The 70,969-nt window shown below is 36.5% G+C and overlaps 6 protein-coding genes and 1 pseudogene across 12 annotated transcripts; 2 read left to right on the top strand and 5 right to left on the bottom strand.

Moving 5' to 3' along the window:
* Positions 1-5,442: 5,442 nt before the first annotated feature.
* On the bottom strand, positions 5,443-5,927 carry LOC148295853 (uncharacterized; annotated as a pseudogene).
* Positions 5,928-12,754: 6,827 nt separating this feature from the next.
* LOC110768324 (membrane-associated kinase regulator) lies at positions 12,755-14,201 on the bottom strand. Its single transcript, XM_021972038.2, has one exon. The coding sequence runs from the start codon at positions 13,654-13,656 to the stop codon at positions 12,829-12,831; it is 828 nt and encodes a 275-aa protein (XP_021827730.2). The 5' UTR covers positions 13,657-14,201; the 3' UTR covers positions 12,755-12,828.
* Positions 14,202-26,468: 12,267 nt separating this feature from the next.
* On the bottom strand, positions 26,469-28,271 carry LOC110768328 (ARM repeat superfamily protein). Its single transcript, XM_088250794.1, has 6 exons — positions 28,114-28,271; positions 27,986-28,025; positions 27,559-27,632; positions 27,373-27,466; positions 27,156-27,238; positions 26,469-26,808 (listed from the first exon to the last, which is right to left on the bottom strand). Exons 1-6 carry the CDS (start codon positions 28,183-28,185, stop codon positions 26,632-26,634), a joined length of 540 nt encoding a protein of 179 aa, XP_088106920.1. The 5' UTR covers positions 28,186-28,271; the 3' UTR covers positions 26,469-26,631.
* Positions 28,272-28,342: 71 nt separating this feature from the next.
* Positions 28,343-35,387, top strand: LOC110768326 (Pentatricopeptide repeat (PPR) superfamily protein). 6 transcript variants are annotated; one of them, XM_088250791.1, is made up of 9 exons: positions 28,343-28,499; positions 29,126-29,244; positions 29,359-29,404; positions 29,665-29,742; positions 29,834-32,459; positions 33,205-33,895; positions 34,022-34,217; positions 34,594-34,740; positions 35,060-35,387. In XM_088250791.1, exons 2-6 carry the CDS (start codon positions 29,186-29,188, stop codon positions 33,330-33,332), a joined length of 2,937 nt encoding a protein of 978 aa, XP_088106917.1. In that variant the 5' UTR covers positions 28,343-28,499; positions 29,126-29,185; the 3' UTR covers positions 33,333-33,895; positions 34,022-34,217; positions 34,594-34,740; positions 35,060-35,387. The 6 variants fall into 6 exon arrangements, with proteins under 6 accessions (XP_088106917.1, XP_088106916.1, XP_021827737.2 ...); XM_088250790.1 differs by having other exon boundaries at positions 34,594-34,886; XM_021972045.2 differs by lacking the exon at positions 34,594-34,740.
* A 2,821-nt stretch (positions 35,388-38,208) lies between these two features.
* Positions 38,209-43,639, bottom strand: LOC148295852 (uncharacterized). Its single transcript, XM_088250614.1, has 2 exons — positions 41,350-43,639; positions 38,209-39,386 (listed from the first exon to the last, which is right to left on the bottom strand). Exons 1-2 carry the CDS (start codon positions 43,637-43,639, stop codon positions 38,209-38,211), a joined length of 3,468 nt encoding a protein of 1,155 aa, XP_088106740.1.
* A 1,052-nt stretch (positions 43,640-44,691) lies between these two features.
* Positions 44,692-49,751, top strand: LOC110768317 (peptidase M50B-like protein). The gene is made up of 10 exons (XM_021972028.2): positions 44,692-44,962; positions 45,881-45,976; positions 46,936-47,020; positions 47,588-47,709; positions 47,853-47,877; positions 47,961-48,044; positions 48,133-48,162; positions 48,247-48,352; positions 48,460-48,524; positions 49,451-49,751. The coding sequence occupies exons 1-9, from the start codon at positions 44,873-44,875 to the stop codon at positions 48,521-48,523; spliced, it is 702 nt and encodes a 233-aa protein (XP_021827720.1). The 5' UTR covers positions 44,692-44,872; the 3' UTR covers position 48,524; positions 49,451-49,751.
* A 15,584-nt stretch (positions 49,752-65,335) lies between these two features.
* On the bottom strand, positions 65,336-70,582 carry LOC110768337 (elongator complex protein). Of its 2 annotated transcripts, none has more exons than XM_021972060.2 (10): positions 70,348-70,582; positions 70,147-70,239; positions 69,660-69,826; positions 69,471-69,517; positions 67,589-67,658; positions 67,042-67,268; positions 66,848-66,946; positions 66,446-66,521; positions 66,076-66,304; positions 65,336-65,792 (listed from the first exon to the last, which is right to left on the bottom strand). In XM_021972060.2, exons 1-9 carry the CDS (start codon positions 70,512-70,514, stop codon positions 66,111-66,113), a joined length of 1,140 nt encoding a protein of 379 aa, XP_021827752.2. In that variant the 5' UTR covers positions 70,515-70,582; the 3' UTR covers positions 65,336-65,792; positions 66,076-66,110. The 2 variants fall into 2 exon arrangements, with proteins under 2 accessions (XP_021827752.2, XP_021827753.2); XM_021972061.2 differs by having other exon boundaries at positions 65,336-65,782.
* Between the last annotated feature and the right edge of the window lie 387 nt (positions 70,583-70,969).

The following is a 70,969-nucleotide window of genomic DNA, read 5'->3' as shown; positions in this document are numbered from 1 at the left end:
CGCCAGATTTTTTTTTTTTTTTTTTTTTTTCAATAGTCGCCAGATTTACTCACCCACCCAAAACACAATTCTACTGCGTTAGGTTAGGTGGGCACTTCTCATTCCTATTGAAATAAAATTCCAAACCCAAATTTAATTAACCCCAATTATTCATTAATGAATAAGAAAAAAAAAAAAAAAACCCAGATGTTATTACTTATGGTGTGTTTACTAATCAGGAATTAGAATTCTCATCAGGAATTGAATTCCACCTGTAGAAACTGTATATTCGATTATTATATTTGAGATATTACAACCTATATTTATACTCAAACTATAAGATATCTTCCTAGTGGTTACAATGAACCGAAAAACCCATTATATCCTAATAAAGGCTAATAACATGACAGCTAAAACACTAATGTATTGTCATTGAAGACCCTTAACTATGGTAACTCCCGTAACCCCATAACACCACCCATGGAGGATTCCTGTGTTTTCTTCATATCAAGAAATTGAAAAGTGAGTGGGGCCCACACAAAATTAGGAATTTTGGAGGAATTCAATTCTTGGGTGAAATGTGGTATTCTAATTCCTGGAGAACTAACCCATTAGAAATTCATCTTTTTTACCCATTATATCCTCACACAATTTTAAAAATTCCAAATTTGTCATCTACTTTAACCTAATAACGAGGACATTTTAGTAATTAGCACCACTCATACCCCAATTCCATATGATTTAGTAAACAACTTCAATAGGAATCCGGAATCTAACTTCCCTCAATCCATATAGTATAGTAAACAACTTCAATGGGAATCCGGAATCTAATTCTCCTCAATCCAACTCCTCCTCAATTCAATTCCTCATAATCCAATTACGGATTAGTAAACATACCATTAATGTTTTGACCATAATAAAAAGGAAGGAAAATGGCTTATGCCTCAAGAATGCAAATTAGAAAAAGAAGAGATCTTAAATGTTGGAGGGGGTCGCAAAGAGAGATATCGACAGTGGTGAGGTTCAGATCTTGGGTGGGGAGATCGCCAAGGCTAGTAGGGGTTTGGTTGGATTGGCGCAGGGTTACGTCGGAGAAGGGAAGGATGAGGGTTGGACGTGGCTGGGTTGGAAGAGAGAGAGAGAGAGAGAGAGAGAGAGAGAGAGAGAGAGAGAGAGAAAGATGGATGCGTTTGTGTGTTTTTTGGGAGGGTTGCCTTCTCTCTCTCCTCCACAAAGGAGGGGGGCCCATGAGAGTGAGGTTGTTGCGATGACGGAGAGGGACGACCAAAGGGAGAGAATTTGGGACTTGGTGAGTTTTGGGAGGGTTGGGATTTTGGGGATGGAGATTTGGATTGGGATTTTGAGCTTTGAAATGGGAGATAGGGAGGAGGAAGATATGGGTACTTTGGAGGAGGCCATGATCATGTTGGCCATGGCTACTCTGGTGCTTTCTTTTTGGTTTGTGTTTGTTCCCTAGACTTTGGGTTTTGATAGTTTGTGGGATTTTGGGATTTGAGTGGCTAAGAGTGTAAATCTCATTCTTCATATTTCTCTCCTCCTAATCCGATTTCATACCCACCAATCTCATACTCTTATTCCACGATTAAGCAACAATTAACAACAATTAACAACAACCTTCTTCTTTGTTCTCCTCCTCTGGTGCTTCTTGTTGTTGTTGGTACCCCTGAAACAGAGAGAGAGAGAGAGAGAGAGAGAGAGAGAGAGAGAGAGAACAAAGGTAGAGATGACAGGGGGAGACAAAGGCGGAGGCTGGTTATTTGTTATTTTTTTAATTTAAATTTTAATCTTATTAATTTTCTTTTCACATATTTTTTTCTTTCAGAAATATTAAATTTTATATTAAAGTTAATTGTTATTAATTTAATATTAAATATTTTTTAATTAATGAAACTGACGGAGTTAGACATTATTTGTTAACTAATGCAAATACAGTGACCAAATCGGGAAAATTGAAATCACGGTGACCAAATTTGATTTTGAGCCAAACCCCAGTGACTAAATGCAATTAACCCTTTTCTCTTTGAAGTGACCCTCTTTATCTATTTTTTATCTCTCTCTCTTGAAAATTGTATTAATCTATATAGGGTGGTGCTAGAGACACCAACTTTGGGCACCAACTCTCTAATAGAGGTGTCCAAACCAAAAAAAAAAAAAAAAACTCTCTAATAGAGGTGGAGCCCGCCAATACAACGGGTCCCACACTCTATTAGAGAGTTGGTGCCCAAAGTTGGTGCCTCTAGCATTTTCCATCTATATATATAAAGCAAAATGATGTAGGACGAAATATGGTCACTTATGACACTAGGAAAAGAAGGAAGGCGTATCGTTGGGATTTTCTAATTGATTGAAGAAGAATTGGAGTGAAGAAGAATTGGAGCGAAGAAGTGAAAAGGGACATAGCAGGAATTTGCAGATTTGGCATCCGAGCTCCGATTAGGACGCAAAATACCATTTCGGAAAGGGAACGACGCCACGAGTCAAACTCACAGCTTTGCTGTGAAGTATGATGGATTTTGGCATTCTGAGGTCGTTTGGCCTTCCAAAACCGCATTCAAAGTTTCGTAGTTAATTTTCGGAATAAATTCTGTTTTTCAGTTTTAATGTAATAACTCCCCTAGCAGTTACAAGGGTTGAGAGTTGTGTATTTAGGCAGGTTTGTCTAACGTTTTTGTACACTTCAGTTTTATGAATCAAATAATTCAAAGAGAATTTTCTCTCCAATTTCTTGGTGGATTCCAGATTATCGTTCTTTAGGATTTTCGCTTGAAAATCTATTTGCTTGTGCTGTGTCAAGTGGTATCAGAGCGGGTCTCTCCCGTCTCGGTATTATTGGCTTGTCTTATCAGAGTAGGTTTTGCCTGACTCGAGGTGCCTCCAATGGCTCGTCCAGACGAAGAAGATAGGACCCGTGGAGACGGGGAACCAATCACTCTTAGAGAATTTGATGTTGCAGTTGTTCCATACTTCATGGGGAGCGACTGCATCGAAGGCTTTCTTCAATGGGTTGCAGACATAGAGGAAATATTTGATTCAATAGCGTTCCCAGAGGAGAAGATGGTGGAAATTGTTGCATCCAGTTTAGAAGACGATGTTGCTTTTTGGTGGGATCAGTTGCGAAAATCTAGGAAGCAACAAGGTAAAAATCCTATTAGTTCTTGGCATTGGATGAAGAGACTTCTTGTGAAAAAATTCTTTCCTTTTGAATATAATATATATTTATTAAGGAATGGTTACAAGATTGTTCAACCCAATATCATGGTGGGTCTAGAAAAGATGGAGGAAGTTCTCGAAAAGGAAGAAACTGTGATGGATGCTATATTAATTGAAGATCCAATCATCCATAAGATGAAGGAAGAGATTCAAGAAAAACAAGATATTGAGCTTATTGAAACTCCTGTTGTTGAAACATATATTTCAAAAGATGAAGAACAACAATTGGATTCCTCTGAAATTAAAGGCATGGATGAATCTGTATTTGGAGAAGAAAATAATTCATACAAGGAGTTTGATTCTCAACTAGCCTATTCTAATCTTGTTTATGGAATTAATTATATGATTATTCCATCCAAATATGAGCAAGTCCTAATTCTACAAATTGAAGAGTTTATCTACACATCAAGTTCTATGCCTACTCAAGTTCATTTTAACGAGAACTCGAGGTCGAGTTCTTTACAAGTGAAGGAGTCTGATGTAGGACGAAATATGGTCACTTATGACACTAGGAAAAGAAGGAAGGCGTATCGTTGGGATTTTCTAATTGATTGAAGAAGAATTGGAGTGAAGAAGAATTGGAGCGAAGAAGTGAAAAGAGACATAGCAGGAATTTGCAGATTTGGTGTCCGAGCTCCGATTAGGACGCAAAATACCATTTCGGAAAGGGAACGATGCCACGAGTCAAACTCACAGCTTTGCTGTGATGTATGATGGATTTTGGCATTCTGAGGTCGTTTGGCCTTCCAAAACCGCATTCAAAGTTTCGTAGTTAATTTTCGGAATAAATTCTGTTTTTCAGTTTTAATGTAATAACTCCCCTAGCAGTTACAAGGGTTGAGAGTTGTGTATTTAGGCAGGTTTGTCTAACGTTTTTGTACACTTCAGATTTTAATACAATTAATCAAAGAGAGTTTCTCTTAATTTTCTGGTGGAATCCAGTTCCCTTGTTACTCAAGGTTTTCGTTTGAAACCTTTATTGCTTGTGCTGCGTCACAAAAGGCAGAGAATGGTGAAACATTCAAAATACCAAAAAATGCCCTTGGTTAATTCAAGCATTAAGAATTGAAATTATTAATTAATGAGAATAATATGGTAAATTCACATTTTTTTCATATTAAAATAAAATAAAATAAAAACAAAATCAGATAATAGGTCTTGCTTTTATAGAACATAACTACCCATGTTATCTTTTCTTAATTCTAAAAATAAAATAAAAAATAAAAAATAAAACCAATTGGCACATGCGTGAGCATGTGCCAAGGGGCTAGTTATATAATAAAGAAAAGGAATTCAAACATCGAACAAAGTTTATAATGATGAAAGATTTGAAGATTTCCACCTATGTTGCACGTGTACGGATACGGGTGTGCTGATACGGCAAATTTTTTAAAATTAGGATATGAGTACGGCACCAATATGACAATTAAAATAATATAAATAGAAAAATTGATATTTCATCTATCATGTTATAAATATCCATCATAAGTTCAAGGCATAAAACAAAATACAAGTCTCCATAGGATTGTTCAATTCATAAAACAAGCAACATAAAATAAATTAAAACATTGAGAAACCACTTTCCAAATCTTTAACATAATTCATCATTGTTATCACCGGTAAATAAGATACCCTCTAATTCCGGTTCATCAAGAGAGATGTTTGCAATCTCAAGCACTCCGGCATTGTCCATATCCATGGAATCAAATGCATCCCCTCCAACATCCCTCATATGAGTTTCACCTTCCTTATATTCGGGTTTTCACCTTACGAAGAATGTTGTGCACAAAGACTATTCAATTCTTTGTGGTGTTATCTTGTTCCTCCTAATAGAGTGAATGAAGTTATATGTGCTCACAACATGAGAAGGAACAAAGATGTCCAAGTAGCTTCAAGGCTATGGTTTGGACGTTTGGTGTGGAAAAGAGGCTACTCCTCATTGATATCATTCTTCTCTCCACTTCATTAGAAAGAATCTCTCAATACATTCTCTCTCTCTCTCTCTCTCTCTCTCTCTCTCTCTCTCTCTCTCTCTCTCTCTCTCTCTCTCTCTCTCTCTCTCTCTCTCTCTCTCTCTCTCTCTCTCTCTCTCTTGTAATCTCAATGTCATTGTGTGAAGGAACACGATAGGACCAATATCAAGCCATTCCTTGCAATAATACTTAAATGTAGATAGTAAAAATACAAAATTATAATGATAAAGACAAACGTCAATTTACTAATGAAATAGACTTACTTAGGATTTAAAGAGTGTGCCAAGAAATGGAGTGGTGTGGTACTCTTGGTACATCGCTCCACCAAAATTTCAAGCACCACATCAAAGAACTTTGACTCTTGAATAGGTTGGTTGAGCTCTTTATGATAAATAGTTGTCTTCACTTTCTCTATCATTCTATTCCACCACTCATAAACCAAGCGAAGACAAGGCATATTCGTGTCACTCAATCTAAGCATCTCATATATCAGAGAAGTGAAGCTAAGAATGTAATCAATGTCGGCCCAAAAGTAATCATCCAATATTTTCTCCTTCACCGTTCTTGCTTTTGCTACATCATCTTCTTTATACATGTCTCATTATTCACTAATGCTCCAGGCCTTGTTTCACTTGCTTAAATCATTTAAGACACAATTGTAGAAGCAAAGTGTGTCTCGGCAATAGAGAGAAACTTCAACTTACAATGCTCATTATACATGGACAACTTCTTATTATGGTCCATAATAAAGTAACCAAGCATCACTAGAAATTGTTGAAATCCAACCACATTGCTCATAAACTCCTTCATTTATTGGAGATGGTGAGCATATGTTCTTTAAAGCAATATTGAGGGTTTGGACTACACATGGTGTCCAAAAAATGTGTCTACTTTGTCATGCCCTCTTCATTGGTTTTAAACACTCCTCAATATTACTCTTCTCTTTTTGGAGAAGTGTAGTTCTATACATGTTGTAACCGGAAGGAAGGTAACTTGGAAGTGTTTTATGACAAGCAATCCTAAAGGCATTCGGGTAATGGGGGCTTCTTGGAAATTGAAATGACAACTCAGTTGTATAAAATATTCTTACAATCTCACCATCTAACTATTCTCTAAAATTATTGTTCAAAGCTTTCTCAACATGATTTGTCTTCCTCTTCTTTGAGTCACTAGTACTTGTGTCAAGCAATTCCATACCCTTTAATTTTCAACAAATGAGCCTCAACGCTAGATTATGATCCTTTGATAACAATTGCATAGAAATGAAGCATTGCCACCGGCTTTTCCATCTCTCACAAGCTTTGTGACATATTTCCATAATGGAAAATGATCATTCTCCAAATTAGCATAATTGTTATTAGTAGTATTCCCACCACCATAATTATTGCCCTCATCCCCCACACATATCAAGAGATGTGATAGCTCCCTTACTCTCTTCTTTAATTAATACCAATATACACAGTTTATGAGGACTTGATTGCCCTCCTTTTTAGGATACTCTATTACCCAGATATCGTAAGCTATTTGGGATTTCTGCGAAATTAGTACGCCTTGATGAAAATTATGAGCACCTCGCCACATAACGTGCGTCATAGCACACTTCAAAATGCGATTTAAAATAATGGTCACAACAAATCAGATTTTCCAAATAACACGTCTGTTCCTATTGGTGGTTTGAATGAAAATGTCTTTAAATTATTTCAACTTAAAGAAGTGACCAACCTTTGTTCTTACTATACAAATAAGTTATTTGTGAGCTTGAAGAAAAAGACAAAATGTGGACAGCTAGCTTTCTTGGATTCAACACTTTGCGCTTTGGCTTGAAGTTGACTGAGTAAACTTGAGGACGAGTGTTCGCGTAGCGGAAGCGTATGACACAGGATTTTGGTCCAAGAAATTAAAAGAGTTCATAAATCATTCATCACATGATTTATTAAACTTCATTAAAATCAGCCCTATTCAAAGTTTCTATTAGATTGATATTAATCATTCATTACATCTAGTTTTACATTAAACCAAGCATGTATCTAGGTTAAGTTTTTTAATACTTACATTATGTATTCAATTGGGATTTTAAAGGACTATTTTGGGATAAACAAGTCATGTGGTATTCAATTAAGACTTTTAAATAATCTAAACAAGTCTTGTGGTAGTCCGTTAAGACTATTAGGATTTTTAAAAGAGAGTCGCCAAATCTAGTGGTATTCAATCAAGACTTTAAACGAGTAACAAAAAGTCTTATGGTATTCAAAAACTTGCTAATTTCGATTGATTTTTTAAAAATGTGGAATTGTGTGGGATTTTTTTAGTGAGAAGTATAAATACCAAACCCTATCTCAAATCCCACCCTAACCCATCAGATTTTTCATGTGGGATTTTTTTATTTATTCTTTCATTACCTTGACCTCCACCCAAGAAGTTGTACATTGGCCCAGGACCACCAATAATACTCAGAGCTACATGTTGTTGGTGTTAGATATATGCCATAGAAGCCAATATAAAAATGGAATATTCTAAGGATATAATATAATTAATACAATCAAAGGGGCGTGAATGTTGCTTTAAGATACACAATGTACACAAAGTAACAAGTCCATGGATAAAGATATAAATGGAAACTGGTCTAAAGAAGTTAGATTCACAAGACCTTTCCATCATAAGAATATCGTATCCTAAAAAGGTTCCTGGTCATAGGATCACTAATTGGACAATGGTGAACCGTAAAGACTGGTACACACTATGTTTGCTTTGGGAGGATGACTAGTCTCAAGTAATTCTTAGTTGAGATACTGAGACATGTGTGTAGGTGCTTTATAGAGATGGAGTTTACTGAACGCGATCAACTCAAGAATTCTTGTATGGAAGTCTTACTCACAAGTGTCAAACAAAGAATTCTAAGTTATGATAATGCAAATTAGTCCTCGGACCTGAGACATCACAGTTGTCTTGTGTACGAGTTGTTTGTCTTTGAGAGCACCATACAGTTGTATAAAAAGAATGTGACTCAAAAGGTGTTTCTCAGGATACTCAGCATGTGCACAGAGACATGTGAATGTACAATAAGGAATCTCTACTCTTACTAAGAAGAGAGAATACTCTGAAGATATGATTTGTCAAATCTTTAGCCAAAGTAAAAGATGAGAATTGAAACAAGAATGTTTGCAATACATCCAACTGAATCATATAACCCAGAAATCTCATGTTAGGGATTTGGCACGAGTTAACCATATCCCAACAACACGACATAGAGTATTGTGTTAGAGAATGACCAAATTGCATTGTAATCACAAACTGACTAGGTTCTCTAAAATGAATTCTATTTAGCTTGGGTAGCCATGACATACTGCTAGGTGTTGTTACTCATGTTTGTGGAAGCCCTGTAAGGACTAATTATAATTAGCCCTCACCAATAGGGAGAATTGTATAGAGGGATACAATTCACATTCGATTTAGAAGAACTCATTCGATTTAGAAGAACTCATTCTTACCCACGGCCTTGCTAATTAGAACATATAAGATCGCACACTGAAAAGGTATGGATTGAGAATTAAAAGAGAATAAATGATTTTGTGGCTTGGTCAAATGTCAAAGTCAAGGTCAAATTTAAAAGTCAAAGTCAAAAGGTCAAACCATTGATCCGAGAATTGAAATGGTCAACATAAGGTTGACTAGGACCAATGCTTGTTAGACAAGTAAATGATTTAATTTGTTAAGTCATTAAACCAATTAAACTAATTAGATTAGTTTAATGATTTAATTAAAGTTATGAAATTTTAGTTTTGGTCCTACATGACTTAAATATTTTGGACCTTACAACTTTAGGCAAGGTGTGACACATTATGGGATTAATGTGGTAGACCAAAGTAGCCCAAAAAGGCCAAGGATAGGGCGGGTGTGGCACATGGGTTCCTTAGGGGCACATGTGTGACAATATGTGTCTATATATTCATAGCCATAACACCACACTTAGCGTTTTTCAAGTTAGACATTGAGGTTGAGAGGAAACATCAAATCTCCCTCCCTTGCTCTCTCTTGGCCGGCCAACTAGAGGAAGAAGAGGCTAGCACCCATCTTCTCATCTTGGTTCCTTATTCTCCTATTCTCATCCATCCTTGGTGAAGACTTTTTGGGGAAGCATAACCTCATTATGCCTATTTGGAGAACAAAGTGGAGAATCAACAACTAAGGGACCATTCCTTCTACTTGAACACCATCCTTGGTTTCAAGATTCACTCCAAGGGTATGTTCACTTTCTACCTGCTCTTTAATATGTGATATTAGTGTCAATGGTGCAAACTTTCATAGACCTATAAAGATTGGGACCTAAGTTGAGACTTGCATGAATCTCTAGGTATTTTCTTGCTTCCGCTTTATTTGATTTCATATTTGATATACATAGGCTAAATGATTTGTTCTCTCATAGCTTCATGGGATTTTAGAAATCCCTACCCCAAATTTTCCCTTCCGTTGGGGTATAAGCCACGACCTTCCTTCCATCCCCATCTCCCTCTGTGTTGCATAAATCTTGTGAATTCTCCATAACCTTCAAACCCCCAATTTAAAAGATGAACAATCAACCCTCCCCAACTCCCAAATAACCCAAAAGCAAAAACCCAACACGAGCAACACACTGATAGCGAGAGCTTGTTTGTAGACCCTTGTAACTTTGTACACACACACACAAATCAAACAAATCTTTATGTGACTCTCGTACGCTTACCACAATACACTGGTGAGAGAGTGTGTGTGGTGGATGTGGGAGGGTGGGCTGCCAAGAGTGAAGGTTGGCTTTGTGGGTGTCGGGCTGAGGGAAGAGAGAGAGAAATGAGTGAGAGAGTGGTGGGGCGGTGGGTTGCCGAGATAGAAGACATGGAGGGGCATAGAGAGAGTTTTTTTGCGTTGTTCCAAATCTTGGTACATGTATAGTTATTTGTGAGAATTAACCTATTAATGGAGGGTTGTTGCATGAACACACTATTTAAACCCCTCATTCCTAATGGAATGAGACATCCAGATTTAATTGAATTTTCTAGCCTTTATCTTTTAAAATAGAAGGATTTTTTTTCTTATTTCCTAGCTCATATCTCTTTGGTAGGTTCCTTAGACTGACGAGTTATTTATTCTTGAGTGTTCACTTGTGTTTTCTCACTTAATCTCCATTTATCCAATGTCAAAATTTCAACAAAATGTACAAGTTATAGCTTGGTTGTATGTCAAGCCATAACAAGTAATTTACGTGTAAGAGTTGTGAATCCAAGACAACTATGAATGGATGAAGAATGAAAATTTACAACGAAGTTGAATTTGTCCCACATTGAAAAGTTAAAACACCTAAAGCATAATCTCATAACGGGTTGGACTACTCCCCCCTATTATCAATTGATTTTTGGGTGAAACCTCTACTTCCTTCACTACATACAAGCCCAAAATAAAATCTTATTCCACTGACACATTGTTGTGTTCATCTCAATTGAATTTGGAAGAAATAATTTTGATTCATTAAACCATGAAACTTTCTTGCAATAAGCTCCAATGCGTACATTACGATGTACAATCTAATCGAGATAGGAACCAAATTACAAATATTTGAAAAAAGAACACCATAAGCCAAGATTTTTTGCTCAGAGCAACATCTTTGAGAATAAATTCTAGAATTTCTTTCAAGTCGAGGCTTTCCTAACAATTTTTTGACATTCTACGAGTAAGGCTTTGACATCTTGAGACCTTTGAGCTACTATCTATCATATGTAAATATAATTAAGGCCATGGGGAAAAAAAATATATCAAATTTGGTTCTAACAAAGTCAGGCATATCTCTTAAGCTTGAGACTACATTATGAAGGCCAATTTCCGGCAATAGTAGGATTTTTTTTGGGTTTGTTTATAGAAATTAAATGGTATAGTGTTTATCTATAAAACTAGTGGAAAGAATGGGTATATAACTAAATATCTCTTATAAATATGCTACGTATATTAAGATGAAAATGCCTTTAATTTGTCATGGTCGTCACTGAAATTTATTCATCTTCACTACCAACTATGAAGTGATTAAGTCTACCCCATTCACTGATATTTAATTTTCATCCACTCTCTTCCTGCAAATGTCACCTCTTAACTAATCATAAAAGATTTTTATTCACAGGGCTTGCCATGGGACATGATGGTGAATGGCTTGAATTCATAGTATCTCCATATATGCATTGACAATTCATCGAATTTCTTTTTCTTGGCTAGGAAATTATTGGAATTACTTGTTTTCCCAGGCTTTAAAAGAAACTTGAACTGCTGCCCAGGATAGCTTATCTTCGAGCAACAATTTAAGGTTAAAAAAATTTCAACACAATAGCAAACACAAGAAGTTAATATCTTGATTGAGAGTATTTTCCAAGCAACCCATTTACAAAGGTTCTCGACGCATTTTTCCATAAAACCAGGGTTAATTGTAAAATATCGCAAAAAATAAATAAATTGTGAATTATACAAAGGCTATGGATAATAACGTAGTTGTATAATAGCTCATGTACAGTTGAACCTACAATTTTTTCTTTAAAATCAATTTAGTGGCGCAAGACTGTGTCATTATTTTACATGCTCACTCTGTCCCACATGATTTTTTCTGGGAAAGTTTTAACGAGGTCACATTTTTACATGCTAACTCTGTCATTACTTTGATGAGTATTAATAAGTTCATCTTTTCTCAAAAAATAAAAAAATAAAAAATTTAGGGGGGCAAGATGCTCCAGATAGATCTTAGATATGAGATAATTTTTTATTTTATTTTAATACAAGCGATAGTTTAAACTACAAGAGAGAGGGAGATGATTTCTCTCACACACACTACTAAGATATTATGGGGGTTTGAACTTGAGACCACTAGTCTGAAAGTCAAGACCCTTTCTACTGAGTTAGAGCCTATTGACATATATGAAAGATTTTTATGTGTCACAGTTGTATATACTTGATCAGAAACATAGATAAATAAATGTGGCAGATGTTCCTATCGTAGCTCCGTCTTTGCCTTATTGTAACAGTTTTGTTAGTTATGTTCATCATTACAAGGATAAATTAGGTTGAATGTGGGTATTGACTTGTTACGACAAAGGGGACTAAAATAATGCACAAATGTACACACACAAAATATTGTAAAATCCATGGGAGTCAAAATTAACAACCAGCTAAAACAAATAATAAAATTCCGAACCAAGTTCAAAGAACATGCCAAACGCTCTTCAAAGTCAAAAGATCATATCTCTCTCTAAATAATTCTACTTTTCTGCTATAACAGAGCAAGCAGGAAAATAGAAAAGAAAATACAAAAACCAAACCACAGCATATAACCAAATGTGTGAACAAAGACCAAATAATGCAGAAAAAGGTAAAACACCATGTGGGACGACCGAGAAAAACTATGGTTACCTTGTCTTTTAGCCCTTCCAAAGCATGTGGCTAGAATCATACATATGCCTTTGTCCCTCCCTTGAATTGGTGCATCTTTTTATCTCTTTGTCTTCTTTCTTCAAAGCCCTTTACTCTTAATTTACAATCACATAAAATTCAACAAGTTAAATGTAGAAAATAAAATAAATAAAAAACTTTATTTTCCCATATAAGATGAACTGATCCTTGAATGCCAATACACATATCATCACTTCTTCTTGTTGGTCTTATCTTTTCCATTTGAAAAGATTAATCCAAAACCAAATAGGTTAGCTGTAGGAACATTTAACACAGGATTAAATGGAGCAGCATTGCCATATGATCCATATTGGCCCTTCTTCAATGGAGGCTTTTGATAATTCATTGAAGTTGAAGAAGATTGTGATGATGAGTGGAGCTTCTTGGATGCATATTTCTGCTGTGAAGCCTGCTTCTGATTTTGACCCTCTTTGGAAAATACTGATCTCTTTACACTTGATGATGATGAAGAACCAGTTGAATTGCTTCTTGATAAAAGTGGTAAAGGACATAAGCTTCTGCCATATCCACTACCACAACTGCTGCTCCTCTTGAACCCCCAAAAAGACTTGGAACTCTGCTTCTCATCAGCTTCATTGCAGCTCATGTTCCTGCTTTCTTTACCGCTCTCTTTCGCCCTACTTGTGTTTTCGTCACGTGGATCAGCTGCTGCCGCTGTTGGCAGTGGAGGATGTTGATGAGGCACAATATTTTGATCCAGCTGTTTTGGGTGAGCAGACTTTTTCTTGATCTCACTTGGAATCATTTTCCCATCAGAGAAAAGCTCATCTGCGGAGGAAGACTCCTGCTCGAAGCTCTCGTGGACGACGCAGAAATCAAACTCCATGCTTGAATTCATGCGTCTTGATGAGGATGATGATGAATTGGATCTGAGAGGAGGATGGTGGTGCTGTTGTTGTTCCACAGCTGCAACATCAGATTGGCAAAGATCATAAGAGAATGAAATCCTTGGGCTCACACCCATGCTAGAGTTATCTGAACAAAGCTCAACTCCCATTCTCCTTGTTAAGACTTTAATCTCAAGAAAGCCAGAAAATCACACTCAGACCACATATATCAGATTCAGCAGAAACCAACAAAACATGTCACTTCTGATGTAAAAACATGGACAAGTCTAGATTCTAAAGAACTTCAAACGTAACAAAGACTCTAGGCATTTAAAAAAATCTCCACATCCCACATAGGAAATGACAAGAAACAGGGTTAGAATTGTAGAATAAATAGGAAATTCAAATCAACCACACACAAAAATAATAGATATATGTGGTCCTAAAAGGTTAGGTAGAGGAAGATCCAATTCTGGGTTTAATGGGAAGTTGCAGATGCAAACGTTGATGATTATGGAAAATGTAAGTGATGATTTGATTTGGACAAGAGGAGGGCAAGAGTGAATTGAAAGACCAAGTCTCTTTGGTTGAGAGATGTTTGGTGTGTTTGAGTTTTAGAGGGAGATAAAAGCTAAGGCCGGCCTCGGTGGAAGGAAGTAGTTGAGGGAGTAAAATTATTCGGCTGCTGTCTTCAAACAGGTAGGCCATGTTTCTGGCGACGTTGGAAATGGGTCCATTACCAAATTGTGTGTTTACCATTTTTTTTTTCATTTTTTCATTTTTCATTTTTCAACATCAACTTCCTTTGATGTGATGAGCCTACGAGAAAAAGGGTTTTCTATCGTACACAGAAAATTCTTTCAATAGGGATATGCTCAAAAATTCTTGACCTATGAGTATATGCATCCCAAGGCATTATAAAGGTTTGAAATTACTGACTTATTGTACTTTGGCTCACTAATGTTTCAAGTTCGAATATCTCATCTTTTGTTGAAAAAAAAAAAAACAAGTTAGAATTACCATTAACTTGAGTGAATTTTTTAGCAATGCACTCGAACTTTATAGACGAGCTGGTGCCAAAAAAAAAAAATCAAACTTAATCAGTTCTCAATCACCTTCCCTTTATATCGTTAATAAGGAAATCAAACTATTATTTGGCAAAAAAAGAGAGAACAAAAAGCAATAATCAAACTATTAGGACAGTACTCACTCAACAAATATACCTAATGTATCGTCAGATCAATTAATTTCCTGTGGTTAAATAATTTAAATAATTGTTATTTTCGTTCCATCTATTAATTTTCGTTTTAAGTTGAAACCCTACATGAGTTCATCCGTGGAATGGATCTGATGTATTCATGGACTTGATCATCAACCTTTTGCATAAATGTGATACTAGTTCTAGTTGGCAGTTGATTAAACACCTTTTATGTACCAAGGTTCACCTACAATTTGTAATGTATAAATACATCTCAAATGCATCTCTTAAAAGTTTCACAATTAATATATACATGGGCTTAGCCAAGTTGGCTGAAGCGGATGTGTTTCCCATTTGCACTCAAGTTCGAATCTCTATTCTCATAATTTAGATTAATTTAAAGTAGATTATCGCTTGTATAAAAATAAAAAAAGTTTCACAATTAATTCCCCAACAAATATTGCTTATACATAAATTGAATTTGGGCACTCACTCATTATATGTTTATGTGGTGGTTATGTGCAATGACACACGGGTTAAGTTTGGGTTTAGAGTTTCTTATGCGAATTTATATTAGAATGAGATGTCAGTCTTCACAACTGAATAGCAACAGCTGAGATGTCAGTCTTCACAATTGAATTGAATCTTTTTAATAAACTACCAATATGCCGAGATGGTAGCATATATATTGATCTCCCTTCGTTCGTTTTTACATTATTAAATTGAATCCTTTTAATCAATTACCAATTTCAAGCTCGCCATGGTCCCGGTTAGGAAATCGAGGTTTTATTTCAAAGATGATGTGTATAACTTGAATCCCTTGGATTAAATTTTAATGCGATGTCACATGGAGGAAAGAAATCAAGCAAATCATAACAGAGGATCCGAATTCCTTCAAACTTAGTAAATCTTCCAACATTGGAAGCACAGTATCATTAAACTTAATAGCTAATCAAAGGCAAGATATTTTTTAAGCATGCCCTTGTATTCAACTTATGAGCATTAAAATATTCTTTAAGTTAGCTTTTTTCCCTCGGATGGATGAACCTTTTACTATGAAACAAAATAAAATTAAAAAAAACCCCTCTAAAGATCAAAACAAATTTTTACGGCTACATCCATCAAGAAGTTTTTTTAGTAGTAGTCATAACTAGCCAAATAGGTTAAAAAGATTTGATAAAAATAATTGAAATGGCTAATGAGTTTAACATTTCCTTCGTTGTATTTCAACACAAATCATACAAGGTTTAGACAACCCCAGCAGGTCATCCACCAACACAGAGCCAAGCCAATCAAGAGCCTCATCAAGTAGACACAAACCCAGATCTAGGTGATTTCTTTCCTTATTTTGTGTAGGTGACTTATTATGATGTAATTAGGATAAATTGCTTTACTTCTTGTATACACAATGTGACCTTGCTTCCTCAAACTGAAGAAGAAGGCAAAAGTATAGCAATGGTCCCTCAAATAAGACATCACTTTACTTTTCGTTCCTTGATCCCAAAAATTGTTATGGTCGTCTTTTAATTAGATATCGCTTTGCACCACTAGTTCTTTCCGTCAATTCTGTTAGTTTTCTGTTAAAACTAAGGGAAAATTGGGAAATTCATATCAAATATTTATTAGATAAATAAACTATTTAAATAAAAAGCACACTGCCACTACCATAACCCCCCAGCCAACGTCTTCCCCATTGAATCTGTCCAAATCGAGTTTAATTGGTTTCATTTGCGGTTGGGGAAAAAAATTGTGAGGTGGTGGTGGGATTGGGCCTGTGTAATGGGGCGGGAGATGTGTAAATATGGCCAGGGGCTGTGGGGATGTTAGCTGTTGATTGTGTTGGAGTCAAGCTGTAGGTGGGTTGGTAATGGGGGATGGGGTTGGATGTCTGTTGCAAAAAGAGTGGTTGATATGGTGATATTGTAGGCATGAGTGTGACAAAGTTTTTGGATAAAGGTGGAAAATTTGGGGGTACAGTAGGTTGTAGTGTAGGGTGGGGAGTGGGATCAGGTGGAGAGGCAGAGGATAGTGGTGGGGTTGAGTGATAGATAGAAGAATAGGAAGGTTTGTGACGATTTCTCTTTTGCATTCTTGAATTGTTGTTGTTTGGCTGCATTGGTGAGGTAAGGGGAGGGGTGGTGGGGAGGGGGTAGCGTGCGACTGGGCTGAGAAATGGTGAAGGTAGTAAATGTCAAATGTCACATGCATCACGTGTGATCAATTTTAATAGAAAAAACTAACAGAATTGACGGAAAGGACGAGTAGTGCAACACAATATCTAATTGAAGGACGACCAAAACAATTTGTGGGGTTGAGGGACGAAAAGTAAAGTGAGGTCTTATTTGAGGGACCATTGCTATATTTTTGCCGATGAAGAAATATAGCATTTGTTATACCATATCCATGTTTTTAATAGCCAATAAGGATTAGCCCAATGGAAAAGGGCCTTAACTTGAACACCAGTGGTCTCAGGTTCGAACTCTTATGACACCTAAGTGATGTGTATAAGAAACCCCAATTCCCTTATAATTTAGACTATGGCTTATATTTAAAAAATATATATTTATAATAAAATTTAAATAAGAAACATCTTCACAATTTCTCTCCACTCTCCTTCTCCAATAACTATCATCTTCATCACTCTCTTTATCTCTCTTTGTATGTTTGACATTTTTTAATAAAATTTAAATAAGAATTCTCTCCACAATTTTCTCTCTACTCGCCCTTCCTCTCTAATAACTATATATCATCACTCTCTTTTTCTCTCTTTGTATATTTGACATTACTTTTAGAATGACTAGAAGCACTTTCAACTTATGACATAGTTTGAGATTGTTTCTCTAGAAAGTACTTATGCTCATAAGCGCTTTTATTATAAAAACATTCAAAAAATTTATAAGAAATTCAAGTGCTTTTTTTTTTGAAGAAACACATAGCAGGTGTTTCTTTAGAAGCACTTCTTAACTTTTCTGTCAAACACTGTAAGAAGCGGTTTTGGTTGTCAAAAAACATATTTTTAGTCCTTTCAAAATCACTCCCATACATGAGTGTTTCTGGACTATAAGAGCACTTTTCAGTGCTAGCTTGAGAAGAACTTAGCATGTGTTTTTTCCAGTTAGCACTTGATTCCTTTTTATAAAAACTTTAACATACTTTTAACAAAAGAGGCTATGAGCAAACATGCTTCTTACAGAAGTACAAACAAGCTCCTCCTACAAGAACTACGCCCTATGCCGGTGAGAGGTTTTTTAACGCGGTGTGCCAATATGGAGGCAATCAAATGATTAGCCTAAGAGAACCAATAGCCTGAAATCTACCAGATATGAGAAAACCTCAAGTTTATTGAACTTTGGAATGATAACATGATGCCCTAGCCCCTTTTCTATTATCACCCCATTTACGTAAACCCTTTTTTTGTTGAAAAAATAAAATAAAATATGTTGTGGCCTCCAATGCAGGGGTAATTTGTAACTACTTTAGCTACAATCCCCTTGCGATATTGACCATTTTTGAGAAATGCCTATGGAAGGAAAGAAGGAGCAGATTTGGTAGAATATGGTAAGTTTCTGCATGCCACACAAGTAATGTTTTGTACTTGTACTAGTATCTCACCGTAAGTTAGCAAAGCCCCTATTCACATCATGACAAAGTAAAAAGTGTAACATCATAACACATAAACTCCGTATTCTTTTTTCCTCCAATACACTCGGATGGGAACAAATTCCTGACCTATTATAATTCAAACACTTTCCTTATCCGACCCCGCGGACAAGGACGTATGTTTTGATGTCGCTAGAGTTAGTAATATAGCTTATACAAAATGACATTATTGCTGTCTATTTGTCTTAGACAAATATACACAAATGCTTAAAATCATGAAATTCTAGAAATAACAATTATAAGTAGAATAAAATCATGAAAACATGCATAAACGATACTATTTATGTTAATTAAGTTTTGGTGCTTGTATTGTGTTTATGTCCAAAATAAAGTGTTTTTTGTTTGTTTAATACAAGCGATAGTGTAAACTACAAAGGGAGATAAGGGTTTCACACATACACACACCAGTGGCGGACTCATTAAATGGTGAAAGTGTGGGCATAAATGTTATATATAATATTATAATATTTATTTATGTAGTAATATTATATATTTATATAACTATATTATTATTTTATGAAAGGTCACACAAAATACACGTGGTATGGGAGACAAACTAAATCATTTCTTAAACTGGCCTGATATTTTGGATTTTGATAGTGAGCCAACTGGGGGCTATACAAGCAAAATATTGGGTTGAACATGCAAAATATTGCCAAAATGTTCTAGTTATTGTAGCCTACACAATTGAAGAAAACATTTAAATATGGGCACCCACACCTGTCTTTACGTAGGTCTGCCAGTGACACACACTACTTAGGTGTCATGGGGGTTCGAATCTGAGACCACTCGTCTACAATTTAAGACCATTTTCCACTGATAATAAGAAATCGAAGTGCTTCCTAAAAAAGTACTTGGGAGTGCTTCCTGAATAAACACATATTAGGTGCTTCTCTAGAAAGTGCTTTTATGACCTAGAAACACTTCTAAATTTTTCTGTCAAACGTTGTCCGAAGTGTTTTTTATTGTCAGAAAACACTTGCAGCCTTTAGAAAAACACTCCTAAAAAGGCTAGTTTAAGAATTAAGTGCTTCGAATTTAGCATTTAGTATTTAGAATTTATCTTATAAAATGTGATTAAATGAAAACTCTATAACTTTTTTGTTTTGTTTTTGGACAGAATAAAACTCTAGTACGTTGTAGACATATAAGCACATACAACAGAAACACCAAAACACCGGCTCTCAAAAAGAGTGCTTTATGTTTGTGGACTGTGCATGCCCAAACTAGTTGGCCAGCAACAGCAAGGATGGTGACAAGATCCCTAAGGTGGGGTAGAAATTGTGAATTATTGGTCCATTTGGGTGTAGAGTGTAATATCCCATGCCTTTTTTTTTTGGACGAAATATCCCATGCCTAGATGTCTTTTCTTTTGTTGTTTCTTTAAGCATTGGCGCACATGGCAAGTGGCTAAAACTAAAAAAAAGAAATAAAGTAAAGTAAGATAAACAAATTATTAAAGGCATTTTCTCTTCCTTTTTCTTGATGTTTCTTTGAATAACGAAGCAATTGAAAAGTATGAAGTGGTTGTTGAGCTAATTGACATGATTGACCCTACCTTGCTGGACCATGAACCAACAAAGAAGTCGGTTTTTAAGTTCTTTGGACGGTGGAAATTTTTGTCATAGGCAAGGACCACCCATGTTAAAAGTTAGGCACATAACTTTTTCTGCATTTAGGACAACAATTTTTTTGAGGACCTTTCTTATTGAGAGGGACGACAGCATACTAAACTCACACATACTACATGGATGCTAGGGCTCGAATCCAGGACCTTGTCTGATGGAGTAAATACTCCAAATCACTACACTAGTGGGTCCTTTACAGGACAACAATTACATGCATAAGAATTAACAATATTTAGGTAAATAACATTAATGTATTTTAATGACACATTTTTTATTTCGAGTTTTTTACACTAACACCCTTTGAGGTTTTCAGTATTTTCACAAAACCTCCTGAGATTTTAAAAATTATACGAACACCACTTGAGGTTTCAAATTGTTTTCATAAAACCCTTTTTGTTGATTGTTAGTCCAAAAATTGATAATTTCATACAAAATAACTTATGCAAATGACAAAATGAACTTCTATGAATGTATGTGCAATCTAATCTCAAAGGCTAACTTTGCCAAGATATATATATATATATATATATATATAATCATCAATTTTTAGACGAATAATCAACTAAAACGGGATCTGTAAAAAAAAAAAAATTAAAATCTCAGGTGGTTTGCATGTAATTTCTTAGGACATGTTAGCTTAAATAACTCTTTCATTTTATTTATGGAATACCTTATTAAATAGTACCTTTTATTAAAAATTGAATGGACTTAAATAATCTAATCTAAGTTCGAACTTGAGTGCAAGGAGGCAGGCTCACTGCCGTGCCCAATTGGTCATCAAACCACTTAATATAATTTTTATTTTTGTTTCAAGAACAGTGGTTGTCATCAAACCACTTACGTTCGGTCCCGGTTGGCCAAATGTGATTCGTGTTCCCATATGGGTTTCTGCCTCAGATCGCTTCTTAAATTGTGAGTGGTTTCAACTTGCATGAAAATATGATGAATTTAGCACTGTAGTGTCCCACTAGGCGCGCCAAAAATGGTAACCTAAAAATAATTTACAACTAATTTTGCAACGTACTTAGTTGAAATAGATGTGGTCGTGCTAGTACGCCGCAGAAGGCCAAACGTACAACTTGTGTTGGCAGTGATGCGATGGATTATGGAAGTTGTCAAATGATTGTGGCCAAGAAAGGAACACCTCTATGTCTTAGGCTTTCCTACCTTGAAAACAAGGCACAGTGTGCTCTCCAGAGGTTAAATATATTGGATCCAGATAGTAAAACTTAACCCAAACTCGAAAGTGCAAGTGTGTTGAACCGTTTTATGAATCGCACGTGAAGGTGATGGTGAAATCAATAATTTCGCAAAGATGTTGAGAACCACTAGTGTGTTTGATGACTTTATATGTGTCTTCTGGTGCTCTAATCCCATGTATTTATAGGGATGTGGTACTAGATTAATTATAGAAATATCTGACGTGGCACATTAACTATCTATCAGAGTTGGCCAATACATCTCTCATGGGAGTAATTTTTTAGTGTTCCCGGTACACCACGTGGTTGGTGTACCATCCAATAGACGGAAGACATATGGAATATGTCCAATGCAGTCCGCCACATGTCATAAGAAGAAATGCAGTAGGTTGGATAATAATTCCACATGTTCTATGTTTATTGGATGGTACACCAGACACGTGGTGTACCTGGAACATTTAAAAATTTATCCTCGTATGGATATATATATTTTTTTCTTTTAAAAAAATTATTATAAAATAACCCCTCCATATCTACTCTGTATTAATCTTGTGTATCCACCGCATCTTCCTTGTATATCATGTTAGTCAAACTTTGCAACAAGTCAGTTAGATACAGATCTGGAATGTCTGATATGTATCGAGGTGTTTTGGGGCCGTATTAGTATTGGATACTCCATAGCCAATCAACTCAATTCTCCAATCAAAATTAACTATCTTATCATGCAAATTTAGTTGTTTATGTTGTCCTTTTTTCCCATCATTACGTTCTATTGGAAAATGGGAACTACAGTATTATAGTCAATCTTTGTTAACTTGCCTGCGTTGTGGCTAACTTGCACATATTACTGTTGTTCTTTTTTATTAACTTCAGATTTGTCTTTTGTTTGACAAAAAGGTGCTCCGGTTATACATTTCTTGACTCATTTATCTTCGTTTGTTCCTCCTCAGGCTCAAAGAAAGACAGATAGGTCAGTTGGGATCTTTCATCATGGTGATAGTCTGAGCCCTGGATTTGTACTTGAAGCTTCATTTTCTTCTAGTAGTCTGGATGATAGCTCAGGTAGAGTACTTGAATAATAGTTGTCTGCCGCGCAAATCTCACGGCCTGGTGTTTCGGGCCGAGGGGATATGCGTTAACACGCGGTTTCCTGCTTTTGGATGTGGTGCGGTTGTGCGCGGGCGTGCCAGCACGGTCTACCGTGAGTCGATGTGTTGATGAATGTTGGATGGATAAGTGGTGCGCCTGTTTGAACTCGTCTTCCTAATCAAACGATTGTAGCCGAGAGAGGAACTGGTCTCGGCTGTTAGGTTCACGGCCTGAACTACAAGGCCGTTGAATGATGGTGTTGGTGGTGGGTTTTGGGCGGTGCTCTGGCGCGCTGCTCAGGGAGCGACGGTCGTGTGATATATGGGGTGAGTGAACGAACAACAAGGATGGTGCTCCGGCGCCTTGAAAATCAAGGGTCGTATGATATATTGATGAATGAATTTTCCTTACAATCTAACACTATTCCTAGGAAAGCAAGTAAAGATATTGAAAGTGCATTACAAGAAAAAATAAGTTGCTCCGTGTGAGGCTTTGTTTTGGTGTTGAACCCTTTGAATGTAGCTCGAGTCTTGTATTTATAGGAAGAGTCTCTGGAGGAGTAATCGAGGCTAAAAATCTGCATGGTGGAGCCTGATTGGAGCAAGTGGGCAATCCAATCGACATTTGGGATCGTGAAGTATGGTGGTGTGACCCCAGAAATCCCGGTGAATCTCGGTCGCCGCTCTTGATCGTGGGTTTTGAGCTTCTGGCCGTGGAGACGCATTTATGGCCTGGATAGCTGGTGAACCAATATCTCAGGCTGTCAGAATTCTTGTGAAAATGTCCACGTTTAATCACTCTGATCCTCATCACCAAATCCTGACTTCAATCACTTCCCACCTTCCCTCATGCATTAAATGCTTCTTTGTGGCCAGTGGGTTTGCTGCATTAAACAGGCACTACTTCATTAAATGAAGCCTGGGACCCTGCTGTCATGTGATGATTTGCCTTTAATGCCTTGGTCGTGATTTTGTTCGGCCTCGGCCTCGGCCTGCGCTTGAGGCCGAGATGATCATGCCTTAGCATTTCTTCTTTTGTCTTTAGGAAGGCGAAGTACCTTGGCGAAACGCTGCGTTTCAGTTTTTATGAACAAGTGCCAGGGCCGAGAGAAGGGGCTCCTTCGGCCAGCTTATGGCCGTGATTTATCAGGCACAAACAATAGTAGAAATTGCAAGGCAAAAGCAGATACATAAAATACTTTGCTAAAATCTGCTACATAATTTCTACTGTCTAGATGTCCTTTAACCCCTAAATGTGATTTATTTTTACAATATGATAAGATCCTCCAAATGTGATTTACATCTTTTTCATGCTACTGGTTCCAGGGCATAGGTCCTTCTACCCTCACTTTATGGATTACTCTAATGATCAGTTGCAACTAGGACATGATGGTGATCTGATAGACTCTGCCACTTCAATGGACAGAAAGAAGACTGGTAGTGAGATGATGGCTGCTCTTGTCAATAATGTATCTATTATATTACATAGCATCAATGCTGGTGGGGAAAGATTGAGAGGAGACAAGCTCACCCATGCAAATGAAGTTATCTTGAAAGCTAAACTATTGTTTGGAGATGTGACTCTGCATAAAATGGATGTAATGAAAGGTTTTTTCATCAGTCCCTTGCTTCTTGACTTGGAAACTATAGCCAGCAGCATGATGAAAAATTTCGATGTGTTAAGTAGTTTGGGGGACACCAACGAGGGAACCAAACTCAGCGAGTTCCTTTTTGACTGTGTCATAGAGCATTTAGACTCAAAATATGGTCGATACTGTAACTTCGGATTCAGATTTTGGGAAAAACTGCCTTTATGCATGAACCGTAAGTTGATGATTCAAGAGGTTGAAGACGAGATGAAAAAGTGGACAGATTTGGCTAGAATGAATCCTGATGAGATGATAAAATGGGATATGAATCATGCCTACCTCAAACCTATCTTTTGCTACTCCTCGAGCAAAATTAGAAACGAAAACAAAAATAAAACGAAAAGCTAACTAAACCACTTTCGCAGGTAATCTCAATGGCACTTAGGATGTGCCACAAGCCGTTAAACCTCTAGATGTCCCTAATAGGAGGAGTTGTGTCTCCTAAGGGTTTACTAGTTACGATACCCACAAACGTTTTACTACAAAACAAAGTTGTTAAAGACACCACTTGAAACAAGCTAATAAAAACCAATGCATGTCAATCCCATTTGCATCACTAAAGCTATGCCACTTTGAATACATTGCATCTTGGTGTAATGTGTAATATCAAAAGTCATAAAATCAACTTCGAAGAACTTCGAAGCGTAGGGTTAGAGCTCGAAGAACAGTAGCGAATGAGGAGCCCTTAGACCATGGTATGTTAGGGCTTTAGATATATTGGTGTGCTCTTGAATCTTCCAGTAGGAGAGGAGCCAGGAATTGTGACAAAGGGAGATGGAGAAAGAAGTAAGAGAGAGAGAGGGAGATAGAGAGAGAAGCTAGAATATTCTGGTATGAAGGAAAAAGAAATACAAGGGAAATTAAAAAGAAAAAATAATCTTTTTTAACGGGTTGCAAATAGAACTAGGGCGTACGAAGCACATCATTGAAGATTAAAAAAATATATTTTTAAGGCGTGCATTATTGTGTACCGTAAATATGAAGCATTAACGATACGCACAAAAAGAGTGCTGTAAATTTTAAGCCATAAAAGCTCTACTTTGGTGTAGTGATTTATGTGCAATTGCATATCTTGGTTCACAAAGTGACTTCAGCATATTAAACGTACTAGAAACAATATAGTTCTTATTGAAAAGATTTACATTCAAATTTGTATATAGTTCTTATTGAAAAGTTTTACATTCAAATTTGTATCAACAATAGTTAGTAACATAATATTATTGATATTTTTTATATTTGTAATTATTACTATTTCATTATTTTTTTTTCATTCTTTTATTATTATTTATTGGTCAATGAAAGTATTCGTGTTTACATATACCACATGTCGTCCAGATGTGTACCATTCAAACAAGATGTGCATGATTTAAAGTGTTATTTGTTGATGAGGGATAACCCAGAAAGAGCGATCTAACCTATATATCAACACATTATGTAATTAAATTGCATTATTAGGTAGCCAAGGTATAGGAGATTCGTTTACTTAGTAAATTAGAATGTTGGGTCAGCATAATTAGGGGTAGGTATTGGAACCGAAGAACCGGTAAACCGAGTTGAACAGGGCTAGAAAAAACCTAAAAAACCTTGTTAACTAAAAAGTCAACTTTAGGTCAAAAAATTGAACCAGACTTGTTTGGTTCAGTTACGATTCCGATTTTCGTAGTGAGAAAGCCGGTTCGAACCAAACCAAACGGGCTGTGTGATTTTTAGTTTATTTTTCCAAATATTTAAGCCCAATGTCAAATTCCCAAGCCCAACCTAATGCTCTCCCAAGCCAAACTCCAAATCACATGTCATTTACAAGCCCAACCCTTGTATTTTAATGTATTTTAACTCTATTACTTAATAACCTAGCCCCACCTTTATCTTTCTTTAGAGCATCTCTAAGAGTATAGGCAAATGAAGTAGGCAAAAGTGTACTATATAGACTGATGTGGCATGTTGCCTATTCAGTTGGCTCTTGGAAAAAACTGCTCACTCCAATGGACAAGACAAATGAACTAGGCAATGTTGCCTATTACACAAATTATCACTCTTATGAAATTAGAAAATAGTTGTTTACTAATTATAAATTTTCTTATTAAAGTAAAAAAATAAAAGTTCAACCACACTATATTATTATAGTTTATTATTATTTAAACTAAACTTACAAATATTGTTTTACTTAAAGTATTGGAGATTTTCCTATTAATATTAGATTTGCTTTGGATAGTATTAATGTCACTTTCACTATGTCTAGTTTCGAATTTACTTTTGTTTTCATCAGTTGTTCAACGTTAAAGCAATAACACCAGAAAATAGAAGAAAGAACAAAAAGGCCCCGGAATAAATAGTCTAAAAATCAAAAAAATCCCCATGGAAGAGATGGTAATGACCCCCTTGGAGATGTTAGTTCTGGGTTGCAAGATTTGACCTTTTCCAATGTTCTTTCACATGTGGGAAGCAAAGTAACCCAATATAACCAACCAGTTTTCCAGTTGTTTTAGGAGATATTAGTTTTGTCTTCACAACTTATTTTGGACCATTAGATCAAATCATTTAAATCCAGCCGTCGAAAATGTGGATGCACCAATACAATGGCCGTACAGCAGAATTTTTGGTATAAAGGTGTTGGCAAAACAACTATGCCGAAAAATATGTTGAACAAAATTTTCTGAAGGAAACAGAAATGCTTACAAAGACCAAAAATCCAGATGCATCATAAAACAAGAGCTACTTTCTCTCTAAGCAGTTTCAGAAACATGTTTGTCCAAAAATGCCTTGGCTAGATTACTGAAACTGACACTCACTTCTTCAGCTGCAGCATATCTCTTCATGACATCAACCACCTCTGGCTTCATAATCTCCCCCTTGTTAGATGCGTTGCATAGATAATAAAGTGATCCAATTGCATAATTCACCTAACAATCAATTAATTTGTCAAATATTCTATATCGTCGTAAAAACATAAGTCAGTTTTCATTACCAACCATCAAGAATCTTGTTGATCAATCAAAATGTTAGTGGTGTATAAATAGTTTCAAATGCACACATTATTTTAAACTAGGTATATTGGCTCAGTTCAGAGTGCCCTCTATTATAAGAGTTTATCAGGTCCAACTTTTGAATACCATCCCCAGGAAACAATTAGTAAAACCAATGAGAATTATGAGGTTATAAAACACACATGAACTACTCCTGCAACTGAAAAAGAAACAGAACAAGCACGGCATGTGCACACCGACACAAAGTACAAGTTCCTACTTACAGTGTTTCTAACTGGGCTTGATAAACATTGAATAACAAGAGGGATCCCACCACACCGAGTGATAATTACAGCATTTGCCGGATCTGCAACTTAAAACATTAAAGTTAAAACTTAAAATAAATACACAACTCACATACTAGTGCTAGCTACTTACTAGATGGTGTCTTAAGAACTAGGAGTAGCAGAGTCAGTATAAGGATTAAATAGGTAAACTTACCGGCGCAGCAATTGCAGATTCCTCCTAAACCAAATTCCACCAGCTTCTCATTCGGTTCTGTTATGCAGTCCACAAAAAGTTCCAACACATTGAGCTGTTTGTAATCTTAAAATGCTTGTCAGGCTAAAATGGTCATGGAACTTTTATACCAAAATAGAAAACTGAATATCAAAATACGTTTTATACCTGCCGCAAGAAGGTATAGTTGTAAGGATCATAAGCAAAGTTGGCCAAATTAGCAACAATTTTCTCTTTTGTCTCTGTACAGAAAGAAAGGAACAAATAACTAATCAAATGACCTTGAGATGAATCAGTTGTCATTGACTCACCAGAAGAATTCTAACACCAGATACCCTGTCTCCTGCCTGATATCACAAAATTACTGACACTCGGTGGAAATGAAGTTCAAAATCACAACAAATTTTTCATTGCCAAGGTTGAAACTAGTGCTGCAAGTGCTAGGTTATCACTTGTAATCATGAAAATGCACAAATATAAGAAAGGGTCTAGGCACCAACATAAGCAACGAAATCCAAACTGCAGAGAGATAGAGAGCTATAAAATGCAAGGAATAAGGTTAAGAGTATAGGCAAGGGCAAGGGCAAGGACATACCTTCATCATCTGTTGTATTCTGAAATTGAGAAACCAATTCCTGGAACAAAAAAGGAAGACCTAAGCTGGATAATAATAAAATTTTCAATTAACAAGAAGATAGATTTTTACGGTGTAGGGCCAGTTACCTGAAGGTATTGCAGCCTTGGAGTTCCAGATCTTCCAGTTCGCTCTTCTTGCCTCCGTTCATTCGTAAACATTATATGCCTCCGAGTGCGAGGAAGAAGAAGAAGAAGAAGAGAGGACGCCTGTTTTTCTTTTCATTTTTAACTAGCTTACTGAAATAGTAAAGATCAGAAAAACGTTAAACAAATACGACGTCGTTTTGGAAAAAAACAAATTAAAGACGCGCGCTGCCTTTGCTGCGTTTCAGTGAGGAATTTTGTCGAGCAGGTGGTACCACTCTTGCCTCCTATGGTGTTTTCCGGCCTTCCGGGGGTCAAGTGACCACCGTTTCCCCAACGCGCCTGCTCCAGCGGTTCCTTCCACTCGCACGGCGTCGTATTGAGCTCAGGTCTGCAATTTTTTCCTATTTGGTTGTATTTGGATTTTCAGCTCTCTGTCTGTTTATCTATGTAGCTCTACCTCTGGCTTTTCAGCTCACTTCATCTAATAGTTCCATTAGTTCGAGCATGCCTTATTATAGTTCTTAGTTGGCTCTCAAGGAACTTGGTAGAGTTACTTAGGATGGTCATTGATTCTTTGTAATCTTTGTATGACCACAGCAAGACATGATTTGCAAACATTAGTAGAATTTGGATAATTCATTGCCATTTGGGATTAATTCTTTTGAAGTTATGATGCTGATTCTGCTGAAGCAGTAAAATAAAAGGATTAAATATAGTCCACAAGAACCATAACCTTGCAAAGCCCCGACAGCCAGCACTGGCATGGCTTCATGGGTTGGGAAATTGAGAAGAAATAACAAAGAATGATAATTAAATTGTTAGGCTACTGCATAAGAATATTTGTGTAGAACTGGTACCAACATTGTCATTTGTTACTGTGCATTGTCTATATCTTTCACCCAATGAGTCAGTGCCTTTTGCCGTTGAGTGAATGTTTGTATTGCTATGGTTGGTTTGGCATTAATCTAACATGTGATGTTTTTCTTCATTTTGTTATGTGGGAAACTTGCAGGATGGGCAATATCCCCGACCTTCTGACCCTGCTTATGAGCAAGCACTGGATTCCTCAGCTATGGTAGCTCGACATAAATGCATACCTCTTTTAGAAGCACTTCTAAGATGGAGAGAAAGGTCGGTTTCTCCCTTTTCCAAAGATATGCGGGAGGCATTGTTGTTGATCTGAGTTATTCATTGTTTTCAGTCTAACCATATCATTTTGTAACTGGGAAAATCTTTTTCTTGCAGTGAATCCCCAAAAGGTGAAAATGAGGCATCTACATTCCAAAGAAAGGTTTGTATGGAGATTAGTTTGTCAAAAGCTTGTTTCTTTGACCAGATGCGTTTGTTCTTTATTGTATATGGTGGAGGTCAAGAAAGTTCGGCCTCTAACATCAATGCAGTTCATAGCTCTTTATTGCATAAAATAGCATCTAAAAATATCAGAGTTTATGAGTTTTTTTCATTATTTTCAATGTATGTCAATATATATATTTATTTGTTATTGGGGAGTCTGCTTCATTAGTTATAACTTTCATACTACGTTTACTGAAGCCCAGCATGCAGTGGAGTGCAATTTTTGTTCAGCATGTATTCGCTTTTTCAAGTGCTGTCCACAAGAAGGACTTACGGGTTAGTTCATTGCATTGCTATTTTATTTTACCTTGAGGCTTGTGAGGTTGTGCTATTCAGCGAAATAAAACAAGCTTTGTTCTTACTGCAGAGAAACTTTGGTCTGGGCTTGAAATCTCTTTACCAACAAACACAACCACCCATTTACTCATTCTCTACTCTCGCACAGAACCAAACAACACCCACCAAGAATTTCAAAACATTCTCCCACATTTTCCAGCAATGCTCCCATGGCAGAGCTCCGAATCCAGGAAAACAAGCCCACGCTCGCATGATAGTTTCTGGGTTTGAGCCCACTGTCTTTGTTACAAATTGTTTGATCCAAATGTACGTAAAGTGTGGCGTTTTGGAATATGCAAGTATGGTGTTTGATGGAATGCCGCAGCGGGACACAGTCTCATGGAACACCATGATTTTTGGGTACGCTGAGAGTGGAAACATGGGGTTTGCGCAGTCTTGTTTTGATGTTATGCCCGAGAGAGATGTGGTCTCTTGGAATTCTTTGATTTCAGGGTACTTGCAGAATGGTGACTATCATAAGTCTATTGAAGTTTATGTGAATATGGGGAATGTGGGTGTGGAATTCGACTGTACTACGACTGCTATGGTTCTGAAAGCATGTTCTGTTATGGAAGAGATTGGTTTGGGGATTCAAATTCATTGTGTTTCAGTCAAGATGGGTTTTGATATTGATGTGGTCACGGGAAGTGCTTTAGTAGATATGTATGGGAAGTGTAAGGAACTGGATTGTTCACTTCGGGTTTTCCGTGAATTGCCTGAAAAGAATTGGGTTTGTTGGAGCGCTGTGATTGCAGGTTCTGTTCAGAATGACCAGTTTGTCAAGGGTATAGATCTGTTTAAGGAGATGCACAAAGCAGGAGTCGGGGTAAGCCAATCTATCTATGCTAGTGTCTTCAGGTCCTGTGCAGGATTATCTGCATGTAGGTTAGGCACTCAGTTTCATGTACATGCTATAAAGACAGACTTCCTATATGATGTGATAGTTGGAACTGCCACATTGGACATGTATGCAAAATGTGGCAGTATGTCTGATGCTAGAAAGATATTCAACTTGATGCCAAATCGTAGTTTGCAGTCATATAATGCAACTATTGTTGGCTATGCTCGAAATGAGCAAGGTTTTGAAGCTCTTGAGTTATTTCTGCTTTTGCTGAAGTCTGGTCTTGGTTTTGATGAGATAACATTATCTGGTGCACTCAGTGCTTGTGCAGTGATCAAGGGGCACTTGGAGGGGCTTCAACTGCAAGTATTAGTGGTTAAGAGTAGCTTGAGATCAAATATATGTGTAGCAAATGCCATTTTGGACATGTATGGTAAATGTGGAGATCTGTTTGGGGCCTCTCGCGTGTTTGATGAGATGGTAAGTAGAGATGCTGTGTCTTGGAATGCAATTATTGCAGCTCATGGACAGAATGAAAATGAAAAGGAGACACTTTCATTCTTCGTTTCCATGCTCCGCTCAAGGATGGAGCCAGATGAGTTCACCTTTGGCAGTGTTCTAAAAGTGTGTGCGGCTCAACATTCTTTAAATTATGGGATGGAAATCCATAGCAGAGTTATTAAATCTGGAATGGGCATGAACTTGTTTATTGGAGGTGCCCTTGTCGATATGTACTGCAAGTGCGGAATGATGGAAGAGGCAGAAAAGATACATGACAGAACAGAAGAACAAACCATGGTTTCATGGAATGCAATCATATCTGGTTTCTCACTACATAAGCAAAATGAGGATGCACAGAGATATTTCTCTCAGATGTTGGAAATGGGTGCAGAACCTGATAAATTCACATACGCAACGGTTCTTGATACATGTGCTAATTTGGCTACTGTTGGACTTGGGAGGCAGATCCATGCTCAGATTATCAAGCATGAATTGCAATTAGATGTATACATAACCAGCACTCTTGTTGATATGTACTCAAAGTGTGGCAACATGCAAGATTCTTATCTAATGTTCAAAAAGGCACCTAAGCGAGATGCTGTTACATGGAATGCCATGATTTCTGGGTATGCAAACTTCGGCCTTGGAGAAGATGCCCTTAGAATTTTTGAGAACATGCAGCTTGAGAATGTTAAGCCAAACCACTCCACTTTTGTTTCAATACTCCGAGCCTGTGGACATATAGGACAAGTTGAAAAGGGGTTACATTATTTCCGCACAATGCTTAATGACTATGGTTTACACCCTCAGTTGGAGCATTACTCGTGTATGGTGGATATCATAGGGAGGTCAGGTCAAGTTCATGAGGCCCTGAGGCTTATTCAAGATATGCCTTTCAAAGCTGATGACATTATATGGAGGACGCTGCTTAGCATTTGCAAGCTCCATGGAAATGTAGAAGCGGCTGAAAAAGCAGCCAGCTCTATTTTGCAACTGGATCCTCAAGATTCTTCTACCTATGTTCTACTATCAAATATATATGCTGAAGCTGGAATGTGGGGTGAGGTCTCGAAGATGAGGAAAACAATGAAGCGTAGCAAATTGAAGAAAGAGCCTGGTTGCAGCTGGATTGAGGTGAAAGATGAGTTACATGCATTCCTGGTTGGGGACAAGGCTCATCCAAGATGTAACGAGGTGTATGAGAAGCTCGATTTGCTAGTTGCTGAGATGATGAGAGTTGGATATAGGCCGGAAATTGATGTCCTGCTTGATGAGGAGATGGAAGAACAGGAGCTTGAAGATAAGCTCAAAATTAGTATGCATAATGATTAGTTTAAACTCCATTTTTCTTGTTACAATTCAGAATACGGAATGAGCTGGGAAATGAATATGAATGAGTTGGAAAACAAGTCAAACAACATGTTCACAAGAATGACCAATTTTTGCAAGTCCAATCCGCAAAATAATTCTTAATTTAGCCTCCTTCGTATGAGCATAGTTACCTTATCTCGCATTAGGTGACTGAATATCAAGTTATGATAGTTGGAATTGATGGAATTTGCTAACATTATCCTCCACTCCTAATAATTTGATACCTTTTACAGCGATAAATAGTTTTTTTACCTGTACAAATCATCATGGTGGTCCTGGAATTGTCTTGTTTATTTTGTGAATATTCTCATTTTCAAATCTCTTGTACTTGCCACTAATGGGGCCGTTGGTGCATGATAAATTCATGTGCCACAGTTACAGAGACATCTTTTGGTATTTGGATTTTCACTCTGATTATATGCTAGAATTACAGGTTTTTCTCCCAAAAGGGTTCTTCTCATATTCTGTGGTTGTAATGTTTCTCTTGAAGTTGGCTTTTAAATGTTTTATTTTGGATGGTAGGGTTGGTGTTTGGTGTTTTATTTCCTTTTATCAGTTCAACTGTTTTTCCTCCCCTTTGTAATTATTGTTAAATATGATTTTTCTATCAAGCTAGTGCTGTCTATTACATCCTCCCCTAGCATGTTTATATTTTTCATTTAATTTCATGCAGACAATTTTTGTGTCAGGTTGGTTACCCTTGGTAACTCTTCTTCTATGTCTTGGTGATGGTGCAATTTTCATCAACAACTTAAGCTCTCACTTGGATCAACTCTACAAGCTTCTTAGAGTGAATCCAAGAACAAATTTGCGTTAGAGGACAATAAAGCGTGCATTTGTTTAATTGGTTGTTGTGTCCCTGGTCCAATCATGTTGTCTTATAATGTTAATTTGTTGTGGGGTAGGAGCCTATCCTTATGGTCTTTCATTCAGGTGTAAGTTGTATGACATTATGTGGTTTATTCATTTAGGACAAGACCCATCGTTTCATGGCCATGGACTGTCTTCACTGAGTTTTGAGCTTTTACTTGAGGGTCCACACAGAGGATCAGCCACCTAATTGTACATGAGACTACTTAGACAGTGCAACCTCACAACTCGTGACAGTTCTGAAGAAAGGAATGCTTACTCAGGACATCCAACATGATAAACTTGTGGAGTTCTGTGTGACCTTGATTTTGCCATGAACCATATGATACTCAAATTGCTGAAGCAAGATAGTACTAGTGAAGCAAAGGTCATTGGTCTCCATTCTTTGCTTGCCATTGTCATGTCAACTTCAAGTAGCTGAAGTTTTCAACTGATCTTCATTTGAGTCTTCATATGCCAAAAATATGAACCTGAACTAATATTATAATCGATGACTTGAAAGAGCATGAGGTGTGCTATCTTCCTATCTTTAACCATTCTCTATTCATTCCCCCTATCCTGCTTTTCATTTGAGTTGCAATGTTGCAAATGTGTCTCTTGTTGTGTTCATTCATGGATCTTTTTCTAATGTTTCAGGGATGACATCATGCAGAGCTGCTATTGGGATTCTGGCATCCATTTGATTATGGACGAGAATCTGGTGCAACCCCTCCTGAGTGACACTTCAATCTGTAATATTTGAGAGCCTTGATAAGAACAGGTGGGCTTGTTGTCTTAGTGAGCTTGTCAAATACGCAGCTGAACTTTGCCCAAGATCTGGCCATGAGGCAAAGTAAGTTTATTGTTGTTTACGTATAGTTATTTTAACACATGTTTCTTTTGATTTCAAAAAAAGATGTATGTTCCTTTCCAGTATTGGTGTGCTCTTCTGAGTTTGAACTTATTGTATTTAAGAGTGGCTCAACTAAAGAAGGGATTACTAAAATGTAGAGTTTGCGAAGAAAAAAAAAATCTTAGGTTGCACATACATGTTAAATGTTTTTGTTAGGCACAATTTCGGTGCATTTGTTGCTGGGAACACGATTTTGCTTGTATGGCTATATTACTCTTATCTTTTACATGCTTTATTAGGATCAGTATTTCCAGGTCAACCCAAATTTCAAGACTGAAATTCCACGATCTTATCGCAACACAATCTTTATTTGTAGGGCAGAGGTTATGCAACGTCTGCCTCATATCACATCTGTTGAGTTGGGTGGGAAGGCTAATCAGTCACAAGATGCAGACAACAAATGGGATCAGTGGCTTATGTGTGCAATGGTTGTATATTCGTCCGCCAAATAATAGAGAAGCTGGTAGTATAGTTGCAACCCAAGATCTTTACCATCTAATTTTGTCCGTCTCTAAAATCTTGATCTGGATTTCAGTATAACCTTTCTCTATTCTCTTTTTCTTGTTCCTGTGAGTACAATAAATTTGTCGGGGGGTGTCAGAATCTGGGGTCAGTTCTAAATCCATACTGTAGGATGCTATTATGTTACTACTAGTTTGAGGTCTGTTGCGTCTGTAAGGGTTTGCTCTAATTAGAGTACTTATAATCTTTTTCTTTGATAACTATTCCATGCTTCTTGATTCTTTTCAACTGGTTAGACTAAATTTCATCTCTAAATTTAGCATGCAGCCACAGTGACTCTTGGCCGCTCGCATCTGGAAGCATTTGAAATCATTTTTACTGACCTTGCTGCATCTTTCATTGATGAGGTTTCTTCTTCGGAGACACAGGGAAAACCAAAGTGGAAGGTGCTGTATGGTTAAACTCCTCAAATTTCTTTTATTTGATGCTCTGACATTTGAAGAAGACACTGAGCATTATGGCATTATCAATGTTCTGAATATGTACTGGAGAGTGCGTCGATTTGCAGTACTTTATAGTTCTGTTACTTGATATTGAACTCTAGAGGACTTCTGGTATGCTTATAGAATTTAATAGTACTTGTAGAATTTTTTATATTTTTATAATCATGTTATTACAATTTACATATCATAAATAAATGGGTAAATCTCGTATCTAATATAACAACTTCCATAATAAGCACGGCCACCTCTCATTCCGTGACTTTGATTTAGAAGTTAACTTATAATGACATCAAGGCACTCCTTGCAATGCAAGTCATAAAGATCCCAAGTACATTGAGCAGCACCGTAAACTAAATCTGTGCTCGATACCCCAAACATGAGGTTCCCATAAGCATACAACAATCGACTAACATAAGCTTGAAAACATAATTTGTATAACAGCTGATGAACTTTTTTTTATCAAACAAGGGAGCATCAATGAATTTTGTATTTCTCATAATAATTCCATTAGTTGTGTCAATTTCATGTAAGAAATAGGCATCTGAGTATTTTAAGAGACAATCATTGTACCAAATTATACCTCCTTTCTTTTGGGAGCAACTTTCGCGAATCTCTTGACTTGCTATATTAGCACCAACTATTGCAAACTGAGGCTTGCACTAGCCCATATACATTATAAGCAAGATCAAATTTTCCAACCAATGCGGTTCGATATAGTTTAGATAATTGTGTCAATAAACGATCCAAGTTAGCTTCATAAATCCCCTATGCCGGAAACATTTATCGCCTACGCATAAAGATTAATCAAAAGTTGGATGTAGTGACTCAATTTCCCATCTATATTAATTGTTAAGAATAAATTCATAATTAGAAAAATCTTGAAAATAAAAGGGGATTTGGTGAGTGCCTTCCCGTAAATAACATTTCAAGTAACACAGAATGAGAGAAATCGCCCATGATACTAGGGCTGGGCACTGAAGGCTAATCAGTCACAAGATGCAGACAACAAATTGTAGACGACGACGAAGACTATGCGAGCAGAGGGGAAAAAAGAGGAGAATGAGAAGACAGAGAAGAAGAGGAAAAGGAGAGAGAAGCGTAGAGAAAATTTTCAACAAAAAAAAAAAGCAAAGAGAAAAATGGACGGAAAGGGATAGAGGATAAAATAAAATACGATGAAGAGAGGTGGAGAAGAAGAAGAAAAAAGAGAGAGAGAAACTGTTGGGAAGAAAAAAGAAAAGAGAGAGGTGTCCAGGGTGTTGGGGTCACCCTAACATCACCTCGCCGGAAAAACCATTGTAGGTATTTGAAATTGTCCATTTGCTCAACTGGTGTAGAGATTACCTTATTTTCATTTTCAACATTTAAGTAAACATTTACTTAAGTTTACAATATAAATAATGAAGTATCCCCCATTTGGATTCAAATAAAAATACTAGAAAATCAAATTCCTACCAAATCAAAATATGAAAATCGATTAACCAAAGTGGTTGGTGTGAGTGGTTCGGCATTCTCATTCCTTAAGAGAGGTCAGGGGTTCGATTCCTGCTCTCGTACGGAGTCACCACTTTGGCCAACACTTTACTCCTTACGGGCCGATCCGGTGTGAGTGGGGATTAGTCTGGGTTGTGGTTAAGACTTAAAGGTGCCACCCCATAGTTGGGGTCCATCCAGGACCATCTCATGGTTCAGACCAAAAATATATATATATATATATATATATATATATATATATATGAAAATCGGTTTTAGTGCAAAATACGATTTAGGCTAAAAATGATGGCTCATTAAGTCAATATAGTCTTCATACTAAAATCCCATAAAATCAAGTTTATTTTATTTTATGTGTAAGGAACAAAAGCCGCCAAAAATTATCTTGATAAAATGATTATTCCAAAAAACTATTTTTCATACTTAGTCAATATTGCACATCAGCTAAAAAAAAATTGGGTCCGCCAGTGCCTAACATGCTTATAATATATTTTTTTTAAGTACAAATTATAGTATAAACTAGAGAGGATGAGGATTTCTCAAACAGACATACAACTATAATGTTGTGGAGCCCTTTTCCATTCGGCTAGACCTGTTGATGCTTATAATATTTTTTTAATTCAAATGGAGAGTGAATAAATAACGTGCTTACACATATATTACACAAGAAGACTAACTACTCTCGTGCTATCTGACCTTCTTTGCAACCTTGAGGTTTGGTGTTCAAGTCTCCCTGGGTGTGTTCGATCTAAATCAGCGGTTTGTAATTGTGGAACCGTGAATCGGACTAGTTTGGTCCAATCTTTTTAAAAAATTTCAGAAGTGCCCAACCCTAGTTTTCTCTATGAAGTGACGCTGTATAATTTGTTGGGCTTTCTTTGTCATTTAAGCTGGAACACATGTTGTGAGGAGCAAACCCCTTCTTCGATTTTGTTGTGCGGTACAGCGGTAGTTTGTCTTAAGCAACAAACTGTGCTGTGCGTTTTTTTTTCTATTTCAAAACATGCAAACCTAACCCTATTCTTCTACCCGATAATCCCATATTGATATTAGAATCTCCCCACCCGTAGCCTGCAAGTCAACCCTGTTTTTCCAACAATGAGCATGGAAGTCCTATCAATCATTCTCTAATTATTTGCAGTTGTAAGATGAAAAGAGAAGGTGTTGTTTTATAACTTCATGACATGTTTACTAATCTGTAATTGAATTAGGAGGAATTGAATTGAGGAGGAGTTGGATTGAGGAGGAGTTGGATTGAGGAGAATTATATTCCAGATTCCTATTGAAGTTGTTTACTAAACCATACGGAATTGGGATAGGAGTGGTACTAAATACTAATTATTAAAATGTTATCGTTGTTGGGTTAAAGTACATGGCAAATTTGGAATTTTAAAAATTGTGTGAGGATATAATGGATAAAAAAGATGAATTACTAATGTTAGTTCTTTTTTTTTTTTTGAGTAAAAGGGGATTCATTAATCAGTCAAAACGGAGACCGGCATGGATAACAGTGGCCTCATTAAAACCTCCCTACAGAAAACCCAATGGGAAAAACCGTAGGGGAGGAAAAAGAGTACCACACACGCCAAATTACAACTGAAAATGTAGACTAGAAACATTGGACGCAGGCCAATCATCATAAACTGCATCCATAAGCCACAAAGGACCCACATCCATCCAACAAGAAAGGTTTTGATCACGGAGACTGAACCGAGCAATACGATGGGCAGCCCATTCGCACTACGAGGAATATGCCGAACAGAATAAATTTCATGAGTAGCAAGAATACGTCGCACCCCGTCCACCAAAGCCCCTTTAGCAGCAAGACACTCCTCATCATCATTAATCATATTGACCGCCAACAGAGAATTAGACTCAATCACAAGAGGCACAAAGGACGCATCCAAAGCAAAAGATATACCAGTCTTAAGAGCATACAGCTCCGCAGCAAGGATGGATAACATACTGGGAGCGCGCATAGCCATAGCCCCAACCAAATTTCCTTGAGAGTCACGAACAATTGCACTAGCTCCCCTGGCTCCCGTCTCCAAATCAGCAGCCCCATCCACATTTAGCTTAAAACAACCCGCAACAGGAGGGTACCACTTAACATCACGACCTGGCGAGGATAAACTCCTATGATTGACAACAAGAGATCTTTTAACTTCATCATCATAGTCCTTCGCACGTTGAACCAAAACTCTGGGAGGTGTTGGCTGGGAGCCATACAACACCCCATTCCTTTCATTCCACAGCAACCACACTGTGATCGCAAAAAGGGACTGCTTATCAGGAGGAATAAGAGCCCATGCAGCAGTTAACCAATTTCTAGCATCAGTCAGATTGAGTTGCAAAAATGCACAAGGAAAATCTAAAGCCTCCCACACTGGTATACAAATAGTGCAACCCACCACAGCATGCAACGCAGATTCATACACAGCATTACAACGAAAACATACCGCCTCCTGTGTAATATGGCGCCGAAACAACACTTCCTTTGAAGGGAGGATATTTTGTGCCAGTCGCCATAAAAAGTGAAGGATTTTTTTCGGCACTTTCAGCTTCCACAGATGTTTCCAGAGCTTCAAAGAGGAAGAAGAAGGGCCAGCGATACTACCAGCCGACAGCTCCTCCAACCTCTTAAACTCCAGCGCTGCCCAATAACCACTTTTAACAGAATATCTCCCATTCGCAGCAAAATGCCAAATTCTCCGATCCAGTGTATCACTGATCGGTGCATATTTACATATCATTTTGTACCCTTCTAGCTTATGATTTGGTTATGTTTTTTGAGTTAAACTTGTGCTTTTAATCCTTTTTGTGTTTATCTTTCAGTTCATTGAGCTTTAGGTAATAATGAGGGCTTTGGATAGTAAATGATGCAATCCATGCATGTTAGGGCCTAATTTGGATGAATGGATGAAGAGCTTAAAGACAAACTCAATTTTGGCTACAGTCCCCTGCCAGCCCAGTTTCGTAGGTCATATTGCAAGCTTTGTTTCAGCAACCTACATAGCTCGGATGAGGCCACATTCTTCATGAAAGTTGTTCCAATGGGTGTGTAATATAACATATCCGAAATTCAGCCCCATTGGATAAATATGGAGTCTGTTACCTAGCAAACACAGAGCCATGCTCAGGATGGATTTTATCAGCGCGCAAAATGAGTTAGCAATTTGTTTTGGCCTTAACTTCCTCCTCCGACCTTGGATTGGCCCAAATGATATATGGCTGGAAAGAAGACATTCTGAACTTCAAGTTTGAGTGCTTAAAGTCTTAATTTGCTTAAGGGAAGCCCAATTCGTAAGCCCTTGAAGTTGCTGGTCATGCTGACCTCAGGATGAGCTATTATTTCTGGTTGGAAGCTTGGTCATGGTGACATGAAGATGAGCTAGGGCTGCTGGTGGGATGCATTAGTGAAGTGCATCAACCATTTCAGATTTTATAAAACAAAGTGTTGTATGCATTAGCCATACTTAATTCAGATTTTCAGCTTCCTTAGGCCTATATATAGTGAGGTTTCCCAAGCTTGTAAACACACCCCAAGGGGGGGAGCTCTCAAACACTTCTCTAGAGCTCCCTTCCCTTCTCTCCCTCAAATTCTCTTAGTTTCTCTTTCTAGTTTTCAATTGTTGTAATGAAATCTTTTGTGTTGAAATTTTCCTTAAGTTTTTCTTAGTTCCACTTTACTTTTCATTATGTAAATTCTTTTCTTTAGTTTCAAGTTTGATTAGTTTCCAAGTTTCAATTATGGTTTTTGTTCTTATTCATTATGCTTATAAGTTAATATGCTAGTTTGAATGATTGATCACCATTTAGGCTTGCATGTTAGCTATCTTGGTTTGAATTAAGAGTAGACACCATGCTTTAATTCGAATTGAACTATGAATAGGAAGAGTATGTATGGACATTCGACAACAGGGATTAGATACATGCTTGGTTGTTTAAATTGTTCTTCTATGCTTAATGGGTTCCTAATGCTTAATTTTAGGTTAGACAACAAATGATCAAATTAGGGAATTAGGAACACAAGGTTATGACCACACACCATGGCTTAATCATACTTTAGCTAGAATCAATCCATTAATCTAATTGAACTTGGGAACTTATCTGCTTGAGTTAGTTATTTCTTTCTTCCTTGTTTTATTTATTTCCTTTCTTTTTCATTTCTGTTTTGTGTAGGGAAAATGAATTGGATCATTCAATCACCAATCCTCGTGGGATCGACCTCGCACTTACATATGCTATACTACCAAACGGCTCGTGCACTTGCGAGTATCACAAGTTGAGGATGCAGCTGAATCCATTTTGGTGCAGCTGTATCTACGCAACAATCACCCATTAAAGGGACAGAGAGAATAGTTTCAACTTCTGGAAATGAGAAGGTATCATAGATCTTCGCCACATCCCACCGACCGCTTGCGGTGATAAGAGCACTAACTCGGGAATCAGGAGGAAGTGATTGGACAGATTGAACAGTGAAAAATCTTTCATGAGGCACCCAAGGATCACCATAGATATTAACCAAGCGGCCATCGCCAATTCGCCACCTAAGCCCAACCGAAGCAAATCACGGCCCCAAAGTAAGGATTGCCAAGTAAACGATGGTAACGAACCATCCAATGCATCGAGAAAATCAGAGTTTGGAAAATAGCGAGCCTTGAGCATACGCGCAATCAAAGAGTTTGGAAACTCCAGCAAACGCCAACCTTGTTTGCAAAGTAGTGCTTGATTAAAGCTGATCAATTCTCTGAAGCCAAGCCCCCCGTCAGATTTGTGTTGACACATGAACTTCCAATTCTTCCAGTGAATACCTTTACCGTCACTTTTAGACCACCAATATTGAGCAATAATGCCTTCAATTTCACGACAAAGGCCGACAGGCAACCGGAACACACTCATAGAGTACGATGGAATTGCCTGACACACTGCTTTAATAAGTAGTTCTTTTCCAGCCTTGGACAAAAGCTTGCCTTGCCAACCATTCACCTTATTCCACACACGATCCTTAACAGTACGAAATAACTTCTTCTTATCTCTTCCGACGATGGTAGGAAGGCCCAAGTAACGTTCATGACACGGAACAATAGGCACAGATAGCAAATCACGAATAACTTCCTGTGACACCAGTGGGGTGGACGGACTAAAACATAGGGCAGACTTCTCGAGATTGATCTTCTGTCCAGAAGCCACCTCATACACACCAAAAATACGCTTCAACTCTAGAGCCTCATCTGTCACAGCATTACAAAATAATAGACTGTCATCGGCGAAAAATAGATGATTAATGGAAGGAGCAGTAGGGGCAATAGAGACACCATGTAGCATAGAATCACGCTCCGCCTGTTGAAGTAAAGCAGAAAAACCTTCAGCCACAATGAGAAAAAGATACGGTGAAATTGGATCACCTTGCCGTAACCCACGAGATGGAATAATACGCCCAAAAGGGCGCCCCTGGATTAATAACGAATAAGAGACAGTAGTCACACAGCCCATAATTAAATTGATAAACCGATGTGGGAAACCCATAGTTTGCATAATCTTTTCCAAAAAAAGCCATTCAACGCGGTCATATGCCTTGGCCATATCTAGCTTCAGAATCAATTTCTTTTTACCTGTTTTTCCCCGTCTCTTCAGACAGTGGATAGTTTCAAAAGCAACTAGGACATTATCAAGGATCATTCGTCTTGGAATAAACGCACTTTGGAACTCAGAGATAACATCAGGTAAAACCCTTTTAAGTCTATTGGCAAGGGTTTTAGAGATAAGCTTATAGATGACATTGCATAAACTGATAGGACGGTACTCTGAGACTCGAGTAGGAGAACAAACCTTTGGGATTAGAGCCACCAAAGTATGGTTAAAATCATTGACACCATCACTACCATTTAACACCTTCAAACACAATGCACTAACATCCTGACCCACAATGTCCCAATATCGTTGATAAAAAAGAGCAGGCATCCCGTCCGGACCCGGAGCTTTCGACGGACCAATAGATTTAAGAGCTACTTCGATTTCAGATATTGAATAAGGGAGAAGCAGACTTTGATAGGAGCGGGAGGACACACGCGTCTCAACAGCAGAGAAAATTTCCCCATCAGGGACGACACCATTTGTCTTAAAAAGGTTGGTATAAAACTCAACAAAGACTCCACCCATTTGATCATACTCCTTCTGCCACCGATTTTGGTTATCCAATATCCCAACAAGTGCATTTGTCTTCTTACGGCTTGTAGCATGCTTATGAAAAAAAGACGTGTTACGGTCCCCATGACGAAGCCAATTCACCCGCGATCGTTGTTGCCAGTAAATTTCTTCCTGTTCGAGACACTTATCAAGCCCCGTCTCAACCAGTATCTGTGATTGTAGAGTCTGTGTCGACGGTGGTTCAGATTGGAGATTTCCCAGCCTAACCCGCAACTCCTTAATTTTCTGTGGTACTTGACGAAACTTTCGGGCACTCCATCGCGTCAAGCTGTTTGCACAGTTAGCAATGTTGTGAATGGGTGAAACCGCATTTTTCCAAGAGTGACGAACAACCTCAATACATTCATCTTCCGTAGTCCATGCCTCCTTAAACTGAAAACGACGACGCCCTCTAGGAAGTCTGAGAGTGCCAACCTGTGGATTTTCAGATGCAACAAGGATTGGTTGGTGATCAGAAGAGTAGGCAACTAAATGGTGAGAGGTGAAATTTCCCCATTGTTGCAGTAGTGATAAATTTCCAAAGCCTCTATCCAAACGTGCTTGCACATTAGCTGCATCCTTCCGTTTATTACTCCACGTAAATTTATAACCTGTGAAATCAAACTGAAATAAACCACAATCTGAAATAGCCTGTTTAAAATCCTCCATAAGCGTATCACGTCTGAGACGATCCCCACTCTTCTCATGGTGTTCCATTATCTCATTAAAATCTCCACAACAGAGCCAGGGCACCCACCCTACTCAAACGCCGCAGCAATTCCCATGAGTGATGGCGCTGGGTATGATCAGGATGACCAAAATCCAGTTACCCTAATAGACCCAGAGTCGGACAAAGTAATTCGAACATCGATGTGTCCTGGAGATGAGGATAACAGATCAACTTGTAAATCGGACCGCCATAGTAAACATAACCCCCCTGAAAACCCAAGGCGGGGAACACACACCACCCCACCCACATCTAACCTTGTATGTAACTTTCCCATCTGCACCGCAGTCATACGCGTTTCAGTTAAGAAAATCACATCTGGCCTCTTATCCTGAAGAAAACTCTTCAGGTCACGGAACGTTCGTTGGTTGCCAAGCCCCCGAACGTTCCAACTGAACACTAACATTGAGACCGGGGAGATCCCTCATGGCTGGTCTCCTCCGCCTGTTCAGTAGATGTAGTAAAGCACAATCGTCGTTTTCCGGGGACGTCAGACCTTCCATGCTCACAGGATCTCTCCTCAAGAGGAGCCTCAACCAGACGCTTTCTTTTAGAAGAAGGCGCCGCAACCCCCTGCACACCCAGGCTAGTCGTGACAGCCCCCACACGCCTTGGCCTACCCCGTCCACGACCCTTCACCTTTCCTGCCGTCCGTTCAATGATAGGCATAAAGTTAAAAGGGTCCCCATTAAGGGCAATATATGCATTTGTTTCATCACTAGTGGGGGCACAAGGTAGAACACTCCTAACCGGATCAACGTCCACCTCCACATGACAAGTCTGGTTAAGGTCCAAAGTCAGGGACGTACTAATTCCCTCTGGCAATTGAGGAGCCATCAAGGCCGTAGGCATGTCATCTGGGGGACCCACCTCCATACCAAACACGACAAGTAAAGATAGAGCAAAGTCAGCCAATCATGACTCAGTCTTCCTCCAAAGAACAACCAGAAAAACAAGAACAAAGAAAATATTAAATAATAAAATGTTAAAACTGATGTAGTCTGTCGCTATACGTTAAACTGGTGAGAAAATTACGAATTGTTAATATCAAAATAATTGACCAAAAGAAAAAAGAAAAAGGAGAGACAGAAGAACAACCTCTTTGTGTCTCTCCTGCACTTTCTCCTACACCCAACTCCTCCGAGCCAACGCTTATCTGAGATTTCTGGGTACCTCAGAAGTCTTGGATTTAAGCTTGTTCTGTAGCAAAAAGAGTATAAACAATGCCCAATTGGGAGCTGAAGAGTTGTTGCAAGCATGACCAGGTCGTATTCTTAGCGACTATTGGAGTCTTCACCGTTGTGATCCTCGCGGTATGTCAACTTTGGCCTCTTTGCTTTCATTAGAAACTATTTGACTCTGTTTGTTTCCCCAGAAAAAAAAAGAGAATAAATTTAAGAGTGGTCTCTCTGATGTATTTGTTCTGCTTTCTTGAAGCTTAAGCGGGTTGAGTCGAGTTGTTGACCAGATAGTTCAAATGGGTTTAAATAAGGGAAAATCTGAGGCCCAAGATATTATAATTCTTGTACTTCTTCTTCAAGGTTTTAAATAGAAGTTCTTGTTGATTTTAATGGTGTTTTCTTGGTAGTTGATTGTTTTGGGGAAGTTATGCTAATTAGCTAAATACACAATGAGGCTATGTGGTAGATAAGAATTTAGGAAGGGGGTTAATAGCTACCGAAATAAAACTTTATTAGTTTTAAGGTAATGTATTTAACATTTTATACATTTTCGTGTGTGAGGCTATCCCAAGTTTTTATTTTCTCCACAAACCAAATGTCTCTTTGGAAATTATCATTTTGAGAAACTTTTCTCATATTTTTCCTTTTAATGTCAAACAAGAATGCAAAAGTTTCAACTTCATCTTAGAACCAACATGTAAAAAGGAGGGATTAGCAATGAGGGAAGATGAAAACATAAGACTATTGACATTACACTTGAAAAGTTCGTGGTGCTGTTTGAGGTTGTGAGAAGAGATTTAATGAATATGGGTCAAGGATATGAATCTAGAAGAGTAGTAAAGAACACTTTATTTGGTTAATGTTACATGATTTGGGGAGGGCCTTGTTATGTTGCCTAGCTTTAGTTTGCCTATCCATGTATCTTGCAGGTCAAATTGCAGCTTTTTAAAATCCTTTTTTTATAAAGTTTTTAATCAATCTCATTAATGGTTTAGCATTTACTTGATCAAGTTGACCTTTTGATCTAGAAGTTTGTTTTGGTTGTTAAAGCTGTGGAGGACAATAATACTCACACCTTTTAAGCTCATCACGGTGTTCTTGCATGAAGCAAGCCATGCAATTGCTTGCATACTCACATGTGGCAAGGTAAGAAGAAGTTATTTTTTGTTTTCTGTTATCTTTGGTGCTTAAATGATGTGATCAGATGGCATAGAGGAAACAATGGTTACTTTCTTAAATAGATATCTATATTTCAGTTGATCAAAACTTGGTCTTTTATTTTCAAAGTTGTTTGCTTGTTGTGTGAGAATTCACCTCTCTTTTTACACGAGTTTGAGTTTACACATATGATCACTAATACACCGAGTTCTGATTGATTGAGGCATTGAAAGAAACCTTAGCCGGCAATGTTGTTCCTTACTTGCCTAACAATATTCAGTTTAGAAGTTAGATCAACACTCACATTTTACTTTTCTACACAAGCTTATAGGCCACTTAACATGCAAGCTTACGGTAAAGAAGGACTAGAACTTGCTTTGCTTTGGTCCATTCTGTTTTGGTCAGGGGCTTAGCAATTTTTATTTATTTATAGTATATGACCTTAGTTTAAATGTCAGATAATGGGCTAGCTTAAATAGTCAAACGGAAAATTAGCTGCTCTAAATTATAGATGAGGATGATACATTTTATGCTACTCTACACTTGGGAAAGTCCAACTGTAACTTTTCACTTTCAAAGCTTGTTGGTAGTTCAACAGTTGCATATCTTCGATAAGATGTTATAATTATTTCTAATACTATTATCATTTTTATTGTTATTATTGTTATCATCATAATTATTAACTTTCTCATTATTATCATTGTTCTTATTTTATTCTTTTTTGTAAATGTTATGTAATCTTGGGATCTCATAATTTTCCTAAATGTTCCAAATTTAGAATGATTGAAGCTTATCAATGGTGAATGTAAGCACATTGTACCAAGTGTTTCGGTTTTGAAGGCTGACTTACATTAGGCCGGCTAACACATGCCAGTTTGTTAAACTTCTTTAGTTTCTAGGAAAGTAGCATCCTCAATCATGGATTTCTAATTTTAATTCATTTTCAGGTGGAAGGTATCCAGGTTCACGCAAATGAGGGTGGGGTCACACAAACACGTGGTGGTATATATTGTTTGATCTTACCTGCAGGATGTAATACACTTTTGTCCCTAATCTTTATTTTTCGTTTCAATGTATCCTTATTTTTGCCCTTTGTTATGAGACATTATTTATTGGCATTTGGCATTGACTTCGAAAAGCAATTTTGGAAGTTTTGAGCATGATATGATTGTCTTACTGGATATGTGCATACATAGTTAACCTTATTAAGTTTCTCAATTTATCACACTTGCATTTGATGTGCACAAGCTAAGTTTTGTCCTCAATTTGTTATACTTCATCTTCAGTGCATGTCTAAGATGTGTCTGAGTATATGATAGGGGCCAAATAGTCTGTGTTGGCACAAACGTGGCTTCTGATGCTAAAATAGGACTCTTTAGAAGTTCTCATGGTTTTTTTTTATTTCATGCTTGCTGGTGTTATATGAAAATCATGCAGGCTTTGAATTCACTTTTTTTTTTTTTGGTCCTAATTACAGTTGTCTTTTCTGTTAAACTAAATAGTTTTGCATTCTTTAAACTCTTTCTACTCTGTCATATTCAATTTAATGTAATCTGATTTTCAATGGTATACCTGGTCTAAATTGCTTTCTGCATCCAGATCTAGGCTCATCATTTTGGGGAATGGCTTTGATACTTGCGTCCACAAATCTCATAACTGCTCGAATTGCTGCTGGTTGTTTGGGTGTTGCTCTGCTTGTTGTGCTTTTTGTGGCAAAAAATGTAAGAGAGTTATGAATACATATTCCTAGTCGCATTTAATAAACTTATGCAAACAATTATGTTTTTGCTTCATTTTCATAGTTAGAGCTTTCAGGATATTAATTTCCTCATTCTTGCGTTCTAAATTCTGTTGTTTTATACAGTGGACACTTCGAGGACTTTGTATTGGTGAGTACTTTCACATTTTTTTAATACGTATTGGTTTTTATACTATCCACATTCTTCAATACATGATTGATCATTGTTTTCAGGATTCATTGTATTCCTTGCTATAATTTGGGTTCTGCAAGAAACAACAAAAGTCCGTATTCTTCGCTACGTTATTCTCTTTATTGGTACATTCTTATCTTTTCAAGCCTTTACTTTCTGAGATGAACTTGTTTTGGAAATGAAAAGTTACTTTTTTTTCATTTGAAATTGCAGGTGTGATGAACAGTTTGTTTTCAGTTTATGGTATCCTCAATGGTCCTTAACTGATAAATTACCTATTCTGAACTTCCAAATTACAGATGTTTTAACTTGTGATTATTTCCACAGATATTTATGATGATTTAATATCTAGAAGAGTCAACTCCAGTGATGCTGAAAAGTTTGCAGAAGTTTGCCCCTGCCCCTGTAATGGGGTTGGATGGGGAGTGATATGGTGAGCTTTGTTCAGAGATATGGTTAGCTGTAATGTTCAGAGAGTCGTACTAATGAATAAATCTTGAAGTGTCCTTTCTTGCATAACCTAATAATCTCTCTATGCAGGGGACTGATATCATTTATCTTTCTTTCTGCGTCGGTGTACCTAGGGCTCGTCATTTTATCCTGAGGTACTATCTGCTGCTTCACTCTGTTTTAGAAGAATATCTGGAATTTGTTATCCAATTTTATCTGAAAAAGATTACTCTGCTTAACTAATGATCATGGTTAGTTTCCGAATCATTGCATTTGGAAGAGTTGATTTTGCTTGAATGTTTTGAGAGCATTTCCATGAACCAATTGTGGAACCATTATAATTGTCAATTGTGAAAGTAAAGCTAGAAAAATCGTTTCCATGAACCAATTGTGGTCACCTTAATACTATGTACGATATATTCCTCCCTGTAGATGATGTGCCTAGAGCCTCTTCCTATTGAGAAATATAGTGAAATTTATAGACATGAGATTTGTCATCCAAGGATTTAATTTTATATTTTCTTGACTCATTCAAGGATTTGCTCCTCTCTAAGATTTGGAAATGATTATTCTTTTATTTGTTAGTAACATAGATACCTTCGGGCCTCAAATTGTGCAGTAGTATTCCAACCCTGCGCAACTTTCAAAGGAACATTCGTAAGAGGAAGAATATATGTTTGTTTCTGTAGATAATCTACCTAGAACCTCCTCCCTTCTGGAAACATAGTGAAATATATCGACATGGGAATTATCTTTCAAGGATTTACTATGTTCTCTGATCTGGAAATGGTCCTGCTTTTATTTATTAGTGAAGCAGATGCCCTCAAACTGTTAGTAAGGTGTGCTAAAAAGCACAGTAGTAATTGTCCCTCTTTTTTGTGTAATACTTTGCGTAAATTGCTTTGATATTCCCTTTATTAGAAAATATTTGGTTTTAAAAAATTTGGGGTTTGCTTTAGGAATGCTTTCGAGTTTTATTAGCTTTATTCTTGGTTATAGGCTTATAGAAATCATGAAATGAAACTTATAAATATTAGATCCCTAATAATATTATCTCTAATAAGTGTTCTGTTATTTTCAGGTTCAAAGGATTTTTTAGCCTAGTCATCTCGTTGCGACAGGAAGCTTCAGCTATTGCTTATTCTTTTCAGTCTCTCCATTGATGAGTAGTTAGTTTCACAGAATACTGCATTCTTTCAACCCTTTTGATTCTGGGTTACACCTTGTGATAGTTCTTGTATAGGAAAGTTTGTACTGGTGTGTATCATAACAAAGGCTTAAAGGTGATTTAAAGATCTTGATGTGAATTTCCACAAGTGTAAACCCGAACCTCAAACTGATTTATGGGGACTGCAGAGCAATCCTAGCTTTCTTTTTGTCCAGGTTGATTTATTTCTTGTGCAAGATTTTCCTTTTTTAAGATTTGAAATGCACCTGAATGTGCAAAGTTTTGATGACAAATTTGAAATTAAGCTGACTCAGTTGGCTTTTATTTTTTCGTTCACTTCAAGATTCGAGAGTATAAATTCCCGGCACCCGTTTTTTTATTTTTATTTTATTTATGAAGAACGTCCTCACTCTTGTTCATTGATGTGTTTTTGTAGTTGTGGGTTTGAAATTGTATAGAACCCCATAAAAAGGATTAATTCCCTTAAACTGAGCCATTTAAGTCAATGACTATGTCAAAAGCTAAAACTTGAAATCTCATGCAAAGCTCTGAGATGCTCCAGCGTGGTTGCTGCCCCTGCAAGTGGAGCATAAGTAAATTCTTTCAATGAAATTGACCCCCATGAGACTATGCTACTAGAAGCAAGTTGACTTTGTAGGCACCATGAATATGGCAAAGTTTTAACTAGGCCCACAAATTTCTCTTTCACTAACATAATATACCCTAAGTGAAAGTGTAAAGAGGATGCATTACTATTCATAATAGGTTTAAGTGTATTATATACTTGTATTTTCTACTTCGACCCCCCTAACTTTACAATTCTAGCTCCGCCCCTGGGTATAAGTAATCACATCCCATGAAATACTCTGGGTAGCTAGTGGAAAAATATAGTACAACAATGTAGAAAAAAAAAAATGCTTAGACCATTTGCATGGACCACATTGTAAACTAATAAACTATACAATGTCATAAAAGTGGTGTACAATAGTCCATGTAGCATTGCCCAACTGAATATCAAGTCAGGTCTTCAGAAGTTTACGTGTAGTTCCATTGATAAACCTGAAAACTAATTCTTGGTCACCTTCATGCATTCCTCTGAGAGAGAGAGAGAGAGGGTTTAGGGTTTAGGGTTTAGGGTTGCTCTCTAAGTGATCGCACTGGTGTGGTTGCTTTTGTATATGTTGATCACCTCAATCAAAGAATGAATTCTAAGTACTTTAGATGCATTTTGACATTACAATGTATGATTAAGAGACAATAAGAAAGTGACAAGATATTCAAACAAGCCCCACGCACTATACATATTCTTGTTAGAAGATGTATGGTGAATAGAATCGGTTATCCCTTTGCAGCTTGTTGGCTTTGTTTTGTGTAGAGAATTAGATATAAACCCAAAAGTATTAGGATTTATTATGAATAACTCACGTAATTTTGGCTTCTCGATGAGAGTCCATTCACTATTTTCTAGGTCAGCAAACGTACCATAGCAAGTTGATGAGTAAGCTAATATTTATATCCACAATGATAAGGTGTATATGTAGATGTATGTCAAATATATACATTTGGTTGCCGGAATGTTCTGCAATGGGGAGGTGTATATGGCTGTAAATATACATCACAACCGTGAGATGGGAAAAAAGATGTAAATGTACATCTAATTTTACACCCAGCCAAGTAGGTCCCGTAACAAAAAAGCCAAGAGATAAGAGAGAGAGGAAAGCTACCTAAAAGATGGGGAAGTTATTAAAATGGTGGGCCCAGGGTGTGGCTGAGATCTATTAAAATGATGCAAATGCACAAAGTTCTTCTCCAACAACTCTCTAATGTATGGCCATATTTCATTCAAATTGAAATATGAAACTCACAATTACACTGATCAATAGTGAAGAATAAATTCATATCAAAGTCGACGATTTAGATTAATTTTATTTACATCATATTGAAAGAAATTATATCTTATAGTTAAAATTTTTACTTCGATTTGTTTAGAAAAAATAATTAAACCTAACACAAACAAAATTAACACAAAAATATTAACATAAAATTTTTTTAACACAAAAAACGAATTAATACTAGAAAATCGGATTTCCAAACTTTGAATTTGCATCCAACTCATTGGAGCAAAAATGACATTTGCATCTCCCGGAGGTGTAAAGAAGATGTAAAAGTGGCTTTACACCTCCAAATTTACACCTCCCCACTGTGGAAGCTCTTATGGTTCCCAATTTTCAATATTTTTAATGCTTTTTTGGCCCTCAGTAACTTTTTATAATGCCAACCCTTTAATTATTATTTGATTTTATGTTTATTTTAGGTCAATAGTTATTACATTTTACCTTTAAAAACAATTTTAAAAAAAAATAGATCTAATGTTAACCATTTATAATTGTCACTTCATCTTATTATCTGTGTTTTTCATTTTCTCTTCTCTATTTTTGTTTGTCTTCTTCTTCTTTTCTTTTTCTCTTCATCATTTTGGGTTCGACTAGCATCAGATTCGAGATAGATTACTGAAATAGATTGATAATTATACAATCAAATCTTTCATTTTCCAAACTGGATAATCAAAATCCTATACTTTGTAATCTCTATCTCTACATGGATCCCTTCTTTATGGATTAGAATTAAGCACATGGTCTCCAACTAGCCTGCATTACGAATATTTTGGTTCATTTTATCATATCTTCTTCACTAGTCGAATGGATACCATTTGGATTTAAAGGGAGAAGTGGGACAGCATACTACCTTGTGGATAAAGGTTAATCTGCCTTGGGACATCCCTTCTTTTTTCATCATCGTCCTCTCAGCTTAATGCAATATTTAGGGTGCTTTTTATGCAGGTGCATACTTGCAACCAGGCCTTCTCACTGCACTACTTTCTGCATTGCTACTACAACTGGACCTTGACCTTCCATGAATAATGTTAATGCATGCATGCATGCATGCCCTTGAGATCTTCACTTTTTTTGTGTTTCTAAATCTTTATTCAGCAGTATTGAATTTATTGATTATTCCCTCTCAAATGAGATTTGAGTGACATATCAAACAAGCATAAAACAAAAAGTAAAAGGGAAACAAAATAACAATTATGGAAACTTACAGCAACTTATGAAAACAGATTGACAAGTTTGATACAAATATATATGTACGACAAATATTCTAGGTTCAGTTGGAAGTGGGCTACATTTCAAATAAGTAAAAGTATTAATTATGTAGGTATTTGGGTGACTCCCCTACATGTGGCGCACATTAATTTTTTAAGGGCAAATTAATTTCCATTAAACTCAAAACCAATATACAAAGGAAAACCGGCATGTTTAAGGTGGCTTCAATAAAACTTTCCCCAAAAAAACCACATGGAACAAAACTCTGATGAAGGAAAGAATACCACACATACAAATGACTAACAAAACAATCAAGAAACCAAATGCAAATCAGAACAGTCATCTTGAATACAATCCTTGAGCTAGGGGGAGGCCCATCAGCAATCCAAAACTTGAGGCCCCGATCACGAAGACTATCCCATGAGCAACTCCACTAGCCTAGCCATGCGAGGAATAAACTGTCCATGGACAACACAATGAGGTATCAATGCAAGTAGAAGGCGAATCTAATCCACCTACAAAGGAATTTGAAGCAAAGTGTTCATAATTGTATATCTAAAAAGTCAATGTCCATGATTTGTCGCAAAGTCAAAGGTGAAAAAGTTTTTGCATGTTTTATATTTTAGTTAATTAAGCTTCAACTATTTGTGATTGAGACAATACCCTAAAACAAACCTATATATCCATATATTCGTGAAAGATAGGATTCGATCAGCTTTTATATTTTCAAAAGCAACTTCAAACTTCTCTATATAAACCCTAGTGAAGCTTGGTGTAAACTAGGTGGAGATGATTGGGGAAGTTTTTCATGAGATTTGTAAGGAGAAGGCTCCAACTTCCCTCGAGGGCTCCCAATATTCCATGTTAATACTCCGATATCAACATCAAGTATGGGAATGTTGGGGGCTCTTTTGGGACGTTGAAGCCCTTTCTCCTTGGTTATGGCTTCGTTTACATTCCTTTGTGCTTTTCTTTTTCAAATAAACTCTCTTCATCTCTTGTGGTGATGAACCCTTAAGCATGGGACATCGTTTGTTCATTATTGTAGGTGATTCACACAACTCCTTTTGTTTTGTAATAATCTCTCTCTCTCTCTCTCTCTCTCTCTCTCTCTCTCTCTCTCTCTCTCTCTCTCTCTCTTTTGTATTTTGGGTTTATTTTGTTCATTTGATTTTATGTTTATTTTAGGTCAATAGTTATTACATTTGACCTTTAAAAAAAATTGATCTAATAATGTCAACCATCTATAATTGTCACTTCATCTTATTATCCGTGTTTTTCATTTTCTCTTCTCCATTTTCGTTTGTCTTCTTATTTTTTTCTTTTTCTCTTCATCATTTTGGGTTCGACTAGCATCAGATTAGAGATAGATTACTGAAATAGATTGATAATCAAACAATCAAATCTTTCATTTTCCAAATTGGATAATCAAAATCCTATACTTTGTGATCTCTATCTCTACATGGATCCCTTCTTTAAAGATTAGAATTAAGCATATGGTCTCCAACTAAACTGCATTACGAATATTTTGGTGCATTTTATCATATCTTCTTCACTAGTCGAATGAATACCATTTGGATTTAAAGGGAGAAGTGGGACAGCATACTGCCTTGTGGATAAAGGAAGTAAGCAAATACTGTACTTCATCCCTGCAAATTGCAATCTAACGATCTTCTTATTTCTTTCTTTCTTTTTTCCTCATCGTCCTCTCAGCTTAATGCAATATTTAGGGTGCTTTTTATGCAGGTGCATGCTTGCAACCAGGCCTACTCACTTCACTACTTTCTGCATTAATTGCTACTACAACTGGACCTTGACATGAACAATGTTAATGCATGCATACATGCATGCCCTTGAGATCTTCACTTTTTTTGTGTTTCTGAATCTTTATTCAGCAGTATTGAATTTATTGATTATTCCCTCTCAAATCGGGAAACTAAACAACAATTATGGCAACTTACAGGTTAACTTACAGCAACTTAATCTGCTTCTTGTTGAGAAATTGGCTGCCATCTTTGCAACTTAATCAGCCACCGAAAATGAAAATCTAATTCAAATCGTCTATACCAAACCAGACCATTACTTCTTTCTGAACAAACTTCACCATAGATAAATACATATTAAAACATATTGACAAGTTTGATACAAATATATATGTGGGATACTAGCTAGGCTCAGTTGGAAGTGGGCTACATTTCAAATAAGTAATGGCCCGTTTGGTACGTCGGACTGTACTTACTAATTTATGTCGGATAGTATTAATCTATTCCGGAGAGTAGTGATTGTTTATCCATAATATTATAAGGTGTTTGTTGCTGTTTCAGATAAATAGTCTGACTAAGTTATACTATGTTTGGTGCTCCGTCTGATAACATCGGATCATACTATTTTTTTTTAAATTCTTTGATAATTGAAGTGGAAATTTAAATTCACATGAACCAAATTATGCACCAAGCCATAATATGCAAGAACCACAATCTAATTATAAAGTATGCCATAATCTTTCTTTCATCCATATCTAGGCATAATATAAAGGAAAAAAAAATTAGTAAAAGCAATTTAGAGAGAGAGAGAGAGAGAGAGAGAGAGAGAGAGAGAGAGAGAGAGAGAGAGAGATAGAACGCAGTTTATGTCGTTCAATGTCGCTGGAGAATATTTGATTCACGATTTCTTACTGAAGCATGTGTTTTTCAAGCCTAAGTGGTTGCTAGTTAAAGAAAAAAGCACTGCGAAAGGGTTATTATTCAAGCTTCAAAAAAAGCACTGGAACATCTAATATCAAGCTTCCATTTGAACTGAATAATTTACAGCTAAGAATTTGCAATCAATTAATGGAAAAGTGGACATCAGCTTACACAGAAGGATTTGCAATCAATTAATTGAATACATATAGTTTAGTTACAAAAAATTATGCAAATACACGAGACAATGTATTTGAAGTGGGAGATAGTATGAGAGAGAGATAGAGAGTGAGAGAGATTGATACCCGGATAAGAGTGAAAAGAATAACTTATGGAGAAGATAGCAGAGAAGAACTCTAGGAAGAATAAGATGAAAAGAGCGTATGGTTTTTCACGTAGAAAGCGTGTTCTATTTTTTTCCTAGCCTTTATAATTAAGTGTGTATTATCTAAACCAGGGTGTGTGAGTTGTATTAGTTAGTCTGGTATGGAGAGTATTAAAAGCCCAACATGTTTAACTTAGTCAGGTAATTAAATAATACAAGTTGACACCAAACAACTGACATGGGCTATTTACTCCTATCTAGAGTCTAAAATAGTGTACCAAACATACCCTAAAAGTATTATGTAGGTATTTGGGTGACTCTCCTACATGTGGTGCACATTAATTTTCTAAGGGAAAAATAATTTTCATTAAACTCAAAACCAAAACACAAACACTACCCAAAAAAGAAGTATTAGGGGCAGAAAATATAATACACCCCTATTAACTGTTAATTAGGGGCGGAAAACTGATAGGCCCTATTAGTGATATTTGGGGTGGATAAATATGCCCCTATTAAAATAGGCGGGTTAAGGAGGGAAGATTTGTGCCAAACTTTTTGGTAGGCGTAACTTAAAATAAAGAGAGGCGCAAAACAAGAGACCCCTAAAATTAATCTCATATTTATTAATTTTTTTTTACAGCCCTAATATTAATGATGTTTTATTTTCTTATTTTACATTAGCTTTTAATGCCTCAAAATCTAAGAATTATCTCTCTTCCTCTCTTATAGCAGCAGGCTAGCGGCTGCCGTCTTACTTTTACTTTTCTCTTATGGTCTTTTTTAATTAAAATATCTTATTAGTTCACTCCGCACCTACTTCCCGAAAACACCATGTAGGACAAAATTTTGAAACAGAAAAGAGTACTACACATACAAATGACTATAAAAAAAATCAAGAAACCAAATGCAAATCAGAAGAGTCATCTTGAATACAATCCTTGAGCTAGGGGGAGGCCCATCATCAATCCAAAACTTGAGGCCCCGATCACGAAGACCATCCGATGAGCAACTCCACTAGCCTAGCCATGCGAGGAATAAACTGTCCATGGACAACACAATGAGGTATCAATGCAAGTAGAAGGCGAATCTAATCCACCTTAATTATATGGAGCAAAGGAATTTGAAGCAAAGTGTTCATAATTATATCTTCGCCTAACAAAGAATTTTGAATATCTAAAAAGTCAATGTCCTAGTGAAGCTTGGTGTCGCAAAGTCAAAGGTGAAATAGTTTTTGCATGTTTCATATTTTAGTTAATTAAGCTACAACTATTTGTGATTGAGACAATACCCTAAAACAAACCTATATATCTATATATATTCGTGAAAGATAGGATTCGATCAGCTTTTATATTTTCAAAGGCAACTTCAGACTTCTCTATATAAACCCTAGTGAAGCTTGGTGTAAACTAGGTGGAGATGATTGGTGAAGTTTTTCAAGAGATTGGTAAGGAGAAGGTTTCAACTTCCCTCAAGGGCTCCCAATATTCCATGTTAATACTCTGATCTCAACATCAAGTATGGGAATGTTGGGGGCTCTTTTGGGACGTTGAAGCCCTTTCTCCTGGGTTATGGCTTCGTTTACATTCCTTTGTGCTTTTCTTTTTCAAATAAACTCTCTTCATCTCTTGTGGTGATGAACCCTTTAAGCATGGGACATCGTTTTTTCATCGTACGTGATTCATACAACTCCTTTTGTTTGTAATAATCTCTCTCTCTCTCTCTCTCTCTCTCTCTCTCTCTCTCTCTCTAACCGTGGTGGGAATATTTGAGAGCTCTGGTGGGTGGAGTCTAAATTGGGTGAAAGAATGGAGGTGAAGAAGAAGACACATATGGAGAGCTCAAAATGGCATTTTCAACGAAAAATCTCACCCCGTATATTTTTTTATAGGTTTCCTGACCAAAATAAAATTCTTATAGGTTTTAACACATTGATTTTTTGCTTGATGAATGAGAGGATCAAATTTAAAATTTGTGTCACTCAAACTAATACAAGGTTTTCAATGTTGTAATATTAGCAACTTCTCTTTAATTTCATTTATTGATACTTGTTCACAGTACTTACATTTATCTTCATGTTGTTTTTGCCAAAATTAGGGGAGGGGAACTCACACACATGGCTATCACGGGGGTTTGAACTAAGGACCATTTGGGAGCAAATCAAAATTTTAGGCCAATCCAACTAAGGTCATTTCCAGCAATGCAAGGCTAAACATAGACCACCCAAAAATTTAGTCCACCATTTATAGCTTTTTAAGGAATAGTTATGGGCTATATTTTTACCGTCTCCAATAGTGTAGGGCTAAATCATAGCCCCTCAATATATTTATTAGTTTTTAGTATTTTCCTTAAATATATTGGTTAATTTAATTAAAGTACTACTTTGACCCTATTTAAAATACATTTTAGATGAGGGGGGGACAATTTTTGTATGAAAAAGATGAATGATAATATGTAAAAGATGGAAAAATTGTTGGAAATTACGTAGGAGGAAAAGAGTAAGAATAGTATGTAAAAGGAAGAATGAAAAGAATGTCAGAAATTAGATAGAATGATGAAAAGAATGTGGAAAATTATGTAGAAATGAAGTTCGTATTTATATAAAATAAAAAAAATTAGCAAATTTTTAAAACTTTTTTTTAAAAACACAAATTTTAAGATTTTTTTTCTAAAAACAATAAACTATAAGAATGGCTAGCTGACGTCAACATGCCTGAAATAGCCCATCCATGTAACAGGCCAATACTTGGCCTTCTTGGTCTGCTGACTGGGTTTGGCCCAATGACATAGCAAGTTTAGACATCCATTGCTGAAGATGACTTTTGGGTGTGAAAGGGCTAAATTTATGGGTTTAGCCCACTACTGGAGATGGCCTAACACCCCCCATTGTACATTTACATTTATCAACGTGAAGGTTATACACAAAAACTTCTACTAAAATCATTATAAAACCTTTAGAGGTTTGAGTCATATGTGGATTAAGCATGCATAAGGTAAGATGAAACTTCTTCCAACCTCAATAAATATTCCCTTAAAGCATGTATTAACTAGGAATGCATTAGAAGACAATAAATACTGTAGGGTTTAGGGTTTTTAGAGCCCAAAGACCCAAAGAAGAGATGAGCATGACCAAAGGACAAAATTAACTACCTAATGAAGCTTAAGGAATATAAACAAGAAGACATTAGGGGTTCTAGGAAATTCTGAATTTTCCTTTATATATTTTTAAAATTAATTTAGATAATTATATCATTTAACATTCAAAATTAATTTTAATTAGACATGATTGTTCATGTTTGTCAGTTATACATTTGAAGATAAGGTTTGAGTGAATAAACCTTGGGGTTTCTAAATCTTTATAGATCATCAGCAGTGTTGAATTTATTGATTATTCCCTCTCAAATGAGGTTTGAGTGACATATAAAAAAAAAAAAACATAAAACAAAAAGTAAAAGGGCAAGAAAATAACAATTATGGAAACTTACAGCAACTTAATCTGCTTCTTTGCAACTTAATTAGCCACTGAAAATGAAAATCTAATTCAAATCATCGTCTATACCAAGCCAGACCATTACTTCTTTCTGAACAAACTTCACCATAGATAAATACATATTAAAACACATTGAGAATGTTGATACAAATATATATGTACGACAAATATTCTAGGTTCAGTTGGAAGTGGGCTACATTTCAAATAAGTAAAAGTACTAATTATGTAGGTATTTGGGTGACTCCCCTACATGTGTGAGGCGCACATTAATTTTTAAAGGGCAAAATAATTTCCATTAAACTCAAAACCAATATACAAAGGAAAACCGGAATGCTTAAGGTGGCCTTGTTAAAACCTTCCCGAAGAAAATCATATAGGAGATAGGACAAAACTCTAATGACAAGACAATCAAGAAACCAAATGCAAATCAGAAGAGTCATCTTGAATACAATCCTTGAGCTTGGGGGAGGCCCATCATCCATCCAAAACTTGAGGCCCCCATCACGAAGACTAAACCGTGTGATCCGACGCGAGGAATAAACTGGACAACACAATGAGGTATCAATGAAAGTAGACGGCGAATCTAATCCACCTTAATTATATGGAGCACAGGAATTTGAAGCAAAGTGTTCATATTTATATCTTCTCGCCTAGCATATAAAGCAAAGTGTTAAATATGCTCAACCAGAGATCATGCCCTTGCCTATTTAAATGCGCACAAACGTTTCTTTCTGAATAGCAATTAACCCTAAAATGGTAACTCACAATTCCATTTTTATTCAACCAAACGACACCAATAAGCTTGCTTAAGTTGAAGGGAATATTTATGTTATTATAAGATTAACAAATGTCTTTTGTCAACTTTTCTTAATGTTTCTACCTAGGTTAAAGATTTTATTCTTCAATATTGAAGGTTAGGTATAAACAGTAGACATTCCCTGTAATTAGTCGACGGATGTGTGTGCGTTGTAAAAAAAAATTCCTTGACCCTTGGGAAAGGGAATTAGTCGATCCATGATATTAATCAGTCCTTTTATTCTCAAGATTTTTTACTACAGTAATCTAAAAAGTCAATGTCCGTGAGCTAAAAATTCTTATAGGTTCATTAACACATTGACTTTTTGCTTGATGAATGAGGATCGAATTTAAAATTTGTGTCACTCAAACTAATACAAGGTTAAACGCAGTTGATTTCTTGTTTTCCTGATTTTAGATTCATTACGTTTTTTATTTTTTTGGTCCAATTCCACCTAGCTTCATCAAGTTTAATCAGGCCCATCGATCCATCCAGATGTGCAATTTTATCTCAATAGGCCTCAATATAGAATTTTCCGAAATATGAGATAATTGTATCTGATCAACAATTCCTAACAAGTGGTTTGCTTTGTAAGTAGAGATCTTATCAACGTGAAGGTTTATATACACAAACACTTCTACCAAAATCATTATAAACCTTTAATGTAGACGTTTGAGTCACATGTGGATTAAACATGCATAAGGTAAGATGAAACTTCTTTCAACATCAATAAATATGTCCTTAAAGCATGCATTACAAGACATTAACTAGTTATAATAGTTTAGGGTTTAGGGTTTTTAGATCCCAAAGACCAAAAGAAGAGATGAGCAAGACCAAAAGGACAAAATTCACAACCTAATGAAGCTGAATATAAACAAGAAGATATTAGGGTTCTAGGAAATTCTGAATTTGCCTTCATATATTTTTTAAACAAATTTAGATCATTATATCATTTAACATTCAAAATTAATTTTAATAAGACATGATTGTTCATGTCTGTTAGTTATACCTTATCTGTCTAAATTTGAAGATGCATCAAACTTCTAAGAGCACTCTCAATCAGAGGCTCTATTTGTGGCTCTAAAATTGGTGTTTGGATGATGATATGAATATGTAAATACACGAACCCTAGCGTGCTCAAGGACTTGATCTTTCTCTTTCAATTTTGAGAGTAGAAAGCTTTCCTGAAAGCGGTGGGCACATAGACAAAATGAATACAAAACTTTAGAATATCACAAGAAACGTAAACCCTAAAGTAAAATGAAGGATATGAATACATTACAACTAAACCAATAAAAAAGAATAATATATTAAGCATAAATTCTAGCATAGTCAGGCATACTCGGTCTCCCTCAGCAGATACGGTCAGTGCTAAAACGGACAATATATCTGTTAGGTATTTATGCATGTAAGAGAAGATAGATTAAATAAACTATAATGAACAAATTAAAAGGGGTATTTCTTTGGTTAAAGATTTTATTCTTCACAAATTAAAGGTTAGTTATAAACTCTGTAAAAGAAAAATTATTTCATGGATTCGATGGATGTATTGGCAGATAAGAAAGCCGTGATGCGCTCCTTTGTTATGTTTTTTTAATCATTTGATTAGGATTGAATTCACATGGGCAAATTAAACAGTAGACATTCCCTGTAATTGTCGATGGATGTCTGTGCGTTGTAAAAGAAAATTCCTTGACCCTTGGGAGAGAGAATTAGTCGACCCATGATATTATTCAGTGATCTAAAAAGTCAATGTCCATGATTTGTCTCAAAGTCAGAGGTGAAAAAGTTTTTGCATGTTTCCTAGTTTAGTTAGCTTCAACTATTTGTGATTCAGACAATACCCTAAAACAAACCTATACAGCTATATATTCGTGAAAGATAGGATTCGATCAGCTTTTATATTTTCAAAAGCAACTTCAAACTTCTCTATATAAACCCTAGTGAAGCTTGGTGTAAACTAGCTGGAGATGATTGGTGAAGTTTTTCATGAGATTTGTAAGGAGAAGGTTCCAACTTCCCTCGAGGGCTCCCAATATTCCATGTTAATGCTCCGATATCAACATCAAGTATGGGAATGTTGGGGGCTCTTCTGGGACGTTGAAGCCCTTGCTCCTTGGTTATGGCTTCGTTTACAATCCTTTGTGCTTTTCTTTTTCAAATAAACTATGTTCATCTCTTGTGGTGATGAACCCTTTAAGCATGGGAGATCGTTTGTTCATCGTACGCGATTCATACAACTCCTTTTATTTGTAATACTCTCTCTCTCTCTCTCTCTCTAACCGTAGTGGGAATATTTGAGAGCTCTGGTGGTTCGGTGGTGGAGTCTTAAGTGGGTGAAAGAATGGAGGAGAAGAAGACACATATGGAGAGCCCAAAATGACATTTTCAACGAAAAATCTCACCCCATATATTTCTTATAGGTTTCCCGATAGAATAAAATAAATAAAAAATTTCTTATAGAGGTTTTAACACATTGACTTTTTTGCTGAGTGAGGATCAAATTTAAAATTTGTGTCACTTAAACTAATACAAGGTTAAACACAGTTTATTTCTTGTTTTCCTGATTTTAGATTCATTACTTTTTTATTTTTTGGGGTCCAATTCCATCTAGGTTCATCAAGATTAATCAGGCCCATTTATCCATCTAGATGTGCAATTTTATCTCAAAAGGCCTCAATATGGAATTTTCCAATATGAGACAATTGTATTTGATCAACAATTCCTAACAAGTGGTTTGCATTGTACGTATGTAGAGATCTTATGTGGGTCATGGTGGAAATAGTAACACTAACACACAGTTACACTCCAAATATGCAAATTAGGAAACATAAATGTAATTAGCATTCATGAGATAGACTCCTTCCGTGTAAGTGCAAACAGAACCCGATATCTGATATTTTTGGAGTGTTTTTGTGTTTTCAATGTTGTAATATTAGCAACTTCTCTCTAATTTCATATATTGATATTTAACTGTACATTTACATTCGTCTTCATTTTATTTTTGACAAAATTAGGGGAGGCGAACTCACACACATGGGTATCATAGGGGTTTGAATTAGGGACCACTTGGGAACAAATTAAAAGTTCGGGCCAATCCAACTAAGGCCATCTCCACCAGTGCATGGCTAAACATAGCACACCCATAAAATTTAGCTCACAATTTATAGTTTTTTTAAGGAATAGTGATGGGCTATATTTTTATCATCTTCCGCAACGCAGGGCTAAATCATAGCCCGCTCAATATTTTATTGGTTTTTAGTATATTCTTTAAATATATTGGTTAATTTAATTAAAGTACTACTTAGACCCTGTTTAAAATACATTTTAGATGAGAGGGGACAATATTTGTATGAAAAAAGAACAAAGATAATATGTAAAGGATGAAAAAATTGTGGGAAATTAAGTAGAAAGATTTAAAGAGTAAGTATAGTATCCAAAAGGAATAATGAAAAGAATGTCATAAATTAGAGAGTGATGAAAAGAATGTGGAAAATTATGTTGACATGAGGTTAGTATTTATATATATATATATATAATGTATGAATTTTTTTATAAAATAATAAAAATATTAGGATTTTTTTGTAAAAAATAAACTATGATAACGGCTAGATAACGTAAGCACGTCTGAAATAGCCCATTCATGAATCAGGCCAAGTTTGGCCAAGCACTTGGCCTTTTTGGCCTACTGAGTGGATTTGGCCTAGTTACATGGCAGGTTTAGCCCACTGATGGAGATTACTTTTGAGTGTGAAAGGGCTAAATTTGTAGGTTTAGCCCATTACTGGAGATGGCCTAACACCCTCCATTTTACATTTACATTTATCAACGTGAAGGTTTATATACACAAACACTTCTACCAAAATAAACCTTTATTGTAGACATTTGAGTCACGTGTGGATTAAGCATGCATAAGGTAAGATGAAAATTCTTTCAACCTCAATAAATATGCCCTTTAAGCATGCGTTACAAGACAATAACTAGTTATAATACTTTAGGGTTTAGGGTTCTTAGATCCCAAAGACCCAAAGAAGAGATGAGCATGACCAAAAGGACAAAATTCACAACCTAATGAAGCTTAAGGAACATAAACAAGAAGACATTAGGGTTCTAGGAAATTCTAAATTTGCCTTTATATAATTTTAAAACAAATATAGATAATTATATCATTTACATTCAAAATTAATTTTAATAAGACATGATTGTTCATGTCTATCAGTTATACCTTATCTATCTGAATTTGAAGATGCATCAAACTTCTAAGAGCACTCTCAATCTTAGGCTTTACTTGGGGCTCTAAAATTGGTGTTTGGAGCCTCATTTAGAGCTCCGATAGAATATTCTGAACTTTAAACATATCTTTCCCATAATGGAGGGCTCTATATTTTTTTCATGTTGTAATCTTATTTATGTGTAATTTTTTTTTAATGTAAGTTTATGTTAGGAAAACCAAACTTTGTCCCCTAACTAATCCTTAGGAAAACCAAACCTAGCAAGATTGGCTTGCAGAAATTTAAAAACATAAAATAAATTTTTGTCGTTGGTCACCCTTTGTTTTGCTCAAATCTCAGCTGTTGGATTACCGATGTTAAAAAGGTAAGCGGTAGGATGGGCGAATTGAAAATCCCAGGTGCGCTGGGTTGAGCTCACTTGCGCTTCGACTCTCATGGGGGAATTTTTAATTTTTAATTTCTATATATGTTAGAGCTCTAAAGTGGTTGAGCCCAATTTACAAGCAATTATCACCCTTTCTAGTCAGTTTAATCGACCTTATTTTATGTTTAATATGTTATATTTAATTGTTATACAGCTTTAATTTTAATTCCATTTCCTTTTTTTTTTTTTTATCATTATTAAATTTTTTTCTTATTGTTCTCGGACAATCACAAACAAACCAAAAAAACCAAAAGAACCCACGTGCCTAATATTGAGTGCTTTTATTTTATGCGTAGCTCAAGTGCACATGGCTTCTTGGCACACGTGTAATGTGCACATTGCAAATGGATGTTCTAGAACAAACATGTTAGGGTTGTAACTGGAATGGCATTTTGGATAAAAGATGCGATTCCTAAACAAAGTTATTCTAGTTCTTTTTGCCGAAGAAGTTTCTGAAAGGTACGGCAAAGAAGTGCAACACAATGCAAGTGTGAGAAGTGTCACACTTGATGCATTGATCTACCAGTTAACCAAGGCCCCCACCCCCAAAACTGTGCATGGCCGTCGCTGAGGGAACTGGTATGTCCTCACATCAAACCCAAAGAGCAAACTACTTGACGAAAAAGTTTGGATCGGCCATAGATGCCCTCAGCCTCAGTTTGAGACTAATAACCAGAATGATGGGCCAAGCAAACAGCAGAATGCAAGATTTTCAAAAGGCAAGGAGAGGAACCACAGTACCGAAGAAGTTAATGAAACAATTGAGCACACAACACACCAACTTAAGATTTTGAGGACAAGATACATTCTCCAATTCACCAGAGGCATATTTTCTCCCCTCAAAATATTACTGTAATGCCTAGTCAACTAATTGAACAGTTCCTTCCATAATATACAAGGGACTGACAGAATGAAACTGTCTAAGGTTGAAATCCAAGTCTGAGAGAACGAGAGAGACCTCCAGTCCAAATCCCGTTGTATATAGTTCCAAGCACAGATATAAGACAGAATCAGAAGTGCGTGGTGTGAGCACAAAAAAATTTACAAGCTTCCATCTTTTTCGTACTCCAATGTCCAGCTTTCTGGACCTCAGACTTACTCCCATAAACATCCTTCAATCAAGGAAAGTTTATAACATTTGTCCTCCCACTTGATTGAACATATGGATACCTGGAATGACCAATAGGCAACCAAACCTGCAAGAATCTATATTGATTCAAAAATCAATAACTGGCTCAGATGAGCACAGAACACACACAAACATCTGAACAAGGGCAGACAATAAAGAAAAGTGGATATCTTAAGAGAACCTAATTTCAGAAAAGTCGCAATAAGTATTATTATCACTATTTACTATGAAATGTCAGATCCAACTCATATAGACTTATCAGTTTCATTAGCAAAACTGTTAGACTGAAAGTGAATAAAGTTATACGTCAGTGCATCTAGAAGGTATGTTCAATTGACTGGCATGGAGAAAATAAATTACCATTTTCCAGTACTCTCTCTGAAGGAGGAAAACCACTATATGTCCAAATCATCATCAGGATCCTCATCAGAATCTGGCATCTCATCGTCCGAATCACGAAAATATATTATTTCACCCTTGCTAGAGTCATCATTAATTTTTGAATTCCCAGTTGAAACAGGTGCTGCCTCATATTTGCTATCCATCAGAGATTTTCGACCATCATAAATTTCTACAGGTTTACCATTTCCTGCAAGAAAAGGTCAAAAAGTTTGTTTTGGAGCATCACAATCATGCAGATAAAAGGGAAGAGATCAAATAATGTAACCTTTTTTTATTTTTAATATAAGGTATAAGACCAAACCACTTATATCCATCCATGTTTTCATACCTTGGTGTTCAAATGGAAGTACAACTTTGGCCCTATCATTTCGCTCTTTCTCTGACAGTTGTAGATTGAATTGCACCTGTAGAGAAGAACAGTTTTTAAAATAAAAATAAAACTCATACAGAGTTTAGACAACTTCATTATCTGTGTGCACAATAAGACTTATTCACTAGTGTACATTTGTTTATGTCCATGTGTCTGCATAACGTCTAGTTATATGTGTTACGCAGAAGTCATTACTGATTCAGTAATCATCCAATTGTATCAGAATAGACTCAGTCAGCAATTTAGAATATCACCATGTAATAAAACTGAAAAGAATCAATTAAAAGAAAGGCTTAATTCCAAATAAGAAAGTGTGTTCTCCTGGATAATTTCAGTTTAAGATAAGGTTAAACAGGTGACCTTCGGCAAAAGGCCTTGATTGCCTTGATTGACTAATCCATCTTCAGATGAAGGGGATGTGAAGTCGATGCCTGACTGCCCAATGTGAATCTCTTCAAACTGATTACAAGTTTCAGGGACTTGTATTAGTTTACCAAATTTTCCAGATCAGTAAAATAATTTCACAGAGAGAGAGAGAGAGAGAGAGAGATCACCATCACTCGCACACGTCCATTTCTACGTTTGCATCGGACATGAAATTTCCCTTTTGTAAAATTCCGTTCAACTAAAGAAAGATTCTCTGAGTTACCTCTTTGTCGATTTGCAAATGGGATTAGTGGTTCTATGCTGGCCACCATAGAGGACATATATTCAATAACAGCAGTGACCTTTTCTTCACAAAGATCCGCATGAAGAAACCAAAAGATACTTGAAATTTGATCTGCAACCATAAGATAAAAGTGAATTTGCAGCCTCCAAAAGTTGAATATGTGCAATAAGTAAACCATACATTTCATTAACTTCCAAAATGAGGCATGCACAATTTTACATTGAATTGCCAAAAGTATATATTACATCATCCAAAAGGTTTATATTAAACGCTTTTTATGATAGCAGCTAAAAGCTCAGGGCAAAAGAGATTAAATGTGCACTAAACTTATTGAAATAGCAAATGACGAGAAAACATATATATTGAAAGCCTAGACAAAAACAATCAACTTTTATTGGAAAAAGATTGAGGAGCTAGTAAAGTTTATATACCACAGCAACGAAGGTTGCTCAAAAGGCCAGCAACTGATGACAAAGATGCATGTCTTAACATTTCATTTACCTGAAAATTTTGAAACGAAACAGAGCAAAAATGAAATGAGTGAGAGGGAGGGAGGGAGAGACAGAGAAACACCAGAAGTAACCATAAGCGGAATTTCCAAAGGTGGGCAAAAACAAACATATCCTCACAGGACCTACTTTCCAACATAGAAATTAAGCAAAACGAAAAACAAAAAATCTCCTTATCCACTTGAGAAATAGTCAGTATGAATAAACTTTGGGGCATTAGCAGGCTTTTACTCATGCAAATGGAACAATGTGCTGATGCACATCAGTTATATAAGGAAAGGGTTTTGTTTCCCAGTTCAGGGAAGTTTAGTTCAAGAGAGGAAACCATACATTACATCAATAATCATCCAACTTTTGTATGGTTGAGAGGTTGTAAGACTGGCTATTCTAAACTAAACACCTTTTTCAAATAAAATTGTGGACTTAAGCTGTATTCTTTGCCCAAAAATAAAAGGAAAGAAGAAGGGAAAAAGAAAATGGGACTACGTAAGTGCATTAATCACCCCAAATCTGGTAGTAATGTAAATTAAAAATTTATAATAACTTCTTATCATCAACAACAAGAGGAAAACAGGTATTGAACTATCACAAATCATTAATCAAATTTTTCATGATTTTTATGTGTAAAAAGAATATTGTAAGACAAATTTCTTCATAGCTTGCAATATACAAACAAATATAACAACATAAAACAAACAAAAATTCTTTTTTTCCGTTTTTGTAATATTTGAACCTTAAACAAATTCAAACAATTTGAGATGATTGCAGTTCCCATTTTTAGCTTATCACTTAAAGAATTACTATACTTAGTTTTTCAGACTAAGTTCAAATACTGTCACAGTAAAACTATGGAACATCTATACCATGCTAAGATGAAACTCAGTGTCCTGTCAGATATTTTTTAAACATTAAGCATGCTTCGTGAAGACATCTTATGGATAAGAACCGAGAGCAGTGCATCAAGAAGGCACCACAGTTGCCTGCTTGTCTAAAGATGAGACAAAAGAGTACCATAGAAGCGCATAATTTCTACTGTGACATCGAAAGCAATTGACGTCCTCCTCAGTAAACTAAGGCATTCAAAAGAAATTGTGGTTAGCCATTTCGGAAAATGGCCCCAATAAAAGCAGCTCGCATATTCAATAATTTTCTAGTAAAACAACAAACATACCAAGTTCCATAAGGTGTTTAATCTCTATGGCTCAGCCGAGCACACCATCAAAATTTGTGCTGAAATATTTGTTGAAAGTTGAAACCCAGAAGGAAGTTTCTAAGCCCCAAATATAGACAGGATTCTTAGAGAGTTACAATACAAATTTCTTGTCTCTAGAAAGTCCTTTAACTCAATAGGAAGTTTCCAAACATCACACACAAACAAATCAAACTACAGTAGAAAATTACAGTACAGCCTTGCCACACTGCACCAGCAGGCAAACTTAAACCTTCCTTCAACCTCAATACTAAGTCTCATAAGGTGTTCAATCTCTACGGCTGAGCTGAGCGCACCATAAAAATTTCTGCTGAAATTTTTGTTGAAACCCTGAAGGAAGTTTCCAAGCCCCAACCATAGACAGGACACTAAAAGAGTTACAATGCAAATTAATTCTCTAGCAAGTGTTTTAACTCATTAGAAAGTTTCCACACATCACACACAAACAAATCGAACTATAGCAGAAATCACAGTACAGCCTTGCCACACTGCACCAGCAGGAAAACTTAAACCTACCTTCAACCTCAAAGTACATGCATTGACCCTGGAATATTTCAAATATCATATATATACAATCACAGGATGCATAATTACCGAGTCTATTGCAACACTGAAATGAACTTTCCCTTGTCCAACCAATCCTGCAAGCATACAACCAAAAAGAAATCCACAATTACAATAATACTAGAATTATGTGAATGCTTACATGGTCAAACAGGCATCTTACTACGAAAACAAAATCTGCCAATGCATGTAAGTCAGTACAAGTAGAACCAATAATACCTTTTCCAAGTGAAATAACTGAAGAGAACAACTTGTCCACATCCTTCACATTCCTGCAAGTACTAGCTACGTTGGAAGCTTCATGAGAGAGATTTTTAGCACTTCCACACTCCATGAGCCTCTCTCTCCAACCAAGAGGATCCGTGTAACAATCCAAAATCCGAATCCTGTAATGCTAGTTCAGTCCAGAGGTCCCCACGAATTATATACATTATCTATGTGTGTTTATTCATTGTGTAACGTGTATTACTTTCAGCTTAAAGCACTGCCAAATTTCTCAAACAGGCATATTGGCACAACAAATGAATGCTTAGTTCCGGTTTCTGAGATTAAAACAATAAAACCAATGTTTGGTCACGTTTTGTAGAGGAAAAATCTATTATTATTTTTTAAATTCCTTTACTTTCTGATTTTTTTTTCTTTTCCAATTTTCTCAACAACCAAACAGAGTGGAAAGCACGGAAATTTAAAAGAAGGCTATCGTTACCACTGCTGAGAAGAAGAAATATCGAGTCCTCTCCTCTTCAACAAGTCTACATAATATGACGGACTCCGAGAAAACGCGACGAGCACCAGAGCTCTACAAATTAAATCAATAGCAAAGAGAATTTAATTAAAATAATCTACAAACAGAGAATTACACATTTTAATCTACGAAATGGAGTTGTTTCGGGAGAGGCAAACTGACCGCGACTGAGATTTTTCGGCTGCAATGTTGGTGGAGAGCTGGGAGAGAACGTGGCAGAAGGCGTCGAACCCGAGAGGTGTTGCTATAGAGTCCTTGATTGTGAGAGCGGGTGCATGCTCTCCCTCCAACGCACCGTCTCGAAGGGCTCTGCAAACCCATTCCGCCATTGTTGCTGGGTACTGGGAGTTCGAGTTCTGTGTAGGAGTATCTAAGCCCTAATCTGTTATTCAATTAAACGTAATTTTTACTTTACCAGCCGAGGTTTTACCTTACTGCTTTAAAAAATACGGTTTTATCACGAAAGAGATCCTTAAATTTTTCAAAATTCTTCATTTCAGTCCTTCAATTTTCAAATTAAACTTTCAAATCAATCAATTTGGTCCTTAATCTTATGATCCACATGTCAGTTTGCAATTTGCTATATGATTTTCTTGATGGAACCTAAATGTGAAACCCTAATTGAAGAGTATATCACATTATTGAGCAAAAACGTGGTTTTTAGGACTAAAATGAGTTATATTTTGATTATAATATATCTATAAAGCTGGTCACATGATGACTCGTGACCAATTTTAACGAAAATTTTGTCCGAATGTGACATCAAGGACCAAATTGTTGTCTA

The sequence above is a fragment of the Prunus avium genome, chromosome 3 (assembly GCF_965620075.1).
Source record: "Prunus avium chromosome 3, drPruAviu1.hap1.1, whole genome shotgun sequence".
NCBI classification, from domain to species: Eukaryota; Viridiplantae; Streptophyta; class Magnoliopsida; order Rosales; family Rosaceae; genus Prunus; species Prunus avium.
Note: the sequence above shows the minus strand (reverse complement) of the source record. Positions and strands in the feature narration are given on the sequence as shown.

Coding starts and splice junctions, on each gene's coding strand:
- LOC148295852 (XM_088250614.1), bottom strand. CDS start 43,639: ATGGAACACCATGAGAAGAGTGGGGATCGTCTCAGACGTGATACGCTT. Junction 39,387..41,349: donor TTTTCTCGATGCATTGGATG/GTTCGTTACCAT, acceptor GTTATTGGGCAG/CGCTGGAGTTTAAGAGGTTG.
- LOC110768317 (XM_021972028.2), top strand. CDS start 44,873: ATGCCCAATTGGGAGCTGAAGAGTTGTTGCAAGCATGACCAGGTCGTA. Junction 47,710..47,852: donor TGCTTTTTGTGGCAAAAAAT/GTAAGAGAGTTA, acceptor TGTTTTATACAG/TGGACACTTCGAGGACTTTG. Junction 47,878..47,960: donor ACTTCGAGGACTTTGTATTG/GTGAGTACTTTC, acceptor CATTGTTTTCAG/GATTCATTGTATTCCTTGCT.
- LOC110768328 (XM_088250794.1), bottom strand. CDS start 28,185: ATGTTTACGAATGAACGGAGGCAAGAAGAGCGAACTGGAAGATCTGGA. Junction 27,239..27,372: donor AATCTGCAATTGCTGCGCCG/GTAAGTTTACCT, acceptor TTTAAGTTGCAG/ATCCGGCAAATGCTGTAATT. Junction 26,809..27,155: donor CAAGCCCAGTTAGAAACACT/GTAAGTAGGAAC, acceptor ATTGATTGTTAG/GTGAATTATGCAATTGGATC.
- LOC110768324 (XM_021972038.2), bottom strand. CDS start 13,656: ATGGGAGTTGAGCTTTGTTCAGATAACTCTAGCATGGGTGTGAGCCCA.
- LOC110768337 (XM_021972060.2), bottom strand. CDS start 70,514: ATGGCGGAATGGGTTTGCAGAGCCCTTCGAGACGGTGCGTTGGAGGGA. Junction 70,240..70,347: donor GCCGAAAAATCTCAGTCGCG/GTCAGTTTGCCT, acceptor TTTAATTTGTAG/AGCTCTGGTGCTCGTCGCGT. Junction 66,305..66,445: donor ACTTCCATTTGAACACCAAG/GTATGAAAACAT, acceptor CTTTTCTTGCAG/GAAATGGTAAACCTGTAGAA.
- LOC110768326 (XM_021972045.2), top strand. CDS start 29,186: ATGGTAGCTCGACATAAATGCATACCTCTTTTAGAAGCACTTCTAAGA. Junction 29,405..29,664: donor CATCTACATTCCAAAGAAAG/GTTTGTATGGAG, acceptor CGTTTACTGAAG/CCCAGCATGCAGTGGAGTGC. Junction 29,743..29,833: donor TCCACAAGAAGGACTTACGG/GTTAGTTCATTG, acceptor TTCTTACTGCAG/AGAAACTTTGGTCTGGGCTT.